Raw genomic sequence first — 72,089 nt, forward strand, 5'->3', positions numbered from 1 at the left:
TTCTATGCAGCGAACTCATGGCAACTTTAAAGTTCGGTTGATTGCTACAAGTGAATCTGCTTAGCAAGCTATAGATGTATAGACATTAAGCTTGTCTATTGTTAACCTTCCTTAGACACCATTATCCGAACTGTTGGTTACTTTCAAGTTGCATGTTGAACTTCAAAGCAGCATGTTTCAACTTTTAAGTTGCTACAGCTGTTGACGGTACTTTATTGAGAATGAAGTTCGGTTTACAAATGTAGTGTCTTGTTGTTCATTAAGAAAGTTCTGCAAAACTAAATTTGAACCAAATATGAATTTCCAAGTTCGTTCCTTAAGTGAAATTCGAACCTTTGGATGCTTGGGATGATTTATTATAGTAATTTAGTAGGTTGAAAATTAACCAAATCAATTATTTCCCACCACAATCACGCTACAAAACTGATATTTTGTCGAACCACAAACCAGAAAACCTAAATTTTAATTTTGCGGTTGCATCGCGGTTATCTCCTGAGTGCGTTACCACCGCCGCAGCAGGAAGATTTATTATAACACGCGTCGTAATTATAGTAACAACTTGGAAATAACAATGATTAACCACAATGTCATGCTACGGCTCTGCTCATAAGCTACTGCACAGTAATTTCTTTGACCATTTTTGCCACTTTCGGCCAATCCTGTTTGAATTTTTCAGCGCTGTCTGCTGGGCGGTCTAAAAGTATAAAAATTTAAAAGTCGAAAAGTCAAAAAGTCGAAAAGTGGAAAAGTCCAAAGTCATAAGTCAAAAGTCGAAAGTCTAACCAATGCGTACAATGAATCAATTTAACCACTTTTTTTTATAGATGGCGAGGACTGCTTACCGACAGAGTTTTATAAACATGGCTGAAAAACGCTGGCAACGGACTCTGAGTAATTTCCAAGAGTAAGGAAGAGGAGAAGCTGCCGGAGGAATGGATGGAAGGAGTGGTTTGTCCCATCTACAAAAAGGGTGATCGGCTCGGCTGCTACAACTATCGTGGCATAACGCGGGTAAACGCCGCCTACAACGTACTCTCCTAGATCCTGTTACACCGGCTGTCACCGGTAGCACAAGGTTTAGTGGGTAATTGTGGAGATTTTTACCATCCGACAGATCTTGCAGAAATGTCGGGAGTGTCAACGTGCCGTGCCCATGCAGCACATCTCTATTGATTTCAAAGCAGCGTACGATACAGTCGATTGAGACCAGCTATGGCAGATAATGCACGAACACGGTTTTCCGAATAAACTGACGTGACTGATCAGAGCTACATTGGATTGAGTAACATGTTTCGTGCGCATCTCGGGAACACTCTCGAGTCTCTTTGAGACGCGGCGTGGATTGAAACAAGATGACGGCTTATCCTGCATGCTGTTCAAGATCGCTCTTGAGGGGGGATGCGTCCAGGGCTGTCCTGCACTCAGTACACCCATTTTGCATTTTTAACTAGAACATCTCAACCAAGCAAAATTCGAAAATATTATGTATGGGACATTTATAGAGTCAATTATTATCCACAAGATCGCTGAACTAAGTATTGCTCCATCTTCAGTATTTACGGCGTACTCCCAGTTCACACTGGGTGGTGCACCGAGAGCGCACATGGATGATAACTAACACTGTGTTAACAAACTGGTTAATTAGGTTCTCAAGACGTGTCTATTTCTATCACGTCTATCGCATGACAAATAAGGTAAGGTATAACAAAAGTTCTTTGCTCCACTAAGTGAATTAAAACGCAGTTTTTTAAACCAAGCAGTCACAGAGTTAAAGTCCAGATCATTTGATCGAAATTTTCAATATGTTTAGCATGACCCTTGGCGTAGTAAAGTTCAATATTTTATGCCTTGCAGTATGAGTTGATTGTAACCCGTTTTGGTATAGCAACTTTCAACCTTCGAATACTATATTCTACTAGCAATCTTAATTAAATCTCAATGAAAATAATTCAATCAAACAGTGGAAAACAGTTCATGTGATATTACTGAAGTGAGCCTCCAGCCTTTACGGTTGGCACGAGTCGCGTGATATCTTAGCATTATGCTTTATCCAATGGGTCTTTACGTGATAGCCACAAATAACTGCTGCTTCGATTTTCATTCTTTTCAGCAGTTCAGCAGGCTTGATTTGCTGTAATTGACGTTTGTATCGACAGGATTATCGACACTCGCTTAAGTCCAATGTGATATTTTTTGTTTATTAATTTTTTTTAATCAGTAACAACACAAAAGCTGCGTTATCATTGTTTCTAATTTTAGTCTAATTGTAAACTTCGCATTTAATATTTATTATATATTATTATTTTAGATTTATTCCAATATCTTCTATGTATATAAAAGCAAGCGTGAGTTGAGTATGTTCGTTGGTATGTTCCACCATAACTCCAGAACGCCTTGAACATTCTCCACCAAACTTGGCAGACATGTTTCTTGATATAAGGGAAACAGCACTGCGGGGGTTGACAAGATGGGGAGGGTTACTAACAGGGGGGAGACTATAACTCTAAAACGCCGGGGACGGTTTTTCATCAAACATGGCCCACATGTTGCTTGACATAAGAGAATCAGAATTGAAGGGCTTGACAAAAGGAGGGAGCCCTAACAAGGGGCGAAGTAAAAGAGCTTGCGTTTCTCTTGCATTTAAACCGATTGCAGTTGTGCAAGTGACTTTGAGAAAAAAGGGAGTTCCACCGAAGAGGAATATATGGTAAAAAAAACCTTTGTTTCGTTTCTATTATAGGGATTTTCATAGAGCAAGCTACGTGACAGAAAAGGGAGCTGACTGGAAAAGAACCGACAAGTAGGGGGACGAGGAACGTGAGTATGAATGTATGTTTGTCCATAGCTCTGGAACTTCTGAACTGTTCTTCATTAAACGTCGTTTGTCAAACACATGCATTTTGGCATAAAAGAATCAGCGCAGGTGGGTTGACAAAAGAGGGAGTTGGTCTCTTACAAGGAGAGAGAAAGGTTCAAATAGGTATAGGGATGCGTTTTTCTTGCATTTGAAACGGTAGCAGTTGTATAAGTTGCTGAATTTCTGAAAGGGGGAATAGGGTGGCCAATAACAAAGGGGAGGTTCAAAAACGTAAAAAAGGTTTTGTGTCGATTTATAGGGATTACCGAGAAGAAGTCAGATTTACAAGTGGCCGAGGGACAACATGCGGGGAACTGAGAAAGGGAGTAAACACATTCAAATGAAGAAAAGGGTTTTGTTTCTTGCATTATGAGAATTTTCGTTACAATAATAGATGTACAAGTGATTGAGAGACAAAGGGGCCCCGAGTAAGAGTAAGAGTCAAATATGGATCCATTACCCCATAGCATTCAGAATCCTAATGACGTTATACGCTTCAGTTTTCATTAATCATGTAGGTATTGCTGTTCGCTATTAGAACTAGTAAACGATTGATCGTTACGGTTGTGTGTAGGTAATTGAATTTATATTGCTACAGTGATAGGATTCAAGCTGAGTTACCCGTCCAATATTAATAGAAAAGGCTGAGGAATTATTCCCACATGGGTGAGACTAGTTTTATTTGTTATGGTTTGTAATTTCCGCAAGCATAGCTTATGTAAGGTACGACTTTTCAATACTTCTTGGCGCAACTTGCGCCCATTTCTAGGACCTACTATAGGTCTACTAGGGACTACTATAGTCGAAATTTTTTCAACCGTTTTACGTCGTCAGCATATTAACAATAAAATGCGCATTAATGTATGTAATCTTATCAAAGTGACGCAAATTAAAATTGAGATCAAGTTTTTACTATGTATAGTTATATAACAACACTTTTTTCAAAATTAAGTCAATTTTTCAAGGAGTGATCTTAATGTTTCTTAATGGGAAAGCTACCCCCTACTTCGCTTTAGTTCCGCCAATGCCAATACTACAATTTGAAACTTATTACGTTTTTATAGAAAACAAAAACATTAAGTAAAATTGATATCATAATTGAAAACATACATCGGATTTATCGATCCGGATTTATAAGAATAAAAGTCGTCTTGTTTATGATCAGATATTTTCGGTTTTGCTCTTAATCATTACATTTGGTATGAACCATTTATAAAACTTTCTTCGATTAGAGCATCCTAATTAAACGCTTGCTTGCAAGCAACGACATTTGCTTGCAAAGTCGTGACTATGAATTATAGACAATCAATTTTATTAGTTCGGGTAGTTATTCGAAGAATAATAACATTCATCACATGCGCAATTACAGCGCGTGTATTTACTTTAGATTAGCAATCAAATCGCGCATTTTACGATACTGTATACAAATAACCCACGTCACCGATCTAGCAATTCAGATATTTTTTCCAACTGCCGCCTGTCTCATCTGAAGCGATCGATCAATTGCAAGGCGTCTCCATAATTATAACCGAACCGCAATCGCTCTGTACCTGGGTTTGGGCTATAGTTGTGTCTTCTCACATAGCGTGCAGCTCACTTCCCACTCGTGCTTCGTTCTCACCAGCAGAAGGCCGGTATCACGCGACGATGAAGACGGTGGTTCACTTGCAGGCTAAGTACGTACGGAGACTTTCAATGAGTAACTAGTCGTCGTTGGATAGGACCGACCGACAGACAAACAGACAGACTTACACGGCCAGCCAGAGTTTAATCATACTTAGTAAGGCACCCGTTGTACTAAGTCGATATTCAGTCAGTGATCATCTTTTGACCGACGCGGACGCGGACCTACGGTATCGAATAATCTATTGGGCATCGAGCAGGCCCTCTCCCGAGGGTTCGAGACTATTTTTGTACCGTACCTTGTTTTGATTGAAAATTGCAGCGGTGGATACCGTTTGGCCGGAGGCGTTTGAAAAGAGCAAGCTCCTGAGGGGCTAACAAGAAGTGAGTGTTTAAAACAATATGTGTGCATTTTTCTTTTTCTACTTATAAACATCTCCAAACAAGAAGATCTACCTAAATAGTTGTGCTACGATGTGCCGTGAATAAAACTAAAACTTCGCATCGGTGACGTTTTCGTTAAATGTTTATTGATTCAAATCACGTTGAGCGCTACGACTTTGTATGGGACATCATGAATAAGCAACCGATAGTTTAAGTTATAAGTTATGATAAAAATTTCAATCACGCAAATTATTAATGAATGTGCCCAGACAAAAACGATTGCGAATAAGTGGCTTACCGTTATGACGAAGTGATGGATATAGAGCCGTTGTGCGAAAATTAACCGTAAACATTTAACTTACATTAAAGTGTGGTCATTGTGGTAATTGATCGTTTATGAATTTTAACAACGGTATTAAATCGTACGTTTTTTATATCATAAAAATACTAATGAGAATACTGCTAAATAATATGATGGGTTCTACACTATACATTTCGGTTGTGTTCAGAAATCTACCACAAACATCCATTTATGTAAATTTCCATTATATTCACATTTTATTTTAAACTTAAACATTTGTCAGTTTTGTAATCGTATTTCAATTGACATTTCAGAGTGAGATTATATTGGCAGTCCGGATTAGTTATCTACAATATTGAAAAAAATCATAACAACTTGAATTTTTTAAAAGTTTTGATAAGAAATAAGGAAAAAAATTCTGAAATCCTTTTGCGCGTTTTTAGCTTCTGTAAGTTTTTTGGACTACGTCTTTGTTTACTATTCTGGTAGAACTTTGTGAAAACGAAAATAGAAGTGTAACGTTTGAATGAAAGATTTCAAATGCTAATGACTATCAAACTACTGAACGAAACTGAACAATTTATATGTCGTTGGATAGATAAAATGACCAGCAATTTTATGGAAGGTGTAAGAGAGCAATTTTATGGAGGGGGTAAGAGGGGGGCTCCTGTACAAATGAAACACAAATTTCTTCAAAACTTGAGACTTAATCAAGCAAAAGGTACCAAATTTGGCATGTGGGGGTTATCGGAGGCAAGATTTTTTTCTGTGGTGAATTAGGACATTTGCCTTCTTTAAGAAGGGGAGATGTCATACAAATGAAATACAAATAGAAGGTAGGATTTTTTTCTATGGTGTACTGAGACCTCTTACCCGTCTAAGAGGAGGGGCTCCCATGCAAATGAAATACAAATTTTCTCATAAATCTCGAACTAATCAAGCAAATGGAACCAAATTTGGCATGTGGAGGTTTCAGAAGGCAAGAATTTTTTCTATGGTTAATTGAAATCCCTTCCCTCTTTTGGAGGGGGAGGGCTCCCATTCAAATAATATACAAATTTCCTCATAACTCGAGAACTAGGGCCCTATTCTCACAGTCACCTCACCTCACCTAACGGCTCCCCGTTTGATTTGTACAGTAGAGAATCGCAAATTGTGACCTCACCAGAAAAATTTAGGTGAGGTGACTGTGAAAATAGGACCCCTAATCAAGAAAAAGGAACCAAATTTGGCATGTGAGGTTTTTGGAGGCAAGAATTTTTTCTATGGTGTACTGAGACCCCTTCTCCTTCTAATGGGGGGGGGGGCTTCCATACGAATGAAATACAAATTTTTTCAAAGCTCTAGAACAAATCAAGCAAATGCAACCGAATTTGGCATGTGGGGATTTTAGAAGGCAGGAATTTTTTCTATAATGTACTGAGACCTATCCGTCTTTTAACAGAGGGGCTTCCATACAAACACAAATTTCCTCATAACTCGAGAACTAATTAAGCAAATGGAACCAAATTTGGCATGTGGGGGTTTTAGGAGGCAAGAATTGTTTCTAACGTGAATTAACTTTTGCCTTCTTTGAGAAGGGGGGATTTCGAGAACTAATCAAGCAAATGGAACCAAATTTGGCATGTGGGGTTTTCAGGAGGCATGAATTTATTTTATTATGGTTTGGGACCTCTCACCCCTGTGGTAGGAAGATATGGACTCTCATACAAATAAAACAGAAATTTTTGCGAATGTGTCATATTTTCTGCTATGTAACAAGCGGTAAGCTGTGAAAGTAAACTAGTAAAAAACCTTCTCGGAGCAAAATACAGTGAATCGACGCCGCTAACTTACGTGCCGCTATTTGCGATGAACGTGCTTTGGTTTTAATGTCATTTGTAACCAATGTCCCTTTTAAAGGCTACAAGCGAGTTAAAGTAAGATTATTGAGAAACATGTTAATACAATAAACTGTGGGCTGGTCATTCATTACTATTTCAACCTTTATGATGCACACAAGTGATTTTTAAAAGAAATCTCTATTAGCGAATTCATAAATTAACCTGGGTTCGTGCTAACTCGAACCCGAAATTTATGAACGATACGGGCAGTTTGACAGATTGACCCGTAAACCGTAATGCTAGACAGTTTTAACCTGCGCTTCAAACTGAATGCTGTCAATTTAACCGAAATGCAATCTCGGTTAATTTACGAACGCTTTGACAGCACTTCGATTAAAACTGAGTGCCAATCGACCTGAGGCAGGTTAATTTATGAATTCGCTATATGTCTCAATGGTTGCAGGCGTTGTACTTATGAACCCCCGTTCACGTATTTTCAATGCCACTATTGCATTCAATGCAGAATTGAATTTGAGTATCTCGCTCTTCTCTTTCAAAGATTCACTTAAGCAATGGCTCTCACAGATTCTTATAAACATATGTATGCCAGAAAATACAGTTTACATTAGTCTTTGATCTAATGATCTGATATAGTCCTACGTCACCTTTTCGTACAGCGCTGTATACCTTGTAGTTTTTCATTTGAAAGTGTCTATTCCCTTTGTCAGATACCCTCATGTTGTCCCTCAGCCACATGTAAATCTTTCTTCTTTCCTATAAATCGACACAAAGCATTTTTTCCGTTTTTGAACTTTCCCCTTGTTAATCGTTCCAAATTCGTCAACCTCCCTGCCCCTCCCTTAGAAAAACGAAAAGGGATCATGTAACGAAAAGTGGTAATAGTTTGCACGCTTATAACTCAGTCATCCGTCAATAGATTCTAGAGATATTGGTATCAATCGATCGGAAATTTTTCAAAAAATCTGTTACAACGCAGTAGGTTACATGTTTCTCTAACAGACGTTTAATAATTGAGAAAATATTAGACGACTATTCATCATTTCATTATTTTCATTTTTTCGTCTTCCCACGTCAATGCTTCCCTAGCACGGATGACAGAAATATATACGAGATGAGCTATCGGTTAAGCTCTCTTATGATTGAATTTAATTTACGCCCTAGCTATTGCTGCTTCCACGGATAAGGCAACGAAGACGTCCAAATTCACCAAGCGAGACGCCAACAAACCGAAGAATTCATCGACTCATCCGCCAGCGAACGATACTAGCGCTTTGGCGATAGCGATAGCGATAGCGTTTTGGCTGCTATGCCTTTTGCTGCTCATCCTCATTCGGTCGCGACACATCGGCAGAAAACACTGCACGCGTTGTGCACTGAAGTCGGTTTTTACGCGGTTTGTTTTTTACGCGACTATTTTTACGCGAATTTCGGAATTTACGCGGTTTTTTGTACGCGTATTTTGGAATTTACGCGGTTTTTTACGCAAATTTCGGAATTTACGCGATTTTCGGAATTTATGCGGATGTGCTCAAAACGTCTATTTTTTCGCGTAATGTTGAAATCCAGTTTTCTTTTACGCGAAATTTTGAATTTTTTTACGCGAATTTTGGAATTAGCGCGATTTTTTTACGCGAATTTTGGAATTAGCGCGATTTTTTTACGCGAATTTCGGAATTTATGCGATTTTTTTACGCGGTTTTGATTTACGAGGGACGTATCCTTCGCGTAAAAAGCGAGTTGAGTGTATTTGAAATATTGCTTCTGCTTGCCTGCCTTTTGCTGCGCATCGTCATTCGGTCGCGACACATCGGCAGGAAAGGTTGTATTTGAAACATTGCTTCTGCTTGCCTGCCTTTTGCTGCTCATCGTCATTCGGTCAGCGGCTTTGGTTTGCGACACATCTGGCAGGCAGCTTTCGAGTCGCTTCCGTGGCATCATTTTAAAGGTTGTTTTTGAAAGATTGCTTGCCTTAAGGTGCGCATCGTCATTCGGTCAGCGCCTTTGGGCAGGCAGCTTTCAAGTCGCATCCGTGGCATCATTTAAAAGGTTGTATTTGAAACATTGCTTGCCTTAAGGTGCGCATCGTCATTCGGTCAGCGGCTTTGATTGGCGTCACATCGGCAAGCATCTAACTTGCGACACATCATATCATCATAACATAACATCATAAACATAAAAGTCTATCTTGATTACAGATCCTACCAGTAGCGTTTGTCCGGTAAACAGTATTCCCACCAGTAATCACCACACCAATAACCTATCTGATGGACGAAAGTAGACAATGGACACAACGAGTCAGAAATTCGAGAATTCGAGATTAACAAACGGACCTTTTCAGGTCCACCATTTAAATTGACTAAAGAGTTGAAATTATGAATTTCTCACATGTAAGAACACAATACTTTAATGCGCAACTTGGGCATCTATATATGAAATTCGTATAAAAATCACCGGCTTTAGCATTGGGAGACGAATTGCTCTACATTCGTAGTTTTACGTCAAACCTACGCACGTGCCACTAGGCATGGATCCTTGTACTTTTTACCACATCGCCCTCTTTTCTCAGTCGCTTGCACAACTGCAATTGGTTTAAATGCAAGAGAAACGCAACCCCTTTTACTTATTTTGGCCTCCCCCCGTGCTGATTCCCTTATATCAAGGAAAATGTGTGCCAAGTTTGGTCGAGAACGGTCAAGGCGTTCTGGAGTTATGGTGGAACATACAAACATACTCACGCTCACATTTATATACATAGATTTTTATATCCAGTGGTTCAAAAGTTATGAAGTTTTGAACGAAGTAAAATCGAAAAGCATAACGATTTTTGTGACCACCCTAAATCGGAAAGGGGCACCCTAATCATGTATTGAAAAAATATGGCTCTAAAATTTTTCGACTAGGAACAAACACAGCAATCTTGAACAAAATCGGAGTATTTTCACAGTTGCTCCTTTTCCTACAAATACATTCTCATATTGATTCTCAGTACAAGTTGTAGGCTAAAACAAGGCAAAACCTTCCCTTACACGATATTTTAGTGAAAAACTTGATCGTCGTTCGATCTTCTGACTTTTTCAGCCTGCACAATAGGCATGGCTTGTTGAAAATCTCTGGTAAATGTATCGAATCGGCATTTTACTTGTAGTACAAAAACCTTGAGTAAAATGGGACAAAACAGACTTCTAGATTATGCTGTATTACAATAAATTGTTCATATACCTTTTGCCTAAAATTCTTTTTCTTTCTTTACAATAGAATCTCAAATCAGAGAAAAATTGTACATGATTCTTTCAAAACTAATGGAAAATAAGCCACACTTACTTGCCTTAGTAAGGTGAAGGTTTGATGACGCTCTCGTGATGGTTTTTATGACCCAAATTGGCCATAACTACCATTCTAAAAGTGTAATAAAAGTCAGATTCTTGCTTGGGAGGCATAGTTCGTTCTTCCTTTACTAAAGTGGTATAATCGCGGATTGAACCAAGCTTATAACCGGATTCAAATCCGACCCAGGTAACCAATAAGCAGTAAATCAGCTGCTTATTAGCGTATCTGGCATTTTATATTGCATATTGCTGTTTATTAGCTTTTTGACTGCCTAACTGCAGTCCAAATTTTGGCATCCAAAATTCTACTAAAATTGTTCTTGTCAGTAATCAGCCTTAAATGAGCATTATAACAGAATTAGCAGTAAAGTAGCTGTAAATTTGGCCAAAGTAGTTTTTAAGTAGCATTTAAGATGAGTTGAATAGGCTCACATTTGAATGGCTTTATCAATGCTTATTGGTTACCTGCGGACTTTTCAAGCCCCGTGGTTCTCCAATATTGCGAAACCCTTGAACCACACGGAACTGGTTCAAAATTCGACGCTGAAGCAGGTACTTTGACTGTAGTTCTTGAATGAGCTATATTTTATACGATTTTAGATCAAGATCCTTGGGTAAAATTTTCCATGTATCGAATAACACGAGTCAAGTTGGATCGGTAATCCATGATCTTCATCAACACTAGCGGCATCTTCACCGCTAAATCTTTTTTAGGCATTTTCACTACCGATTTGTGTGGTTCAATAATATTGACTCAACAATTATGTCTTCATTATATTTATTTTGCAAAATCTGTTATATTTTACTTTGCCTATTATTAAATATCCTCAATCTCATCTCAGTTTGGTTTGCACTTAGAAAGTTCCCTTACCAGTAAGGTACCAAAGTACGAGGAAATAAAGCAAACAAACATCACGACAACGACGTAGCGGCGGTATTTGAATGTCAGCTAAAGTGAGCTGAATTTTGTAATAGACACCATAACCACTGCAGAGATATGATGTAAATGTTTGGTTTTTGGATTGGGATGCCAATGAAGTATTAAAAAGTTGTAAAAGTTGAAACCACAAATAAAGCAACATGATACTTGACTTAGAAAAATCCTCATAAGTAAATATATTGATAGTGACCGCTCTGATCTTGTTTTATTTTAGTGGTGATTTTTGGCATAACTTTTCCATAGAAATAATGACATGTATGAGGATAAATGAAAACAAAACTATTTATTTATAACCTTACTCAGCAAAAATACTTTAAATTTTGAGAAAATATTATGAATTTTAATCATTTTGGTTTGTTTAGAAATATAAATTTGTGATATTTCTCGAAAACTTTTTGCAACGCTCGGTACGGGCGGATATTTTCAGCAGGTTTTTAAACTCAGCCTATTTGCCTCTTCTTTCGCCAATAACCAATACTTTGCCGACATACAATTTTAATATGTTATAACTATTTTCTCAAGACTATAAGTAATCTACTATTTTTTATTCAAAGAACGTCAAAACCACCTGTTCTTCCACTAGAACTAGGCCATAGGCCGAAAAAATAGATGCCATCGCTTAGTGGGCTGAAAATACCCTCCCGTGCCCTACTTCATTCCTTTGGATTTGACAAAGACTCCTTGTTGATCGCATATTATCGACGTTTTAACAATTATATAAACGGTAGCGCCGGGTCGTAAATTAGTAGTTATTAAATTATACTCATGAACCTATTGAACACGCGCATCGACGTCCGAAAATCGTGGTGAACGTAGTAGCGTAACTTGTGCCAGAAATATTATCCATCAATAATATCATATCGGTACAATTAAAATCAATCCAAATTAAAAACTTTGCCATTTTCAAGATGATCGCATTTGTCCTTTATCTGGTTAAACCTGTTGTTTGCACTGTTATTCGCAAAATTACAATCACATTCACCGCGGGCAAGAATGCATGAGTAAGTTATTAAAATGGTGACCTACATGCAGCATACGATCTACCGTGGCCCTAGGACCCCTGCCCGTGTCTGGCGAGGGTACTTACTTATTCTCGTTTTTTTTCTGTTTTTGTTTTACGACAACACAGAGGGGATAAAAATGCACCCACAACAGACTTTGCGGCACTGCATATTTGTAGCAGTGGTGCATTGCAGTTTGCAGTTTGCAGTGATGAGTTGCAGCCGCCGTTGTCGTAGGCATCGGCATCATCGACGTTGTCGTCAGATTGAGGTTAAAATTTTATAACATTAAGATGCGATTGCAAAAGCGTACGATCAGTGCCCGCTGAGCTCGGTATTGCCACTGCGGCCCTTGGTGAAGATTTTTGCACGTCTGTTATTAGCAATATTTTCTTTCTTGACTCAGACAACTGCTTCAGGATAGATGATTCAAAATTATCTGAGCTATTAAAAAATATTTTAGTACAATTCTGCAAGATGCTCGAAAGTCAAATACATTTATTTCTATGGCAAACATAATGCCATTGCCTAAAATAAACCTATTCGCAAAATCAGCATACCTAGTCCTGAATAGTGAAACTAGTTACCGTAGCCTATGAAAATCGAAACAACCCATCCATCCGTTGTCGTCTGCACGGATCAGTAATCAGCAACCAGTAGCAATAAAACATCTGCCACGATCAGGTGTGGTTCCTTGCAAATAAAATTCACACAACTTTCAACGGTCTGTTGCATTCGTCTAGGCGCCCGGCCGTTCCGTGAAACTCTTGATATTTCGATAGTACAACAATCGGGGTTATTTGGTCAGATTTATGCAGAGTGTAACCCAAATTTCCTCGTTGTTTTCTTTCGGATGGTCAAAAATGTTGTTCGCGATTGAGAAGTAGAATGAGTTTGCTTTAGTAGCTCCGCCGTTACCGGTAACGATACTCCAGTGGTGTACGATAAATGGTTAATTAGGAGTTAATTAAGAGCGGCATTAAGAGAGCGAGTGTAATCGATCCAGCAAAAGATTGGTATAAAAGGAGAGCTCACATATTACGTTCGGATGCTGAGGCGAATTGATAAGGTCAGTGGTTGTAAGAAAACTATGAAATGAATGTGAACGGGTATGCTACAAAAAGATATGTTTACAGTTGGAACAATTTATAGTGTTTACGGTACATTAATGTCTCATTAGTACTTTAAGTAAAAACCTAGTGAAGTGACTACCGTAGGTACTAATAGGTAGATAGGTAGATGATTATTAGGATGTTTAATTAACTTTAAATGTGGCCGCCAAGTTTTTTTCATGTCCAACAGAAGAACTAATTTTTTTTGTTGGTTTCGATTGTCTTAGTAGAATTATCGAGTCAACGAGAAAATTAGGAGAAAATTCCATTTAGTTCTACTAGTCTAAAGCGATCTTCACAAATCGCGAATTTCGATTTTACTACTTGATCGTTTCTTCAGTGAAAGTAATTACGGGCTGCGAAATTTAAAGAATGTTTCATGAGGTGGAACATAGTTTTTGCGATTTTTCTTTGAAGTTTTCTACCACTGTGGTAAGTTTGGTTAAAAACTGTTTCCAAATGAAATTTTCTTGATTGCTTGGTAAATTTACATAAATTTTCTCGTTTTTGTTGAAAAATATTTGCTCTATGTTGCTTGGTTCATGAATAATAAAATTTCAGTGTAAGTTAATGTTTAACAAAACTAACTTTGTCAATCATAATTTAAAAATGCAATCATGAAATTTTTATCACTACAAGACTAGAACATGTTCATATTTCATTTTTTTTTTGTTTTCTAGTTCCACCTGTGGTCGGATCATAATAAAATTTGTAACAAAATAAAAATAGTTTCAAAAGTTGCATGCAATCGGAATTGAAATTGAACTTAAAATTATATTTTAAAATCAAAAGTCGAAAGTCGAGAACACATAATCAGAACTTTAATTAAACGTCAAAAGTCAGTAAAAAATACAAAAGTAAAAAATCACATTCGAAAAGTCAAACGCCAAGAGATAATAATAAAAAGTTTAAATTCAAAAGTCACTTGTCCTAAATTGAGATTCAAAAGCTGATATTCGGAAGTTAAAATTTAAAACAATGAACGTCCAAAAACCAAAATTGAAAGTCAATTATCGAAAATGAATAGGCGAAATTCAAAAGTCGATACTCAGTAGTCGAAATCAAAAACCAAAGCGAACACCAGAAAATAAAAGCAAGAGTTTAAACGTCAGTATTCAAAAGTAACAATTTTACTAAAAAGTAAAAATTCATAAACCAACAGGCGGAAGACCAAAGTCAAAGATGAAAAGTAAAAAATCAATATTCAAAAAGCAAATATCAAAATGTAAACTAACAAAATCAAAATTTATTTAGTAGTCAAAAGTTGAAAAGGTAGAATTCTAAATTGGAAATCGAAATTAAATCGATCTTGAAATTGGACCTCAAACCGGACTTCAAGCCTAACGTGAAATTAGACACGAAAGTTTATTTAAAGTCACATATAAAATCAGACTTGAAATAAAATTTAAAATTTTTCCTAAAACTGATTTTATATTAGACTTCAGTGGTATTTAAATTGAACTTAATTGAACGTTAGACTTGACATTGGACTTGAAATCGAAGTTGAAATCGGACATGGAAATATACTTAAAATTAGTCTGCAGTTGGATTTGAAATTGAAATTCAAACCGGATTGGAACTTGGATTTGAAGTCTTGGACTTGGTCTTAAATTAGACTTTAAATTAAACTTGAAATTGAAATTGAAAATGAACTTGAGATCTTAACTGCAATCTGTCTAAAATTCGACCGACCTTTTTTATTAGACTGGACTTGAAGTGGATTTGAAAGCATTAAAGTTGGACATAAAATTTTACTTGAAATTGAACCAAATCTGTAATTGGTTTGAGATCGGACGCGAAATTGGACATGAAATTAAACTGAAATGAAGTTGGATTTGATGTTAGACTTGAATTTACCTAGGGTATGGTACTACATCGTCGTAATTGCCTATTACCGTCCTATCCAACACAAATTATTGAAAATATCAGCATTTTTATGACACACAATGCAAAACTAGTTATTCCCTAATATTTTAGTTTGTTGTCTATCATACGCGATCAATCAAAATGAGCTGAGATCTATGCTTTTGCTCATTAAAGAAGTCCTACCAGCCAAATTTCCTACGTTTTTTCGTGCGACAAAGAAGACAATGTCGATTAATCGTTTCTATTACCGTCATTCATAAATGAAAATAACTCACGCAATGCATTGTGGTTATTCGCAGCCAGAAAAACTTGCCTGACCTGCAGAAATTTTGTAGAATAACATTTGTCATGCCGTCCTACACAAATACATGCGTGATAGCTTCGTAAACATTGTTGCGAATTTCAGTTCGAACGATGAAAAATTTTGATGGACGGATTTTAAAACGGTATGACGAATTTTAGAAATAAAGTCAGTTGCGTAATTTCAATAACATGCTTTAATAGTCGCTTTTCAGTGATTTCAAAGTTCACGGATCGGAAGGTAAGTGTGTTTTAGTCAAATCAGCACAAGAACTTTTGGAGTATTTATTAAATCCATCCAGCAAATGATGAAAATTAGAATGGCTTTACTTATTACGACGGGAATTAGAAAAAGACCCTACATTGATTCGAGATTGAAGTTTTTGTTCAATAAAAACCGTCTCATTTGAATTTAGACTGGATGGACAGGGACATTGAGACGAAAGAAATTAGACATGAAATCAGGTTTAAGCTAAAATTTTGAATATTACTTGCAAATGGACTGGACTTAAAATTAGAGTTGAAGTTCGGCTTGAAATTCAACATGAAGGTGGAGATTAATCGATGTTTAAAAAGGAATTAAAATTGACGTTGAAGTTTATTTGAAAAAAAAAAACTTGAAATTGGACATACAATTGAATTTGACAAATGACTTATTTTTACGGAAATAGTTTACTTACCGCAAAAACACCACAAACAAACGGTGACGAACCAATTATTTCTGCCGATTTCCGACTTTTGAAATAAATCCTATGAGACGTGTGCCAACCAATGTTCATAAGTACAATAACTACCTATGCCAAGAACGAGATAGAGAGAGAAATAGAAAACATTTCTTGGCTTTCAAACTGTGGCCTTAAAATGAAAATTGTTTGGGGGGTTCATGGCATAAAAGGTAATTCGAAGATAAAATACAGTATGACGGCCAAATCCAAGATGGCGGCCAATTTTTTTCACTTTATTTAAAGACTGTATCCTTTCTTTTTACAAAACCGCGTCGTTTATTGTTTGTGTCATAGGAAATTTGGAAATATCACAATAATTATGAGTCACTCCACGTCGAGTGACCGAGAAAAAGTTCAAAGTCGATCACACGGACTTTCACGGATTCGAACCAAATTTTGCCAGATTGTTCGTTTTAGGCCAGAAAGTAAAAATCCAACATTTGGTGCCGGTTGAACCTCCCCTCGATTAATGGGAGCACCTCCATTTTTAAAGAAAAGACCTGTTTTCGTCAAACCCTCTTATTTTCTTAGCTTCTCAGGAAGTATTAGGTTTAGAAAGACACTATTTTCACATTTTTAAAGGAAATTACCCTAGGAATTCGAAAAAGATTTTTGACCTGGGCTGCCAAATATTTCTAACTCGCATTGAAAACTAAAATTTCATTTTTCTCTCAATGAATACAATTTGATCTCAGAAATTCCAATTTTATCGTTTTTCGCAGAATTTTTTACATAAGAATCACTCATCGCTCCGAGGTATTCTTAACTGATGTAAAACCAAGAGCGAAATTACTTTTTCTTGAAGCAGTGATTCTCTATGCAATGTGAAAATACTCTGCCATATTGTAGAAGCAATTATCTATACCTATAAAAATCGATTTCTGTCTGTCTGTCGGGATGTTCCTTATAGAATCGAAAACAACTGAACCAATCGGCGTGAAAATTTGCATGTAAAGGTTTTTGGGGCCAGGGAAGGTTCTTATGAGGTTAAAGACCCCTCCCCTACTAACAGGGGGAGAGGGTTCCCATTCAAATGAAACACAAATTTCTGCATAACTCGAGAACTAATTAAGCAAATGTAACAAAATTTGGCATGTGGGTGTTTTCGAAGACAAGAGTTTTTTCTATGGTGAATTGAGACCCCTCTCCTCTTTGGAAGGGGAATTATGACCCTTTTCAATAGTGGGGGGAGGGGGCTCCTATACAAATGAAATACAAATATCCTCATAACTAGAGAACTAATCAAGCAAATGGAAAATTTGGCATGTGGGGGGTTTTGTAGGCAGGAATTTTTTTATGATGGTTTGAGACCCCGCACCCCTGTGGTAGGGGGATAAGGACTCTCATACAAATAAAACAGAAATTTTTACTCAAAAACTAATCGAACTCGAGAAATTTTAGACTCTTTCATAAAGATAAAACATTAGCCAATAACAAGACCACCAGAAACTATCAATAGTAACATTAGATGATTCAGGGCGAGACGGACGCGACACAGGCCGCGAGTATTGCCGGCGACCTGCCGTCGGAAGTGCCGGCCACTGCGGGGGGCGCCCGTAGAGATCACCTCTATCTAGATTCATTTATTTTCCTAGATCTACTGACCTTTATTACTTTCCTTCAGTTGGGTCACCCCTGCGAAATGGTACTTTCTACGAAAAGATTTTCCGTGAAATGGTACATCCCGCGTAAGGTTTTTCGCGAAATGGTATTCTGCGAAACTCTATATTCCGCGTTATGGTCAACCGAGAATTGGTGTTCCGCAAAATGGTACTCAGCGAAATGGTTTGTAATGATGGCGAATATTTAAATGCTATCCGCTTTATTTTATCAGGCTAAGCAATGGGGGAAGTTGTTTTCTATTTTACTGTGAGGAAAATTTGTATATTAAAACACCCATGAACTCCTCAGAAACTTGCAAAACCCGAGATTGTCATACAGGTCATCCGAGATTCAGGATTTATGTACAACACAGTTTAATTTGTGGTAATACGAAGTTTGTCGGGTCAGCTAGTACTCTATATATAAAGTAATTATTGGCAGTGTTGCCAGCTTTACAGTTTTCTGCATGACCAGTTACATTAATTAAGGGAATAAGGAATATTAGTCTCATAGTAACAATCTATACCTGTAAAAATGAATTTCTGTATGTCTGTCCGTATGTATGATAGTTAGAGACCCCTGCCCTTAAGAGGGTGCACTCCCCTACAAATGAAAAACTAATTTCTGCATAACTCAAGAACTAATCAAACAAATTTGGCATGTGGGTGTTTTAGGAGGCAATAATTTTTTCTATGGTGAATGGAGATCCCTCCCCTTTTTAGGAGTGGGGGTGGGGAGGCTTCCATACAAACGAAATACAAATTTCCTCATAACTCAAGAACTAATCAAGCAAATTGAACTAAGTTTGGCATGTGGGGGTTTCAGGTGGAAGGATTTTTTTTCTATAGCGATGACCCCTCCCCCCTTTTAGGGGGGACTAATCTAGCTAGCAAATGGAACCAAATTTGACATGTGGTGGTTGTTAGAGGCAAGAATTTTTTCTATGATGAATTAGAACCCCTCCGATCTTTAGGAGGGGGACTCCCATACAAATGAAATACAAATTTCCTCATATAACTCGAGAATCATGGAGGCACAAAATAGGCATAAGTTAGTTATTTGGAAGCTTTTCTCTTATTAATTGCGTCAAATAATTTTAAGTCTACATTCATTTTCGACTCGAAAATGGGCGAAAAAATGGCTGGTAACTTAACTTGTTAGAAAGAGATTGTCAAAGTAAACAAAATGGCGTTTATTGCATCCGAAGTACAATTTGATTGTTCTATAAATATAACTGAAATGGATTTTTAAAACAACTATAACTTTTGAGGATACAAACAGATACAGTCAATTGACACTTGCTTTTACAGGTTTTTTGTTGTATTTTTAAGTAGGAGTTGTTTGATCTGCCACCATTGGCCACTTTGGTAAATATTTAAGCTCAAAGAAGTATTATTTTGCACCAAAAAAGCTCAAAATCTCCGAAACTTTAGAAAATAACATATAATAATGTTTTACAGAAACGTTGATTTTAGCAAGATAAACCACTTTATAGAACACTATGAACACGTAAAAATTTATTAGAATAAGTCAGGGTTTAAAAACTGTTTTAAAGGGTTTGTCCACGAATAACGCTTCATAGATAATTTCCATGAAGAGATACAAGTATGCTGTCTTTGACAAAGTTGTTTGTATTGATTTTTACTACAACTTTGCCGAAAGTGCCAGACCTCATAGTTACGTAATTGCCAAAATGAATTATCCAAGGTTGACCTCCTCATAAACTTGCGAAACTCGAGATTGTGACAAGGGTCCTCCGAGATTTACGATTTATGTACAACACAGTTTAATTTATGGCAATACGCAGATTGTCAGGTCAGCTAGTAAGCAATAAAGGTAAGAACTCACGCCCATCAGCGAACTGAAAAACATCTTACAATGCTACGATTAAACAACTAAAGAGTATTTTACGCCTTTTGAAGTAAAATTGTCTCATTTAGCCTTACCAATGAAAAACTGAAAAGCTGGCAACACTGTTAAGAAAAAATTTGTTATAATGCATATTTGCTTCCACGATATGACAAAGTATTGTAATTTCTCAGACTTCTTCATATAGAGACAGCTGGTTTTTGGTAGACGATAAGCCTTTGATAAGCCCCAACAATATGCCAAAAATCAGCTCCCTAATATTTGAAGACCTCGTGTCACCAGTGGCGCCGTTTCAACGAGAATTAATTAACTAGCTTCTTAATAGATTACTGAGAGAAAAGCAGCTTACATTTTATTAAAAACTGTTTGTTCTGGATGCCCGAGAATTGAAATTTTGAAAGGAGCGATTTTCGAGAAAATCAGAAAATTTGCACTTGAGATTTTTAGGCAGATTGGAAATGGAAACCTCAAATTTTAGCAAAACAATATTTAGTGTTTTATAGCTTAACAAATTTAAAATCAATAGTAGAATTTTTCTAATAGACATAAACAGCTCCATGCTTAATGCACATATTTAACATCTGAATATTTTGTCGGGAGTCAAAAATAGCCGAAAACCTGTAACCGTCAATTTTGAATACTCGTGTTTTTAACTTCTTTGTCCACGTTGAATGTTGCCTGTCGAGGGTTAAAATCAACGTCTCATAAGTCATAATATAGACTTTTCCATGGTGCAAAATTCAAAGACAGATAGCAAAAAGTGCATAAAATGCATCCAATTGTTTCATCTGAGAACGAACAGATCGGGAACCAGTTTATCAATTTGATATTCATATTATAGAATCCGCGCGCGGTATCTATGAATATATTATAAGCACTGTTTTATCATATTTCGTGGGACGCAGCCGGCTAACAAATTGAGTGCAAGAAAAACGATATTATCAGACTGTTTTTTCTTAGTCAGCTGTTAGGCCCGACGTAACCTTGTCACGTGTTACTGCTCAAGTTCGAGGTTTCTTCTTCAACACTTCCAACGGAACCTACTTTGCATTTGTCAGAAAGACAGGATGTGGACTACATAGCATACGAAGATTTGTCAAGATCAACATATCAAAAGAAGAGCGCCAAAACAAATATTAAATATATTAGCATATATAAAATATCGTGTGAAGTATTTTTATAGAAGATATTAACCCCGTGGGGACGTTGCATCTTCGTGCAACATGCAAAATGTGTTATAAAAATGGTATCAAAATCATAAATAGTTCCACGCAACCTCGAGACAGACGAGCGGTCTGAGCACGAGATATTAATTTTACCTTGGAGATCAGTCGAATATTCGCTAGTCGATTTGCTGAATCTTCAAAATGACAATCCTTATCGGACAGGAGTGCACTGAAATCGATGACCTCATTCAAATTGACTAATGCCATCAACAAGCAGATTTATCGCATTCGTTATACTTCTGCTTACGGTTGCTCATCGAAACTCGTATAGCACAAGGACATATCTACACTAAACCAAGCGAACCAGGATTTCCCCCAAAAAAAATTGGTTTGATACTATTTCGCAGTAATCAACAACAACGTTTACATGCAACTTTGTTTTGTAAGATAATGAATGTGATAGAAATTATATTGATTTTACTAATTTTTGTGATTGTGCTTATTTAGAAGCTATTCGAAAATATTTCATACTAAACTTTTGGGTGTATACAATCAGATGGAAGAAAAGGTAGCTACTAATAAACTGATTAATTTGCATAGTTTACTGCTGCGACCCAGTGAAGTCTAGACGTATCATTTCTAAGGAAAATCAGCAAAAAACTATAGATTTAGAGACAAGATTTGGAATCTAACCAGCGCAGCGTGTGTGATTCATGCTGAAACTAATCTGCACGTTTCATTTAATAGGCATATTTATGCCTACACAATCGAATATTTTCAATATAATTAACAACTTGTGATTCTCTTTCTAGTTCGCATTAATAAAAATCACCTTTCACTATACGAACTCACTTACCACTCTGAGTTCATCGTCCTGAACAAACACTGTCCTTTTTGAGTCTCCACTCATTCATTATTCGTGAGGTTAATCCTTAACCTAATGCTTCTGGTCGCCACTTGCAGTGCAGTGTAGATAGCTTCCATCGACGAGAGTGTTCCCGAAATGTACATAAAGCTTGGTCCATGGGTGCTATGATAAATCCTTCAAGCAGCACACATTTGGCACTTTTAGTTGAAGAAACTTATTTACAACTGACATGGGTTCTAAATCAATTGCCACAACTGGTTTGTAACAACTGTGGTGATAGGGCCTGTCAAGTCCATAAATCCGTACTTTTGAATTATATAACATAGCTGACCTCAACCGTATCGTGTGTTGTCCTGAAATCAATGAAAATGCGATATTGACAACATTTTTGAAGAAACAATCGAATTGTAAAAATCTAATCCATATTGGCGAGAGTTGTCATAACACTCGTTTGAGACGTTATACCGGTATAATTGCAGCACTTGAGTCATTATCCTATTTTAGAGATCGCTTGAAAATAAACGATCCACGCTGTCGTTAATATCCACTTCTACAGAGTCTCGCAAATTTTAATGGCAACAAAACTGAAGAAAAAAATCGTGATGCAAGATTTATATCCACATGTGATGTACGCGAGGGTGACGTAGAACAGTATAGCAAAATGCGTGCAATGTTTCTTTTTCATCAACTGCTCACTAAGAGATAAACCACCCTGTTGATATCCAACATCCTCTAGTGTTTAACGACCGCATACGAACGATATTCGTTGACTATTTTAAGGTGCTTGCAAGAAAGTTTATCCAGCTTTTTACGAGCCATAATGGAGGAGGTGTTCGTAATATTTGACCAGCATTTTTAACATTTCTCTAATACATCGCACGTTTTCTCTCCGCGCGTTCATGGCAAAACTAAAGGAATGTACGGAAAGAAAACGCGCGATGTATTAGGGAAATGTCAAAAATGCTGTTCAAATATTACGAACACGTCCACCACTATGGCTCGCAAAAAGCTGGGTATATTTGCTTTGGTTTAATTTTATTGGCGCTCATTTTGATTATTTGACTGACATAATTCATTACTAAATTCAAAGGTAAGTAAGTGGAGGTTTAAAGTACTATCTACTGCAAGAAACTAAATAGTTTGGGGTTGCTCTTTACTGATATGTGACCAGGTAGTAAAAGTTATGCTATTTGATGAATGCCTAAAGCACCTTGTAGTTTTATTAACACTGCAGTGCACTGTGCATTTCAATCGACTTAATTTTTTTTCGAATTCGAATAAGTGACGGATTACCCGTAGTTAACTGGTGCAAAAGACTGTCAGTTAACCTAATGAGAGTACTTTTATGGCAGCCAGTATGGCCCTCAATTTCTCCCTTCTTTTTGCTTCTTCCAATTGTTAGGAAACTATCACAGAAGAGGTAAGGTAAGGTAACTTATAGTGGACAATATGACTATAAAGGTCCCTCGGGTATAACATCGGCGTTTATCGGCTTGTACGTCTTATTTCTGCGGATATATGACATGAAACAGAAAGAACTAACTATAACACGCATTTTAGTGTATTAAATTTTAGCTACTTTTAATTACTAACGCCTTAAAATTATCATTTTCGACAAGTGAGGGTCCATTATATGTTTAACCATGCGAAAAATGTTGGCTTTAGTGGACCCTCTGCATGCAAAATACACTAAAATTTTTATAATCGAACCGGTTGTTATCCTATTGTAAACATCATGAGTCCATAAAGGGATAGCGGACATTCTAATCTATTTTGAAAAATATGTAAAATATTCAGATTTGCAACATAAGTTAATATTTTTTTTGGAAATTTGTGCCATCGGTTGTGTACCGTGGACCCCCGTTCGTTTGACCGTTTTTAATCTAAACATTTTTTAATTTGCACCCCGTTGGTTTGCACGACGTGTAAATTAAAAATGGTTCAAATGTCATTCTCAACATGACATCATTTGCTCAAGCAGACAATGCGCATAAATGCGATTTGTTTGTATTGATCTAGCGTTCACATTGCGTTTTCCCAACGATTATGATAGAAATCCGATCGAAGAATGAAATATTCGCTGCTTCCAACTTCCAACTGAATCAAACCACCAAAACAATAACAAAGAGTAGGGTGATCAGTTCACACAATTTCCAACATATTTAGGGTTGCCAGTTGTTCAAATTAAAAACTAACCCTGTTAGTTTGCATGAGGAATCGATCAAACGAACGGGGGTCCACTGTATTTAGTATTACCAGTTCAAAATAATTCATAGAAGAGACAACTCAAGCACTAAGCTATCCACTCATGGTATATTTACCCTAATGTTTAAAACAACTAACATGCAGAATTGCAACTCAAACTCTAAACAATGCGTCCATTGGGTTACATCTTGCTCTTAAATTTCACCAAATGCAAGGATTTGTGCTCAATTAAAATTCACCAGTAGAGTAAGGAGGGGCAAAAGTGTGATTCAATGATTTAGCAATATAGATTCCGCATAATTGGACAACGTTGATATGGACGGGTAACTACTTTCACTGCTTGAATTCCATCGTAAACATTTGCTGTATGCGAAGCATAGTTGCTGAGTCGTCATACTTATGCCCCGCCTTACTCAATATTTTTATGCTACCTGGCTCAATTCCATCAAAGCTGATTGCTTCTATCTAACAATTTAAAGCTCTGGTATTGTCAGAAAAACTCAACTGACTCGGTATCAGAATTTGGTTGGGTTGGGACTGAATAGATCTGTAAAAATACGTCTTCTCAGTTCAATTGGTTTTTTTCGAATAAGGATGCTGGCTATTCTATACTAGGGTGCTGGATGGGTTCGTCTACGGCGGGTCTTCGTCTACTTTCCAGATATATCGACAAGAAACCAGTATTATAACCAATTTCGATGCGAATTACAGTCAAACCAACCTGATTGATATTTATGGATTGTCTCTTCGTTATCGAGGAAAAGATTATGTTAGAAAATTACTATTTTTCAATATTTGTTCAAAAAATAGAAGTCCTCTTGGTTTTTCTGTCAGTTTTTAGTATGACGAAGAAAAGTTTGAGTATGACGAAGAGTTACTACTTGAAATTTTGAGCTGTGATCCAAACTATTTCCACTCTTTTTATAGTAGTTGGGTAGCTCTTGGAGACGGCTTAAAGAATACGTGCATAGATTTTTGTAAATAGGGGAACAAGGGGCAAGACGACCACCCGGGGCAAAAGTGCCACTCTTCAGTTTTCCATTAAAACGAAGAAGAATTTTAATATGGGTATTTTTTATGGTTTCTAAAGCGTCTTACAATATACCATAAGAAAATTCATCGGTAAAAAATATAAACTCAGAGATTAAAATGATTTTGAAATTTTACTGTTTGATAATTGTACAAAATGATAATGACAATGCCGAAAACAAGCATACTGAAATCTTATTTATCTTTATGTGTATTATTTTTGGTCTAACACATTAACTAGACCTAATTCCTATAGATAGAAGTGAAAATTGAACATTTCTCTACTTGTGGTCATTTTCCCCACCATAGTGGCACTTTTGCCCCGTACCTATTAATAGCAAGCGAAAAAACATCTGGAACGAAAACGTTAATTTTTTTGTATATTGCTATTATTTTGATATTGAACCTACTGAAACTGTTTAGATTATACCCTCATCAAGGTTTTGGGCCTTTTCAGGTTGAATTCAATTGGTTCTTTTTGCTCGTAATTAATTGAAAACAGTTAAGCTGTCCTTTATGCCCCGGGTCCCCCAAATTGCTGTGTGTCCATGATAAACGAAAGGAATCTTGTTTATGATGAAGTGAATTTTCGTATGACGAACTCTCGCTGGAGCATGAAAAATTGTTCCACTGAGAAATGTAAGTCCCGAAATATTTTTTCAGGCCAAATTGGATGTACATGTACAGGCAAGATGTGTCAGATTTATCTGGTGTTAACACTTGAGTACTTGTGGATTAATTCTTATAAAAACTCGCAATAATGTCTGGATCGTGTTTACGTATGACGAAGAGGGTCCGTAACCCTATAGTTATAGTTCAGTGCCCGAAGGCAAACACGATCTCGAAATAAGTGACAAAGGCCTATTGGGTTCTTTCATTCGATCTATAAACGACTGAGTGAAAAGAGAGATCTATGATCGTAAGTGCATATGCTGCGATCTCATACTTGATAATGCTAGGGTGCTTCAATTTATTCCTATTTATTCCAGATATCGTTCTAAAAATTTTTTCTTTAACGTAAAACGTCGTTCAATTTAACTTTGAACATATCGTGTTGGGTGTTGAATTAGTAAGTGAAAACTGCACGAATTCATACATCACGCATAGCAGCATACTAGATCACCGTGTGCGACGGACACGGTCAAGACGAAGCTCTATGTGACATTCGAATGAAGTTGACATTCTATTCGAAGCTCACACACAGCAGTATGCATCGTAGATTTAATTAGTCCGATCAGCATTCCGCACCCCCCAGAAAGCACTTCTTGTCTATGATTTGGTTCGGTCGATGGGTGGTATCATATGCAGCTTTAAGTCTAGGAACAAATGAAGGATCTGAGGCAGCGTAAATATTTGATCCATCGTGGAAATCTCATTCATCGACATGAAAGATTTAGGAGAGCGCTTTGTCGGCGGTATCATGAACGGATATCGCACGATGGTTCTCACAATCTAGCTTGTTATTTTTCTCTAGTTGGTGGTGGACTTCAACACCTTACCTTCGCCAATCGCTAGAGTTTACACGGGTACCTCTTCCAAGTTTGTCGCACCGTCGAAGTCTTCATCTGGGTGCCATTCCGGTGTTCACCGAAGTGCCTTCACCATCGTCCGTCAAAACCATGACGTTCTAATCCCGATACAATACGGCACGCGACACAAATCCTTCGCGGAATACGTTCAATTTCTTGTAGAACATGCGATTTTTTGTCGAACAAAGCAGTTGCTCCTACTCGGGCTCCTCCAGGCTGCGTTTTTTCTCCCGAAAGATTTGAATTTGCTGCATGTTTTTCTGTATCTTTTCACGCTTTCTTCTCATCCATCACCCTCCAACATTTATCGGTGCTGAATGTTGTTCACAAAGAAGAGTGTTGGGCGCATCTCAACCATCACTAGGTGGTGCTAGTGATCGCTAGCACATCAATAAGATCTGACATCAATGATATCTGAGAGCAGTAGCGCTAGCGACATGGGTTGGGTTATTAGACACAAATTTTGCCTCTTCCTCCGTCTGCTCTAGAAACCACCGATCGAGAAGTTTATCTTACCTTGTTTTTACTGGCGGGACGATGACACTAATCAGGCCCTTGCGACACCTTTTGTCCAGCGCCTCTGGTTCAAAGATACAAGTACCAGCGAGCAACGTGCCCTGGCGGGTGTTGTGGGTTCAAATCCGGTTATAATCTCAGATTATAGCTTGGTGGAGGTGCATGTTGTGAATAAAACGCCGTTTCTTCAACTACACCATCATACGTGCATTGTTCACACAAAGGTAGACCCGACGATGAAAAGGAAGCGTTCTATGCGGAGCAGGAGGCAACGTAGGGCAACTGCTCACCATGGGACATCAAGATGAATGATAACGGCCAGCGATGCATCAACTTTGCAGCTACCCGAGGCTTGGTGTCAGAAGCACTTTCTTTTCCCGCAAAAATATCCACGAAGAAACCTGGAGATCATCTGACCAACGAACCTTGAACCAATTCGACCATATTCTTATCGAGGGCTGGTTTTTCTCGAACATCACCAACGAACGTTCCCTACGGGGTGCGGATATGGACTCGGACTATTAATTAGCAGTACTGATGCGCTCAATACTATCGACGGTTTATATCTCACGGCGAAGCCTCCCTCAATCCGCGAGTTGCCGAAAACTACGCGCGCGTACTGCATGAAGGTATGCTTCCTCTGTGGAGCTAGATGCTTCGACGCCCGAAAAATGATGGAGTGTAAAAGGCTCTGCTGTCAAGGAGGCCGCAGCCATGGTGCTAGGTGAGGAAACCTCAAGCGCACGAAATGATTGGTTTGACGGGGGATGCCAACAAGTGATAGAGAGGAAAAAAGAGCTCGAAAAAACTATCTAAGCATATCCACGAGAGAGAATTTGGCCAAGTATCGACGAGCGCGGAATGAGTTGAACACGATACTGAGGAGGACAAAGCACCAGAAGGAGCACAGAGATTATGAGGAGCTGGAACAACTACGACACGCGCAAATTTTACGAGAAGGAAAACCAAATTCGTAAGCACTACACACCTGAACCTTATATGTCCATGGACGAGGAAGGGGATCTAATCACAAATGACCGCAAGGCGGTCTACAGGTGGTAGCAGTTCTTTGATGACAGAAGGAGACGCAACGGAAGACAGCAGTATGTCGGCTTCCAAATTCGAAGAGATCCGGTAAGAAATCAGTTAGCTGAAGAATACTGGAGCCGCCGGAAAATGGTAAAGAACCACTCGCAGCGGCACTTCCCAGGATAATTTCAAGGATTTGGGAGAAACTACCGGAGGAGTGGATATGGAAGGTGTAGTCTGTCCCATCTACTAATAGGGCGATCGGCTAGATTGCTGTAATTAACGCGGCATTACGCTGGTCAACGGCGCCTACAAAGTGCTTTTCCAGATTTTGCTGCATCGTCTATCTCCAATAGCAAGAGAATTCGTAGGGCAGTATCAGGTGGGTTTTATGGGGACTCGTGCTATTACGAATCAAATTTTTACTCTCCGACAAATGCACCAGAAACGTCAGGAGTACAACGTGCCCACGCATCATATTTTCGTGGATTTCAGGGTAGCATACGATATAGTTGAACTGCGAGCAGCTATGGCAGATAATGCACGAGTTCGGGTTTCCGGAAGAAAACTACCCTGGAGCGAGTGATGTGCTACGTGCGCGTTTCGGGAACACTCTCGAGTCCTTTCGATTCGCGATACTTTTCCCTCCGCAAGACGCTTTGACTAAGGAGCATTCGCTGCCGCACAATGCTGACTATGTACAAAACACTAATCACAGTCCTGTACGGACTTGAAACAACAACTTTGCTTACGGAAGACATATGTGCACTTGCCGTATTTGAACGAAAGGTATTGCGGACTATTTTTGGCGGAGTACAGACGGTTGCAGGCACTACTTGGAGAGATTCCCATCGCACACCTGACGAACGGTGGGAGTTGGGCTCTTGGCTGGTAAAGGAAAAGATGTCTGAGAGCCGCCGGCAGCAGATCAAAACGTGATTGATCTGTGGTTCTGTTTGATTTGGTGATCTTTCGGTGTACTTGTGGAGGAGTATATACCGGAAGAAGGACTACGTACAGCCATGTTCTTGGAAATGGCAAAGGCGATAAATCTTAGGACCATTTCGTTGATTAGCGGATATGCGCTGAACTCTCCAATCATCGATTTGTATTTATCCCCCTGATCGATCTGAGCGTTGAAATCCCTGATGACGATCTTGATGTTAGATTTTGGGCTATCGAAGGCGGCATTAGTTGATAGCAATCTTGACAGGGACCTGGTAGAATTCCTGCTTGTCGTTATCGGTGCTTCCGAAGTGATGGCAATGCAGATTGATGTTGCTTATGTTGAAGAACCGGCTCTTGATTCTTAACCTGCACATTCAACAATTGATTGACCACCAACCAAACACTCATTTCCGCATCTTGACCATCACTATGAAAACAGTACCCTGCTCGTGTGTGTTGCCGCAACTCGGGTAAATGGTATGTCGATCCCTGAATGTACGTACCGTCCGTCTTGGACACCTCCTGCAGCGCTACATCGCGACGTCGAACTTGCGGTTGACGAAACGTGTTGGTCACGTTGGCCTACTCCGAATACTTTAGTCCGAATTTCTCTGGACATTGATTTTCCATGGAGGCGGCTTGTGTGGCCGGCTGCACCAAGCCCCTGTGCCTGTCTTGCCGGAGAACCAACGAAGCTTAAAAGAGCTCACCTTCTCTGTAAGTGTACAACCTTAATTTCTGCGTGAATCGCTGTGCACAAAGGTTGCTCTTCTGCCGTATGGTACCACCAGGAGGTAGGAATAAGAAGTGCTGGATAAAAGGCTCTGAACTACTGTAGGGTCTATTTTATGCCTATAGATGCGCAGGATACCGATGGTGCACATTATCTAGCCTTTCACCATCCGAGATGCGTTATAGTTTTAGGTACTCCCGGATGCAAGGGTATAATTTGACAATTGTTAAGTAATCTTATTTAAAAATGTTTCGAGATAACAACTGCAAGGGCTCAGGAACCCCACATTACCCTGACAAAGCCTCTTGCCAATAAATAAGAGGAAGGTCGTAAACAGTACTGCTGATGATTTCTTAATTCTATTTCATTTTAATAGGCTCAATAAAATATATGTTAATTGATTCGGTTTTTACCTCTTCAAGGTTGTTTTTACGTCCAGCATTCGACCAACTTTCATAATCTTGACTAGGCAAAGAAATTAAAATCTGCACTGACCTACATCGTGCTGGTAACATCAAAGATGATCAGCCATCACATGTAGATTGACAACTAGTCAACTTGAATCATCACCTAGAGAGCAGCAAACTTCTCGTATCTTATACCGTCCCTGTAGACAACTTTGGAATATTGAAGGCAACTAAAAACTGGAACTCTCACAAAGGAATTTAAGTTTAGGATCAGTAACTGCATTTTGAATTTTGGATGCTAAATATATCGTTGCTATTTATGGGAATTTAAGAAAATCTTTGACGGTTCGAGAAGAATCAGAGTAGACTCTCCAAAACTTTACCAGATTTGAATTTTTTTGACACTTGACGCTAGACCGTTATGAGTGAAAACTCTGCTGTTTGATTAATCGCAAACATTCGGCTAATTAAATACCGATGTCTATGGTGAGTAGGCTTCGAGATCTTTTTTAATAAACTCATCTTTTTTGCGATAAGCATCAAAACAAACCATTGATTTACATGTCAACAGGTTTGAAGCGATTTGCATAATTTTATTTACATAACCTATAAAAATCTAACGATGCCACGGATAACTCTCAACTACAGCTTATTTAGGCAATTTTTCAAATTAGTTTCACGTAAATATAATTCGAAAGACACCAGTTCAACTGGTTATAGAAAGACTGTCATAAGCGAAATGCTGACCCTGACAAAATACCCGCTTGTCATTCTACTTATTACATTAGTAAAACAAATGAGATGCGCATTCGCTACAACCAAACAGCTGAATTGGTTGAATGGTTTAATTACAAGTCATCGATATGTAAAACAGGAAATATGATATTCTTGACGCTATGATCAAGGGACCTAATCAGGTTCGAGTTGTTTACCGGTCCGAACTTACTAGAAATGATTAATTAATTGTGTGATGCTCTAAATAAAATTGGCAGCAATGGGGTGCAGTAAGTAATCCATTCAGATAAAAATAAAGATGAAGTAGGGTAACCAACGTATTTTGGACCCCATCAACAGCTGTACATAATTTGGACACTTCCATTTGATTTTGCTGTAAATTATGTAAATTGTTCAAATTATGTACAGTTGCTGAAGGGGTCCAAAATACGTTGGTTACCCTATTAGGTTTTATACCCAAAATCTGCAATCTGATAGAGCAAACAGCAAAACAATTTCTTCAGATGCTTTATACCTAGTCGTAAATAAATGTAAAAAAACCTTCTGCTCATTGGATAGGTACCTGAGAAAAGACAAGTTGAAGGGTTGAAAGTTGAATAATTAAAAATGCAAAACACTATCCGGAAACGTTTTGTCACACTTTTATTACTGTAGGATAGGAAGCGCGACTGCTTAAGCAGTCGAAATGAATAAATAATTTCATAGGTAGGTATTTCATTTGCATATAGTCTTCTTGATACCACAACGAGATCTTTTAATAGCACAAGATTACTATAATCAAAAGACAAATGACACTCTTAGATTAGGTAGCAGCAGTTGTTAATCAGGTTTTACCCTCGCATTTGAAAAGAAAATTGCTCGTCAAACCGAAAAACCTTCCGCCGTACTCTGGTAATTGAGTCACTAAGTCATTCAACCTTTTGATGCTCTCCAATCTTCAAGATTGAGTTATTATACCCTATTAATCTGACACATTAGCCTCGCAGTTAACTTGAAAGATCAAATACATAAATAGAATTACTACTCCGCAATGCCTTAGTAGATCCACAAATATGCATGAAGAAAAAAGCATTCAATTATTAATGTTAGTAAAATTGAAGGAAATAGGGTAGGTTAAACTATAGTGGACCTTTTACCTATAATAGACCTCGGGCACAATTTCAGCGTTTATTAGCTTGTGTTTCTTATGTCTGAGGAAATATGACATGAAGCAGGAAGTACTAAGTACACATATTTCAGTTTAAAAAATTTTAGCTGTTTTTGATCGTCAATGCCTTAAAATCGACATTTTCAACAAGTGATGGTCCATTATAAGGTTAACAATCCAAACAAAGTCGCCATTAGTAGACGTCCTCCATGTAAAATAAACCATATAATTCCTGTAATGGACCCGCTCGTAATGTTATAGTAAACCACAAGGGTCCATAAAAGGAAAACGAACATTCCAATTTCTTTAGAAAAATATGTAAAAATACAAACTTGCCACAAAAATTCATATTTTTTTGGGTTTAATCGTAAGTTACTAATATTGTAAGTGCCATACCAGTTTAAAATAATTCATCAAAGAAGTCAACTCAAGCACTAAAGGGTCCACCTGATGGTTCTGATGGTTAATTTATCCTATTTTTTCCTTACTCTCAGATTTACAGGCTGGAATATGCCGATAAGTAGGGAAATTCAGGTGTAGTGCTTACACAACATCAACTCAGCGTGTCTTGAGTGAATAAATTGTATTTTGAAACTCGAACTCACACTGACAATGATACATTTCTTTCCCACGTCTCTTCTTGCAGCACTACTCGTCCTTGTGAGGTGACCTACTTTTGGATCGTGCGTTGCTGTCGCACCAGGTCCCAGCCATGGCATCCTCGCAGCACCCGCCCCAACCTTACCGAAGCGTAGCGGATGCCTATGCCAACCGGACCCTGTTCATAACCGGTGCAACGGGTTTCATGGGCAAAGTCCTTGTGGAAAAATTACTTCGCGATTGCGCCGATGTCAAGTGTGTTTACCTCCTGATTCGTCCGAAGAAGGGTGTGGATGCTGTCCAGCGGCGGGATGACTATCTGCGGCACATTGTCTTTGACCATGTGCGTGATACAAACAAGGCTCAACTGGAGAAAATCAAGCTTATTCGGGGGGATATTTTGAGCGACGGATTGGGCATAAGCGACGAAGACCGAATCTTGCTGACCGAAAACGTTGAGGTAGTGTTTCACTGTGCGGCGAATGTTCGGTTCGATCAGGAGCTAAAACAAGCGGTTAATTTCAACACCAATGGCGCGCTGCGAGTGTTGGGCCTGGCCGAGCAAATGAAGCGGCTGTTAGCCTTCCTGCACGTGTCCACCTCGTACTGTCAGTGCAACGAGGAGGTGGTGGAAGAGAAATATTATCCAGCTCCACACAATCCGCTGGGGATCTCCAAGCTCACCGAACTGGTCAGCAGTGACGTCCTGGGACTTGTTACTCCAAGGTAAGATTACTTTCACGTCAAAGTCAATATACTGTTCAAGTGAACCAGACCGGATTTTTGTTTTGCAGACACATAAAAATTTACTGTACCATGCATGTTGTTGTTTTGCATTTCACGGCCATTGTTAAATACGCCATAATATTGACATCCTTGAATTTATTTAGAGCGATATAAAAACAAAACTACTCTCTGAGTCAACGATTACTTGACTTAAATAATATCGTACCCTAACATGGTTTAATCAGTCAGTTACTTAATAATATGGTTCATATAAATTACTAGTATTTATTCAACTTGTGTAGTTAAAATGCAGCCGTCGATGGGATCAACTGTTTTCAATATTGGCTGGAAGAGATTCCACATATTGAGAAAAACTAATTTGCGACTGTTCATAACTTAAATCTTACATAATTTGTATTGAAATCAATTTCTTTTCAGTAAAACGACTTGGCGGATTGCTTTGAAATCAGAGCCGGCACTGGCCAATTTGTCGTTCAACGCAAATCCTAAAAATAGAGTTTATTAATGAAGTACTCGGTTACAATATTGCATGTACAACGACATCAAATTTACTGAAACGTTTATTTCAACATTGTAACTTTTAGGACTAATCTAAGACGTTCAATCGTAGGATGGGCTGTTGCTGCCAATGAACGTATCTCAGGAAAGATAGATTGACCTTACTAAATTATCACTAAACACGATTATTACTAAACACAGGTCAGCAGGAACAGGATAAGAATTGTAAGCGATAGCCAAGCTGTGGAGTAGTGTTCGACATCGGAACGAAGATTGAAGTCCGGGTTCCGGTTAAAAGTCGGTATGAATGTTGTTATTCCGACTGTAAAGACTAATAATCCGGTCCGATTTGGCTCTGTTCAGCCTTAGTTACTCTATTTTCATAAAAGGGCATCGACTCGAGTGCAAAAAATATCCGGACATTATTGCTTTCCGTATCCCGTTCTGTGAGCCCGTTAGCGTAGTCCTTCGTCAGTGAGTACCAAGCAATTTTTCGTAAAGGTCGCTCTACGACGAATCATATGTTTACCCTGCGTCAGTCTTGACAAGTTTTGGAAGTACAGCAGGCAGACTTATCATCTGTTTGTGGACTTTAAGGCGGCGTACGATTTAGTAAAACGGAATGAGCTGTGATAGATAATGCTAGGACACGGTTTGCTGACGAAACTAATTACGCTGATTCGTATGATGGGACAAAATTATGCATCAGAATAGCGGGTGAGCCAACCACTTCGGTGACGTTGGATGGACTGAATTAAGGGGATGCACTCTCTAACCTGCTGTTATAAGAACGATAAAGCCATGAACGACAAAGTTTTATTCAGAATTTGTGTTGTTTTAGATAAAGCATAATCCTTATTCTGGAGTACCTTGGTTGCTAAATGATTGTAACTCAGTATCTTATGCCACAAATCGGTAAAGTCAGTAATCAGCTGCAAATAAGCATTGTCAGCACTATAAGAGAGCTAACTGAGGTTAGAAAACTGAAGCAGCCGTATACTTCGCCAAAGCAGTTTTTATTTAAAATTAATGAAAACTTGATGAACATATGAGGAAAGATAAGTCTACGGATATTCATCTAAAAAAGTACCAAATCCGCATTACAGCAAATCTGTTCAAAGACGAGACGCTGTGGAAGATCCATTGCGGTGTAGGCGATCAATGAGATGATGTGTTCGTTGAGGATCAGGCTTACAGAATTTAAATATACAGGGCTGGTAAACGGCTGAATAATGCGTACCGTCGGTGCCTTGTGCACGTGTAGGCATAAAAAGACCCTACAGTGGTTCATAGCCTCTTATTCAGCAAATCCTATTCCTATCTCCTCTTGGTACCAGCCGGTCAACACGAAAAATACTAAAGCACGGAACGAAGAACAAGGAAATTCTTACTGGGACAATCGGAATAGACCCACGTGACGAAAAAGGACTATGGATTGGAAACGCGGGACGTGGAACTGCCGATCTCTCAACTTCCAACGTTCAGAGATAGACATACCATCTACCAGAGCTGCGGCAACACACACGAGCTGGGTACATCTTTCATAGTGATGGGCGAGATGCGGAACCGGGTGATTGGGCGGTGGCCAATCAATCCTCGAATGTGCAGGCAGGTTGAGAATCAAAGGCCGATTCTTCAATATAAGCATCATCAATGTGCACAGCTCTCACCTCAGAAGTACCGATGACGACAAGGATGAATTCTACGCGCAGTTGGAGAGTGAATACGACCGCTGCCCAAAACATGATATCAAGATCGTTATCGGGGATTTCAATGCTCAGGTCGGCCAGGAGGAGGAATACAAACCGGAGATTGGAAGGTTCAGTGCACACCAGCGAACCAATCAAATGGGCCTAAGACTTATCGGCTTTGCCGCCTCCAAGAACATGACCGCACGTAGTACCTTTTTCCAGCACAGAATCCATCACAAGTACACCTGGAGGTCACCAAATCAGACAGAATCACAGATCGACCACGTTTTGATCGACAGTCGGCACTTCTCAGACATTATCAACGTCAGATCCTATCGAAGCGCTAACGTTGACTCAAACAGAAGAAGATGCAGCGAAACCAAAGCTTTCGAGAGAAAAAATGCTACCTGGAAGAGCGGAAATATGCAGCGTTGGAGCGGCTGCATCGTTTTCAGGAAACGCGAAAGCTCTACCAGAAACTGAACGGATCCCGCAAAGGCTTTGTGCCGCGAGCCGAAATGTGTCGGGATAAAACTGGCAGTATTCTGACAGACGATCATAAGGTGACCGATAGGTGGAAGCAGCACTTCGACGAACACCTGAATGGCGCCCAGGCGGAAAACCATGGCGGCGGGGAAAGCGATTTCGACGGTGCAACAAACGGGGAAGAGGTGCCAGCCCCAACGATAGGCGAAGTTAAGGAGCCCATCATGCTGTAGCAATTAGGGTCATTAAATTAGTTTGTTTCTGTAGTTTCGATAAGTTTAGCGATTAAAGCATGTGCCACTAGAAATTATGGCTAGTTGGCTACGCATACGCAATGCATATTGCGTACAAGTTAGCCGAGTTTTCTCTTTCCTAGAGCCGCTCATGCGCTATTCGCAAAACTCAAATTTCGAAGCACGAAGCGTAGAGTTGCTTGCCATGTTCTTCTTCAAATTAGCCCGAAGAAAGTTCAATAAACTCTGGGAAATGAAATGGTTAGATGCATAAAACCAAAGGGAAAAAGAGAGATTTGTTCGCGTTTGAATTGGTCGCAGAAGTTCGTTACAAAATTCCGCTTTCAAATTTAAAAACCTCGTTCCTACCTGAGGGTATTTCAAATCTCGCTTCGATCATTTCTATCTGATCAGTGGAGCAAGTCAGAGTGTGTGTTTTGTGTTTCGCGATTTTAAACGAGGTTTGTGCTGATAGTGAGTTATCTTTAGGTTAGTTAGCTTTGTTAAATGTTCTTTTCATTAAATAGTTAGATAGCGCAGACAGGATTAGCTACGTGGTGGAGACTTTGCTAGCAAGTGTGGAGAACATCAAAGGTATTTCAAAAATTTAAAAATTTAGCTATTCGAATAGTTGGCTTACCGCGTCGAACAGCCGTTCGACGGCTTTTTGTGTTGGATTGTTTCAACTTTTTTTAGCGCTCGGCGAAAAGCTACCAACCACGCCGCCGGCAAAGCTCATCCCCCCTCCTGCCGCACACTCTTCGACCCACTTTCGGCTAGAATCGGGGATTCTGGCACCGCTAAACCGCCACCGATTGGAATAATCGGCCCCCGTTAAACGTAAACCGCCGCCGATTGGATTAATCGGCCCGTGCAGCACATAAAAACCGCTGGTTGGACTAGCCGGCAGCCACGTAGCCAGAAGGGGGGGGCCCGGGGGCCCAATTTTGATTTTAACTGTTTTATATGCATATTTTTGCGTTTAGAACTACAATACGTTAAATGTATTGTGATGTATTATATTTATAAGCAGAAAGATATGCATATAATGCATTAGGAGCCAAGATAGGGCTCCTGGCCCCCACCTCTGGCTACGTGGCTGCTAGCCGGCATATGCTGAGGTAGACGCCATTTTGTTTTGGAGCCAGCATAGTGCAGTCCAGCACATAAACCGCCTTTGGCGGTGATTCACTGTAGCTGCGGTACCCGGATTGCAGCATCGCCGTGGAGTAGTGGGAATCTTCGCTAAACCTGTGAGTACGCTATAAAATCCCTGCGCAGGGTGATGCGCTAAAGCGCTACAGTGAGCCAACACACACCATCATAGCGTATTAAAGCTCGCGAGCCAAGCCAATTATAGTGAAGAATTTAGAGCGTTAGGTCGTGCTTGTAGAGTAGATGTAGGCGCATTAGAATTCTCCACCCACGCAATTATGGTGCCGTAAGATAGTATTAGAGTGGTTCAAAAAAATCCTAGGTATAGAAAGCATGTTAGATGTAGAATAAAAATTGTAAAATTCGTAGATTTTGTTTCGTTAATTCTATTAATGGAGTGATGTTTGATATAGCCTAAAGAGTCTAAAGGTGTCTCACGTCTCGCGTTCGTTGTAGTGGTTTGATTGTGTTTGTTTAGTACTCCAGGTTGGACTGCCTGGGAAAACAGTCCCCGCACTCGGACTTTCGAAGCTGGTCAGTGATCTGTTCGTACAGAGTTTTGGCCGGTGATGAGAAATACGAGTCGGTTCCTGATAGTAGGGATTTTTTAGTGAACTTCTGAGGATTTTAGAGACATTATCGTTCGTAGACTGAGTACCTTTGGCGGATTGCGTCTGCTGTTTTGTTTCCCCCCTTTTGAGATTATTTAACTGACCCGCCCTGAGGCGGAGTTTCTGGCCGGGCAAGCCTGAACGTGGCAAGTGACCCTCTCACGAGGTGGCGCTTAAGTCACTTGCTTCAGAGATTTGGGGAGCGAATAGCGGACTGAATAGGTGGCCGTATTTCGGCAGGCTACAATGCAGCTAAAGAACAACAAGTCAGCTGGAAAAGATGGCATCGGAGCGGAGCTTATTAAAATGGGACCAGAAAAGCTGGCCGTTTGTCTACATCGACTAATTGTTAGAATTTGGGACACGGAACAGCTACCGGAGGAGTGGAAAGATGGGGTTATCTGCCCGATTTATAAAAAGCGCGACAAGTTGGACTGTGAGAACTATCGAGCGATCACCGTGAATGCCGCCTATAAAGAGCTGTCCCCATTTTCCGCTATCACCAATTGCGAATGGATTTGTGGGAACTTATCAAGCCGGCTTCGTCGAAGGTCGGTCTACAACGGATCAAATATTTACACTGCGGCTAATCCTCCAAAAGGGCCGTGAATACAGAGTTTCCACGCATCATTTGTTCGTTGACTTCAAAGCCGCATTTTATACCATCGACCGGAAAAAGCTATGGGAAATCATAGACGAGAGCAGCTTCCCCAGGAAGTTCATCAAACAGATTAAATCTACGATGGATGGTACACAGTGCTGTGTTCGGATTTCGGGTGTATTATCAAGTTCATTCAAATCGCACGGCGGGCTTCGTCAAGGTGATGGTCTTTTATGCCTGCTGTTCAACATATCGCTACAAGGTGCTATGAACCGAGTGGATATCAACACGCGGGGCACGATATTCAACTAATCTAGTTAATTCGTCTGATTTGCCGCTTACATGGATATTATCGGCAGAAACTCTGTGGCGGTGGATTATTGCACCAGCCTTGTAATTGTCCTGCAATCTAATAGCCAGCTATGAAGTCTGTCCATAAAGAAGGGTCAAGTCTTAAAAAAACGCTTAAGCCCAAGGGTGTGTTTTTTTAGTTTTTTTTAAGAAAAAAATGTTCCATAGCTTAGAAATGGACGGGTTTTTATTTTATCCCGGTAGGGCTGCCAAGTGGCCGGTTTTTGGCAGGCCTGACCGGTTTTTCACTTGCAAAGCCGGTGGCCGGTCAATCCTGCAAAAAGGCCGGTTTTCCGACATATGAAGCCGGATTTGTACTTTTTACCTGAGGCAGGACCGACCAGCCGGTTTTTGTAACTTTCAGACTTGGCAACCCTATATCCCGGGTCCCCTTACTTGTAACAATAGGAACAATCCATACAGTCTATCTACTGGTGTAAAAATTGTAAAAAACATACCTTTGCTCAACATATCCGCTTATCCGCTTTCTTCTTCCAGCTTACTGAGTAATTTGCCCAACACTTATGCCTACACGAAGGCCCTGGCCGAAGATCTGGTATGCAGCTATCGAGATCGGTTGCCGGTTGCAATCGCTCGACCTACGATTGTGGTCGCCGCGTGGAAGGAACCCATCCCCGGGTGGGTCGAAGGCACTAACGGCCCGACGGGACTGATGATTGGCGCTGGTCGAGGCGTTCTTCGCACCATGCATTGCAATGCGGACTATGAAGCGGACATCGTGCCGGTCGATATAACCATGAACGCAATAATTGTCCTAGGAGCAGAGCGCATTAACAACAAGAACAAACGGGAGGTTATGTTTTGCAACGTGTCCGGTGCTAATGTCAACACGCTAACTTGGGGAGATGCTCTGGAAACTGGGAGGAAACACTTTTACGATGCTCCCCTCTGTTTTGCTCTGTGGTATCCGGATGGGTCGATGAAGAGTAACTATTACTACCATATGCTCTGTGTGATGTTGTTCCACTATTTACCGGCTTATCTGATTGACTTTCTACTTATTGTACTACGAAGAAAGCCCTTGTAAGTAGAATCATTTCGATTTCACGAAAATGCATTTAAATTACTTTATCCTTCAGCATGGTTAAAATTCAAAAGCGAATCACGCAAGGACTGGAAATACTTCAGTACTATACTACGAAAGAGTGGGTTTTCAAAAATGATAACATGCGGACAATGTTCGCTAGACTGTCAGAGGAGGACCGTAAAAAGTTCAATTTCGACATGTCTGATGTACACTGGCCCACGTATTTCTTGAACTACATTCTGGGAGTTAGACACTACGTGCTAAAAGAAGCACCGGATACACTGCCAAAAGCTCGCAGATTGTTACGCAAGTAAGTTCGAAAATTCTCCAATTTTAAAACTGTTTTGTTGTATGTACGTATCGCTCATTTCAGGTTATACATTTTGGATAAAATAGTGCAAATCATATTCTACACACTTCTGCTCTGGTTCGTTTGGTCCTACTGGAATGTGGTGCTAGGGTCGATTCAATTCGTTTTCGATAATGGTATTGAGTTTGCCCGGAAAGTTTTTACACCAACTCGACATGTTCCAGCTCGTTTGTAGCCTGTATATTTTCAATTCAGTAACTCTTTTATGTGTAACAACCAAAAATTGCTATTTTAATGAGAACTGCAAGACACAAAATATACCATTGATATTCTTTTTTAAAATAAATGTTAAGCAGCAACCGTTGTTTTTTTGTCTATTGCCCAAAATACCTACCATGCAAAACTAATTTATCATCTATATAATCACAAGTCAGTACATATATAGGTAAGTCTGTTAAAACAAAATCCTCAAAGTAAAATAGGCCAGTACGAATATTAACACGTATACAAGTAGTTTAAGATTAGCGCGATTAACCCCACTGACTGTACGGATTATCTCGTTGTTCAGCTCGAAAACTTTTCTGCTCTCGTCCACCAGTTGCGCCCGGGTTTCATCGTCTAACCGTTCACCAAGATCATCGAAAATTTTTCTCATAGTTTTCTTCAACTGATATATACTGTGTTCTTCAAATGTAGTTAATGCTGCACCCGCGGAACTGTTCCGTGAAGCAAAAGGATTCAATTTTTGGGAAATATTTTTCCGTTTCTGTAGAATTTGGCCTCCAGATAGTAAACCCATGTAGAGGTGATAGACATAGGCCACTAATAGGATGGGATTCTCACGCTCTAGCTCTTTCAAGTGATCAACGTAGCTCAGCACTTCCTTTCGTGGGCGGTATTTGGTGTTCCAATCGTGACCCAAGTAGAATTGAAGGTCCTGCTCAAATTGATGGGTTCGATGGAAGTCTTCTGGTAAAAATTCATAGCCAACGTGTTGCTCGAGGAATTTAAATATTTCGTAGAATATCAGTAAACCTTCGGCCCACACAGTTTTGTCATACAAAGCTGAGGGAAAAGTTTAAAGTTTAGAGAATGCAGCTGTTTATGAGCAAACTTACCAAAAGCCAATTTAGTGTTTACCAGCGTATCGCTAACGTTGTGTATATCCCTTGTGGCTAGACGCATTTCCTTTGTGAAAGGTGTTTTGCTTGCTTCCATTTTTGACGGAAATCGTCTACAGTTTAAAAGCAAATTATTAAATAATTTTATACAATTACTAAAGACTAAACTACGCCGCTATTGATATAGGATTCTGTTTTCATTTTGTTGCGCAGAATAACAAAGAACAGCGGATTCTGACTGATAGCTCATCGATCGTCATGACATGAACGTCAAGAATCATTGAAGTTTGATGTTCCTAACGAAAGGGTCTAAGTCGAGATCTAAATCGTGCATTGTGAGATTCGTGGTGAAATTAGTCGTCATCGATTCTGCCAATTTCAAAAGTAGTTTTTTTTGTTTGAAACAAAAATTCTGTTCGTGAAAATATATTCGCTGTGTTCAGATTGGCAATAAGAATGCAGTATTTACATTTAAACAGAACCCCGCTTTTAAGCCCAAAAACTGCTTCCAAAATTGGGATCTCCGACGAAAAGTTAATGACTGCTAATTTCCCGTTAAATTAATTTATTATGGCTCTTTTGACTGTTTTATTCGTGCTTCATTATTCATGTTGTATTCATATTTATTAACTGTTATTCAAATTCATACAGCCCATTGCTCTACACTCTTAAATGATTCTACCCGTAAATAGCCCGGATTTAGCTAAAGCTAGGTTGAAACTACTCAAAATGCCCTTAAAGTGTACAAACTCAGATTTTGAGTCGTTCTTCAACCAAAAAATTGGCAGTAGAAATTTGAAAGGGCGTGATTTGTATCAGAGAATAATTCAATTATCGGTAGCAAGTAGCCAAAATTGGTTGAATTTTTCATCCAAAATTGGAGGTACCAGAGTCGTAGTCAAAATTAATAGACATTACCATGAAAGGTAGTTAAATTGTCCGAGAACATGATGCTGGTACAAGAACCAGATGGTAAATTTAAATAGCTTCTTCATGCTTTCAAAAGCAAGCGTTTTCAGAAAAATGGTACTATAGGTAGATACCATGGTTCTCGTTTCAGTGTAGGCACGATAGACGCATCAGTGACGTGTATAAATGACACGAACAGCAGGAACAGCAATGCGAGTCTAAACAACCCTGACAGCCAATCTCATCATCAGTCATCAGGGCGAGAGACGGAGAAGGGAGAGCAAAGAGAATGTTAAAAAAAATCAATAACAAAATAGCGCCGTCGAACTAAAAAAATCTCTAAAATCTTTATTCAAAGCGCAACAAATTTGTGTTCGTTAGCTGTTGTAGCGAAATGGGAAAAACCAGTAAGGATAAACGTGATATCTATTACCGGCTAGCGAAAGAGGAAGGATGGCGGGCACGCAGTGCCTTCAAACTTATCCATATCGATGAAGTATTCAACATTTTCGAAGGTATGCAATATTCACACGTGTGCATTCAAGCGGGAAATTGTACATTTCTAAATACTTTGCCAACAGGTGTAACGAGAGCAGTCGATCTTTGTGCGGCTCCGGGTAGCTGGAGCCAGGTCTTGTCTAAGAAACTTTACGAGAACCGAGATAAGGATGCTGATGATGTAAAAATTATTGCTGTTGATTTGCAAGCCATGGCCCCTCTTCCGGGCGTAACACAACTTCAAGGAGACATCACTAAAATTACCACCGCTAATGCTATAATCGAGCAGTTTGGAAACGGCCAGAAAGCTCAACTCGTAATCTGCGACGGGGCACCCGATGTAACAGGGTTGCACGACATAGATGAGTACATTCAGTCTCAGCTTCTGCTAGCGGCACTCAACATAACAACCCATGTTCTGGCACTTGGTGGCACATTCGTAGCTAAGATCTTTCGCGGAAAAGACACCACACTGCTGTATTCGCAACTGAGAATCTTTTTCGAGAAAGTTTCCATTGCTAAACCAGCCAGTTCACGAAACTCTAGCATTGAGGCCTTTGTGGTTTGCCAGAACTATAAACCACCGGAAGGCTATATTCCGCAGATGATCAACCCAATGCTAGACGACGTGCAAAAGATCGCCACCGAAACTGAGTCGGAAGTAAATCGATCAATCATTCCCTTCATCGTTTGCGGTGATTTGCGTGGGTTTGATTCAGATATGTCTTATAGTTTGAATGTAGGTTAAATTTCAGCATTGCAACTTGAACTTTATTTATCGATGTGTTCTGTGTTTTCAGCTGGATCCCGAAAAAGACTACGAATATCGAGATGTGGTTCAGAAGCCGTTGGCTCCGGCTTACAGCGAAGTTCTCGAACGCATGAAAACGACTTCGTTGAAACATGGCAGTATCAAAGTTGAATATGACAAAAAGAAAGATTAGATTTTTTCGCTTTGACTGGAGAAAGCATTCGAACGTTGAAGTGATCCGTACTTAATCAGTATACGTTGTAAACTGTACTGTAGAAAAAGTCAGACGTAATGAAAGTGAACAATTTAGCTGGCTGACATCAAAAGAAAGGATCGTTTTTATGTTTTTATCCGCTTGATCTAGAACACTTACATTTAAAGTTTAAAGTAAAGTTTCGAAAATATACAATATAATTCCGCGCGGAATAAGGCATAAAGTACGATATGTGAATACGGTAGTTTGTTTTATGCATACTGTGGTCATGCGTGAACTATATAATTTGAAAATAGTTATAATTTTTCGAACACTAACTTCTTTGTTGGTGGAACAATGTTTTGAAAATGAAATCCTAAAGGACATCACACCACTCAGAAAATTAATCCTTTACTTTGAACTAAGCATATTGGAATGAGTTTCTTTCAAAGCTTAGGAACTTGGATAATTACTTAACAATGCTGTCTTTTAAATTTTATATAACGACGAGGATCAAGTAAACCAGGGGTGCTTTTTCAGACCAGCGAAACGCCGCCCGTCTTATAGCGAAGACAATGCAAAAACTGCTTTTATTAATCAGTGCCTGCGAGCTGCGATATATCATTCGTGCCTGATGGCCTGATAACTGGATATTCAATGAGGAACTCCATCGTCGATGTCATCAACGGCCGATAGTAACAGTGAACATAAATGCAAGTGGATCGGACACACCTTGAGGAAACGAGCGAACGAGATCTGCAGAGAAACACTCGAGTGGAATCCTAGGACACCTTAGTCGATCTCAGGACACCTTAGAACGACATCCTGTCCTGGCGACAGGTAAAAGCCATGGCGGGTAACCGTCGGCAGTGGAGATCTCTGATTTCATCCCTTTCTTCTGCCGGACCGGTGGAAATGGACACATAGGTAAGTAAGTTGTCTTTTATGATCGCATTGAATGAAAATTGACGAAAAACTTTTCTTTTTTTTATTCTGTATTAGAGAGGTTTTCACCCTGCGGCTGGTTCGCCTCTTACGAAAAACTTATATAAAATAACAACATGATTGAAAACAAATTGAAACCACATTTAAAGCATGTGAAGGAAAAATTATATTTGGGAAAAATCGAGGCGGAATATGGCTTCATTACTGTTTTACAGCAATCTTTTAGTTACAAACTGTTTCTGGCTTTGGAGAGGTATTTCGGCGATCTTAATAGCTTTATAGCTTTTATAGGCCTTTGCTACCGTTTGAAGCATTTAACGTGAATTTTTTTGTAAGACTTGTCTGGTTTTTAGAAGCGACTTTTTTCATTGACTTAAAGCTTAGTTTGAAATTATTTTCATCTTAGAAGCGTTTTTTGAAGTTTTTTGAGCTTTATTATGGATTTCCTTTAAAGGCCTTTTAAAGCAGTAACCCTTAAAAGCATTTTCCGATGTAAGGCTATATTAGAGATTCTTTTATTTTTAGATCTTTGCTAGCTTTGGAGGCGTTTTTCGTCAATTAGAACTCCAATTTCTTTGACTGCCTTTTAAGTCTAAGTATAATTTTTGTGTGGGATTGTTTTGCGCTTGGTAATTTTTCAAAAAGAGGTCCAGTTTTGCTTTTCGTACAAAAATAGTCATGTGAACAAACGTCAGGTAACAAAACTCTTTTTGACGTAGGACTACGTCTTTGTTTGCTATACTGGGAGTGGGTAGCACTTTGTGAAAACGAAAATAGAAGTGTAACGTGTGAATGAAAGATTTCAAATGATAATAATTACTAAACTACTGAACGAAAATGAATAATTTGCGTTTCGTTGGATAGATAAAAGGACCAGCAATTTTATAGAGGGCGTAAGAGGGGGGGCAAAACTCGAGAACTAATCAAGTAAATGGAACCAAACCGGCCACCGGCTTTGCAAGTGAAAAACCGGTCGGGCCAGCCAAAAACCGGCCACTTGGCAACCCTACGTTGTACTCATGAACCCCCGTCCACGTATTTTCAAAGCCACCATTGCATTCAATGAAGAATTGAATCTGAATATTTCGCTATTCTCTTTTAAACATTCACTTAAACAATGGCACTCACCAATTCTTATAAACATACAAATGCCAGAAATGCAGTTTACATTAGCCTTTGATCTAATGATCTGTTATACAGTGTGACACATGTATATTCGATCAAAAGCAAAGCCATATATTTTTGTAAATAAATGCTTTATTTCGAATTTTAGTACTTCATAGTACTTTACGATCGATTGACATTGGAGTTCCGCAAGGTGGTAACATAGGTCTTCTATTGTTTTTGGTCTTGATTAATGATATTGGAAACTTACAACTTCAAGGCATACCTAAACTCTTTGCGGACGATACGGCATTGTTTTACCCTCGCGCTAATGTTCAGTCCATCGTAAAGACATAGAATCGGATTCATCAACTCTTATTGAATTTTTTAATGGTAATTAACTCTCGTTGAACCTATCGAAAACAAAACACATACTGTTTCACTCGTCGCGAAAAAAATCTGTCAACATCCTGATCCACTCGTCGGCAATTTGAGTATTGAAAAAGTTGTGTCTTTTAAGTATTTAGCACTGTATTTAGACTCTTGTCTTTCCTGGGGCACACATATTAAGCATGTATCCAGCATCCATTTTCGTCGCTATGTGGTCTTATGAAAAGAGTACGCTGCTTGGTGCCGCATAAATCATTGCTAAAATTTTATTATGCGTGTATTTACTCTATATTTCAGTATTTAGTCATTGTCTGGGGTCACTTAAAAAGATCCAAACCTTGCAAAACAGATGTATAAAAATAATCTTGAAAATAATCTTCAATTTACGGCATTTATTCTCGACGTATTCGCTTTATACAAGCTTAGATCATAAAATTATACCCATCTTAGGATTGCGCGACTCTCAAACTATCATGTTTGTACATAATGCCGCACATAACCGACATTTCCGTCGTAATATTATGTTTACGATCAGGTGAAACTATCCCTATACTAGACATTCGAATGAGTTATTAAGAAGCAGAGCATCTACCAACTTGGGTCTACAACGTATTACTAATTATGGTCCATCAAAGTAGTTTTTCCTTCCAAATGAAATAAAAACAATAAGAAATAGTGTCCTTATGAAAAGCAAGCTAAAACAGTATATAATAAGGAAGGTAAATGAGTATATTATTTAACGTGTCAACCAGTTATACATGTAGGTTTTTTTCTGGCTTCTGCTAGTTTTTTTTCCCTACATCTCGATTATAGTAGTAGTTTTCTGTGCCACAAACGACTTCACTATAAAGTTATATGTTTCTTTTCTCGTTTTACTGTTTTACGTGAATCCCTTCGAAGGTACTAAGTTCCATTTGGATCTCACTTTGTTTTTTGTTTAACTAAATACTCCGCGTTGTTATTTTGATATATATTTTTTTGAATGTGTCCACTACCAGGGGGTTCTCATTATGAGCTCTTTGGTGTGAGGGTCAGAGGAGGGTATTAAAAAAAAGAAGTTGTTTGCCCATGGATACAGAACGCAACAAACAATCATTAATCTATTGAATTGCCTTTTACCTGGATAACACACTTCAAACGCATTTTGTAGTCATTACATGCCGCATACACTACTTCCATCATAGTATCACCCATATCTTGTCGATAACTATCTTAAATTCATCCAAATTATGATATTTAAAATCCTTGGGCTTCTGCTGCATGTATCCCCATATACAAAAATCAAGAAGTTCAAATCAGAGAAACTTGGAGGCCATTCCTTTTTCGGCATGAAATCCGTCAGATTGGCTTTGTACCACGTTTGCACAAGATTTGCAGTGCGGGCTGGACCTCCATCCTGTTGCAAGCAGTATTATTCTTCACCATACATTCACTGAACGTAAGACATCAAATTTGGTTCTGAAACCATTTCTAGATAGTATTTTGCATTAACTTTCACACCCTTTACAATAAATACAAGAACAAGTTTCCCTTTCTTTGAAATGCCTCCCCATACCATGACCGCTGATGAATTTTGGTATCGTGGTAGATTCCGTTTGTGCTTTGGAACGTCGATGATCGAAACCGACCACAACCGATCAATTTGGGCATGATGCGGGGTTTGAAGAACAAACAACTTCTCATCAGAAAAGATCACCTCGGAATCACCGTGCCGACGTAGCAGCAGTTTGCATCTTTCCTGTCGTTTTTGTTTTGTAGCTTCCATTAATTCATGGATTTAACGTTTTTTGAATGCTTTCACATCCAGATCCATTTTCAAAATTCGACGAAGAGATTCCCTGTTGATATTCAGCTTAACTGCCATTTTCCGTGCGGCCGAATTCGCTCTCGAGCAACCTTTTTGACCTATGCAGTTTGAACACTTCGTTTTCTTCTGGTTTTTTACGGTTTTGAACAGATCCTAGCTCGATGAATCTTTTTATTGTATAATATGCAAATCCTCTTATTATGCCGAGATGTTTGAGGTCACGAAAAATAATGCCGTATGCTGCACTGTTTCGAAATTTATTTATTATCAACGACCGTAACTCGAACACTGGTGCGTTTACACCGAACGAGACACAACTCGAAAATGAAACTACGTCAAGTAAGAGTTAAGTTATGATGACAGATACATGGTTTGATTGTATTGATTGTATATGCCGTTGCAAGCATAAAATGATTTTCGTTCGAATATATATGTGTCACACTGTAGATTCGTCAACTTTGAATACAAGGTAAAGAAAGTAGCGGTATTTCTCCACTCATCTCGTCCATTTCAAGTGACCCCCTTCGGTTGCAATCGATCATCTGCGATTTGGACTAAAATTGGTAAAATTGCTTATTCCGCCTCACATTCAATTTTCCAAAATTTAATACGAATTGATCAATCGCCCTTGCAGTAACGCTCTCTATGTTTTTCACGTTCTTATCTCATTTTTTACGTTCAAATGTCTGTAAACCAAAAGTGTGCCCATATGATTTTCCCGTATATTTTATTTATTTGTTCGTCCACATTCAATTCAATTCAATTCTTTCAATTTTTTGATTGAATTTATTTAATAAAAATAATATTTGCTGTTGGGATAGTTGGGAAGATAGGAGCTATTTCTAGATGGGTAATTGGATGGCAACGACATGCCAAACCTGTACCGGATTTGAGCTCACCGATATATCCCTTTAAGCACGGAGGGGTTTAGTTACGATATTTTTGGTTTTTGGATCAATATAAATTTTTTTTATCGCTCGAGATACCAAAACTAGTGTATTCTACACATTGCAATAAATGTTTGCTAAATTTAGCAACCTACACAATTGTGTGGGTTTGGCCTTATCTTATACCATTGCACTATGGGCAAAAACGAGTCGAAAAAACGGATGCAATTAAGATACGGCCTTCAGGCTGATAAAATGTAGGTGATCTTATGTAAAATTTTCCGGAGAATCGAATGGTGCCCACCGCTTTCCTGTTTGTCATCGGGAAGTGTCCCATTTTGCTCATTTTCCCCTATTTTTAACATTTTTTACCCTTTTTGGACTATACCAAGCCAGGTTTTGAAAAAACAAAACATGAAAAACCTAATTATTTTGTGTAAAGAAGTCCAAAGAATTGAATAGGGTTGACCCCGTTTAGTTTAGAGCGAGATCATCGCTTCGAGGCTCATAAACTTCAGCTTCTGAAGCAGCGGAACGGTCGCTACGTAGCTATGGAAATACGCGCAACTTTTTGCAAGTTAAGTTTTTACTAATCTTAATACAACAGATATACCGGAACGTCCAGATTGGCTTAAAACATTCAAATGTTGATCCAAGAATTTGTCTTAGAAAATACCGTAGTTGAATACAACATTTGCCACATTTCTTAATTATTTTACAATTTATAAATGACCAGTTTTAGGTTCTGGTAGTACTCCAAACGGAGGTTCCGTAGTGTGGAGCATGAACGAATGCTCTACAGCAGCGGTTCCCAACCTTTTTTCGGTTCGCGTACCCCCTGACGGATTTCCGTATACTATTCTGAAGCGAACTAAAGTTTTGGCGTACCCCTGGGGGTTCGCGAACCCCCATTTGGGAACCGCTGCTCTACAGTATAATGTATTCATTCTTACTGATTCAAAATGAGATGGCAGCAGCAAATTTCGTTTTATTTCATCTATTACTTATGACGTGAAAAAATAATCCCACTGCGATCTGGAATATCTCTGGGAAAATGGATCCAAAATTTGCTAATATATTTTTTCATTGAAGGTCAATCTAAGGTGGTTCTTTGAAGACAAGTTGTATAAAAATCGATCAAAAAATAGTAAAGATAGAGCCAAAAGTGTAACGGCAAGTACACTAATTTTTGAAGTCCCGCCGGGAACGTAAAGGTTAAAGTAGGTATGCAATAAGCCCGAACCTACACAATTGTGTAGGTATGAAAAACAATGTGCATAAGTAAGTTGTAAAAGTTATTTCGCGTAAATTTTTAATTACATCAATTAGAAATACTTATTACCAATAATTTTTTATCTAAGCAATTTCGAAATACGGATCCAATAAGAAAATACGACAGATAAAACTTTTTGCTGTTTTCACAAGATTTTGAAGACTAGACAATAATTAATCCATACACAAAAGAAAACTTCTTTTCAGCTATTTTCTATTTTTTTACGAGTTACGATGTTTACACAAGAGATTGGGGCCATATCTGTAAAAGTACGACGTTTAGAAAGGAAAGGAATTTTTTTTAAAAGTAGTCATGTCTCGCCTACACAATTGTGAGGGCTCGGGCTTAAAGGGATATACCGGCAGTTTGCGACAAATGTTAGAACAAAGATACAGTTTTCTGACAAATGCCAGTTTTGTAAAATCTAATCTTTCATCTTTGATTACTACTGTTATCAAATATAAATGCAGGATGATTAGCCATAAACCCTGGTTTTAAGTAATTAATTTTTCCATCATTAATTACTTTTTGTCTTAAATTGTGCTCGCCAATTTCGAGCTAATCCTTTTTCATTACATCAGCAGAGAGAAAATAACATGGATATGACATCAAAGCCATCTTACCATCAATTGGTAAAATTACTGATTGACACCGATTATGTCATTTCCATTGCGGATTAGAAATGTTTTAAACAGTTCAGCGGAAATGAAAGCAATATTTTCGCAGTATTCCTGCTTATTACTGAATTTAGTAAAAATTTATGGTAAAAGCAGCATTTGGAGTTAATTTATCTGTTCGGTGTAATTCATTTCAAGGTACGTAGACGTAAGGCGGCCCTATCCTACCTTTATAGTAACTTCAAAACTACAAAAACAATATTAGGCACAGTTTTTCTCGATGTCATTACTGACTGCACGATTTGCATGAATCTATTATTGCGATAGTTTTTTTTATCTGGAATTTCCCGTCGATGTTGCTTCTCTTAAATCACGTTAATGTTTTGGTATTTTCATTTCTGGGCCTCGCATTTAATAACACATTTCTTCGTTCTCTTGTTGTGTGTGATTAGATCAGATTCCGAGCATTTTTCTCCGTAATCAGTTTCTTGTTCCTCCATTAAATCTACTGCATCCATCTGTAGAGTGAAAGCGAGAATCTTTCCTTTCTTTTGTATTCGACGGAACTCCAACGTGCTGCTATCCGCGTGTAATCGTCCAGCCCGGCTCGGCCAGGAAACGCAAGTTGGTATGATCCCCCTTTTGACGGAGGATAACGGAGTGGAGCAGCTGCAGCAGCATCCAGTAATCATTCTGGTGTACCTTTCCCTTTCTTGCCAAATCGTACTTCTACCGTCCAAGTTGGCCGACGTCAGTATGAAGCATCATTTTTCCGTCTTTTAATTTTCCTCTATACTTCATCATTCCACATTGACTAACCGACCGACCATGCAGCACTATACCCGTAAGCCGTGTGCTGACACCGCTGTAGTGTTCCATTCCTTGTCCCCACAGAGAACCAAGTCCCCCCCTCCCCCCGCTTTCGTCGTCTTCGTCGCCGCAAGGAACAATTTTTTGTCCCAATCCATTCCGGCGAATCCGGCCCCGTAAGCTTGTAGCATCCAGTTTTTTTTTGTTTCTATGTTTGCGTGATTTTTTGCTGTGTATTTGTTAGCTGAGTACTGAGAGACGTTCATAAAGAGTATCATTTTCATTTTTTCCATCCCTTCTTTTTTGTTTAATTTAATTTCATTTTCCAGTTGTATTTAATACGAGTCGGTCTCCACCTTAACCCTGCGATGCCCGCAGGTACTGTCTGATATGGCGCTCACCGTTGTCCTGGTCGTAGTTATTTTATTGATTTTTAATAAATCGGCTCAAATTAGCAGCAATTACTTTCCTTGTGATTGCTTACCATTATTTTATAAAAGCTTTCTTAATAATTTCTTACTTATGTGCCAGTTCTCGAACATATCCTCCGATTCCCTTGAAAAGTGTGCGTACAAACTTTCTTTGTTTTATCTCGTCGACCACAGGTACATGGAAACTAAAGGCTACAATTCGCAAACTTATTTCCAAAATTTTGCTAATATGTCAACAGGTTGAATATATTATTCAGTGAAAATCGATCTGTAAGTTGGCCAAAATCTGAACCACAGCCAAACAGATGTAATACTTACTGATTAATTCTTCGCATGCTGTATCAGTCATTTCTATTTACTTTTAGTTTCGAATGTCTCCGTACTTGCCACGAGGGAGCTTATTAACAAAATAAGTGAAATATTTCCCGTTCGTTAAATATTTCCTGTTCCTGTCGTATGAATGCTCTTGTCGTAAGTTAATGTTTAGAAATCTCGATTATAGAGGGTGCTAGTGTGTAAACGAAATATGTGCGACGATATTTTTTGGGATCTACATTAAAAATCATATCTGTTTGTTTGTGACTGTTTTTTTTTAAATATATCACAACTCTGCTACGATTTAAAAAAATAAGAAAAATATCGAATTTAGCTTGGTTTTGTTGGCTTCCTATAAATAGCTACCCTGGGCACCGAAGGGTTATAGCACTACCGCTGCTGCACGGTTTCATCTTTCTTGCTCGCTCGTCGCCGGCCGGCACAGGTGAAGGATTGCAATGATGTGCGAGGGGAATTCCGGCTGGATCTCGTGTGTGCATTAGTTACCGCGACTTTCTGCTTTTTATTGTGGAATAAATATTTAGTGCGACTAAATTACGAACATTCACATTTGTAAAGTACAAGCACACACTGCTCGCAGCGAGGCATGCAAATCTGGTTTACCTCCGCACGTAGCGGTGAAATCCACGGATAAATTTTCGAGGCGAGATAGCAGGATAATTTTACACAGCGAATTGCATCAGTCTTCTGTGCGCTGCTTTCATTATCACACACCATAAAATGACGTCAGTGAACTGAGCCAGAGCACACGATTAGCCAGCGTTTGCCGCCATCCCATTGAGGTGAAAGAGGGTCACCATGGATTGGGATAATTTACAGACCCGCGCAGAATTGGGTACTCGTGCCATAAGTATTTGCCGCCGGAATGGATTATTTGCATCGGGCAAAGAATAGCGCATTGGCGCACTCATGCGGTTGGTAATTGAGTCATATAAATAAATTGACTAGCTAAATTACGTCCAGCGAGTGGCTGTTAATTGGCCGATTTTTTTTAGTATTACTCTTTATGACATAACAGTTTGGTAAATAAAATCGGTAGGGTTTTTTTATATATAGCTTCTAATCTACGGACTCGATTTAAGTACATACTTGAGAACTTGCCTCGGAGGCCTTGAGAAGAGTTTTTTTTTTTCATTTTATTTACACCGCAGAGCCATCAAATTATTTCAAGAAACTTCTGTCCTTAGTTAGTTGATTCTGGAGTATGCATACAGTAAAAGCTTACTAACAAAGGATACGTTTATATAATCATTATTCATCAAATTTGTCAACGTTTATTCGACGTGTAATGGACAATGCACCAGAAAAAGAAACGCCAGCACCGGGATCGCGTTCTTGCGGAGGTGGTGATTTGCGTCGAGAGGTACGATAAGAGAAGCTTCTTTAAAGCTATCGATGGAATCAGGAACCGGACCATACCAACTCCTGTTATGTGCAACGATGTACGATGTACAACATTGCGATGTATTTTTGAATGGTGAACTGGATGAAACTGTCAACAGCAAAAGGATAACGATTGAGGATGATGGACAAGCAGTGTATCCACCAACTCTGGACGAGGTTAAAAAGCAACTAGAGAGCCGAAAAACAGCAAAGCAGCTGCAAAGAATGGTATCTCCGCCAGGCTTTTGAAAGTCCGTAGCGGAGGGCTGTATTGTGCAATCCATCAGTTTATACTAAAGATTTGGACTGCGGAGAAACCACCTACGAACTGGTTGGAAGGTCTCTTAGGCACTATTTATAAAAAGGGCCATCGACTCGAATGCAGCAATTACCGAAGCATTACTCTCGTCAATTCGGCACACAAATCTTTCTACCGCATCCTATTTTACAGGCTGCAGCCGTAGCAGGAAACCTTTGTTGACGAACGCGGTTTTCGAGAGGGACGCTTCACGACGGACCAAATGTTCACCTTGCAACTAATCCTCGATTAATTCGGAGAATTCACCTCGCACACTCACCATTTATTTGTAGACTTCAAAGCGGCATACGATTCAGTTAAACGAAATGAGCTGTGGCAGTTTATGCTTGAACATGGTTTTCCAACAAAACTAACTAGGCTGATACGCATCGGAATCGTTTGTGACGCTAGATGGTTTGAAGATAGGTGACGGGCTATCGAATTTGCTGTTCAACATTGCATTGGAAGGTGCTATTCGAAGGGCAGGCGTGGAGCGCAGAGGTACTATTATCACGAAATCTCACATGCTCTAGGGTACAGGAATTGCGTCGATCTTGTCGGTGTTAACCGTAGAGCTGTGAAAGAGGCGTACACGCATTTTAGAAGAAAGCTGCGAAGATAGGACTTGTCATAAACTCTGCCAAAACGAAGTGTACAGTGGCTGATAGAGAACGTTGTAGCCCTTCGGGCGTTGAAACTACGGTGTGGTGATAGATGGTGATGGCTTTTGAAGTGATCGATGCATTTGTTTATCTTGGTACGGTCAAAGTTTATGGGACTCAGGACGGGTACGAACTTGAGATTTAAGATTCGGACAGCAAATGGTCTGTAGCCACAATTTTTACTTTTGTTAAAATATCCTTTCACATAGAACTAAATTAGCGACTTTTTCTAATCTTTTTCTAGCTTCTGTGTTAACGTAAGAAGCACCACAATACGAATATTGATAGACACTACACAACACGTATCACTCTTACAATCGACATCGGTATCAGTGATTCACATGACTACAATAGTGAAAGGGAAACGCAATTAGAAAATGAAATAGTAAAAGAAAATAGAATAAAAAAGCGTAAAATGGAAAAGGGAAATAAGAAAAGGAAACGAAAACAAAAAGCTAAAATAGAGTAAAGAAACGGAGAAAGGACAAAGAAACGAAGATACGTCTTATGGACCGAAAACAAAATGGGTCTCAGCCTGCAGCAGTCTCCACTAAATATACAGGATGAGTAGTAATCAGTAATGTAAATGGTCACAAGAATAAAACGCTTGCAAAAATTTTAATTTTGTTTGAGTGTATTTCGTGCAAAGTACTTATATCCACTAACATTTGCCTTAATTAGTCCAATTCAACTTTTTCTTCCTTTGCTTTAATTACCAGTCAGAATTTATAAAAAGCGTTACAGCTGGCACGCACAATATCCTGAGCAGGGATGGAAGATCAGCGATTTTGATAAAATCTGTGAGTTATCGCCACACGCACATATCACGATCCGTACAGATCATGACAAACAGTGAATCTTTAGCGTTGATCACAAGATGTTGTTCTCTAAACAATCTCAGCAGTCGATCATAGTGTTACATTTTACCTAGCTGCGAGAAAAAAGGTCACACATGTTGTTTGTATTGCAATTTATACGATGCACACAACCAATCGTCTGTATCTGTTATATTTCTCAACGCAATCATACAATGAACATGATCTGATATGAGGTTTGTCATAATCTGTACGGATGGCGACAAAGTTTTTGTCGCTTACAAGCAGTGATGTCAATGAGTCTGAATCTGATCGCTTCCATGATCTTGATCGCTAGAAGCGATTTTTTTCATCCCTGATCCTGAGGCAATGTTGCTTAAAAGTATTCCCAGTCAATCCTTTCTTGCTCCCTAGTTTTCCTAGCACGCACCCGCATGCATGGAAGTCGAGAGGATTCAAATCAGGCGAAGAGGCAGGCCACTCTTTCGAAGAAATAAAATCCGGAACATTGTTCTCACATCAAGCTTGTGTAGCTTTCGCCTAGTAAGACGGTGCCGAACCTTGTTGAAAGCAGTATGATGCAATCTTGAAGTATTTTTTGACGATGGGAATGGCTCTTCACAACATTATCGATGTAATATTTAATGTTAATTAGTGCAACGAAACTTTCAATTTTTTACAGAAAAATCCCCATACCACCCTCCTGGAAATATTCTGGAACCTTTTTACAGTCAGTCTGAGCCGGAGAATATCAGAAAGATGTACTGCATTGAACCGATCATTATATTACTCGTGGTCCTGCAGCAGGAACATTTTCAAGGATTATAAAAAACTTGTCAATTTTCAAAGATTATAAAAATTCCGAAAGAGCTCTTTACCAGATTTTAGAGCATTATTTGCGCTTCAAAAAATCTTCAAACAAAGACATTTTTTGAGATAATTCACAAATTATGATTTTTATTACGTATTTGGAAAGCTTTTTCTTTCAGTGTAATTGTTTACTGAAAATACACTGAATTTACTACAACTTTTGCTATGACGTCATTTTCATAAAATAAATAGTTTTCGAGATAGAATTTTTTGAAAAAAATAATTTCATTTCTAAATACGATTCAGGTTCAGGTTCTTTAAAATATCACACGATTCGTGAGCAGAAAAGTTAAAGTTTTACTGTCAGATCATTCTCATCGACTAGGTTTATTGCGACCATAATAATATATCTCATAGAATAATTAAAAAAAAAATTGAACAAACTCGAACTAAGTTTGGCAGCATGTGCGGATTAAATTTTATCGTGCATATTGATATCATAGGTGGATAAAATCAACGCGCCATTGAATTAAGCCATTGAGCTAAAACTAAATACAAGAATATAGCAATATAGCCTGGCATAAAAAAATGATTTTGGTGATAAACTTTAGTATTCTTCATAATAGCAGCAAGAAAACTGTTTGGTCAGGGTGTTTTAATCTATACCTATGAAAAAGGATGTCTGTCTGTCCTTCCGTATGTTCCTTATAGAATCGAAAACTACTGAGCCGATCGGAGTGAAAATTTACATGTAGGGGTTTTTGGTGCCAGGGAAGGTTCTTATGACGGTGAGAGATCCCTCAACCCACTAAGAGGGGGGGCTCCCATACAAATTTATACCTATAAAAATGAATTTCTGTCTGTCTGCCCGAATGTTCCTTATAGAAACGAAAACTACTGAACCGATCGGCGTGAAAATTTTCATATAGGGGTTTTTGAGGCCAGGGAAGGTTCTTAAGGTGGTTAGAGACCCTTCCCCCCACTAAGAGGGGGAAGCTGCCATACAAATGAAACACAGTTCTGCATAACTCGAGAACTAATCAAGCAAATGGAACAAAATTTTACATGTGGGTGTTTTTGGAGACAAGAATTTTTTCTATGGCGAATTGAGACCCCTCCCCACTTTAGGAGGGGGGCTCCTATATAAATGAAGTACAAATTTCCTCATAACTCGAAAACTAATTAATAAAATGGAACCATATTTGGCATGTGGGTGTTTTTGGAGGCATGAATTTTTTCTATGATGAATTGAGACCCTTACCTTTTTAGTACGGGGGGGGGGGGGGTCCCATACAAATGAAATACAAATTTCCTCATAACTCGAGAAGTAATCAAGCAAATGGAACCAAATTTGGCATGTGGGGGGTTTTGGAGGCAGCAATTTTTTTAATGAAGAAGTTTTGAGACCCCCCACCCCTGTGGTAGGGGAATAAGGACTCTCATACAAATAAAACAGAAATTTTTGCGTAAGTCAAAAACCAATCGAACTCGAGAAATCTTAGACTCTTTCATAAAACATTAATCAATAACAAGACCACCAAAAACTATCAATAGTAACATTAGATAATTCAGCGCGAGACGGCCACAGGCCGCGAGTGTTGCCGGCGACCTGCCGTCGGAAGCGCCGGCCACTGCGGAGGGCAACCCTCCGTAGAGATCACCTCTATCTAGATTTATTTATTTTCCTAGACCTACTGACCTCTATTACTTTTCTTCAGTTGGGTCACCCCTGCGTAATGGTACTTTCTACTAAAAGATTTTCCATGAAATTGTACATCCCACGTAAGGTTTTTCGCGAAATGGTATTCTGCGAAACTCTATATTCCGCCTTATGGTCAACCGAGAATTGGTGTTCCACAAAATGGTATTCTGCGAAATAGTTTGTAATGATGGCGAATATTGAAATGCTATCCGTTTTATTTTATCAGGATAAGCAATGGGAGGAGCTGGGGTGACATTGCGCATCTTGTTTCGAGTGATTTTCGTTCGTTCCGACCACATTAAACAAATGGGCGTCTCGAACGAAAATCACTCGAAACGAGATGCGCAATGTCACCCCTGTTTTCTACTTTACTGTGAGGAAAATTTATATATTAAAACACCCATGAACTCCCCAAAAACTTGCAAAACTCGAGATTGTGATAAAGATCATCCGATATTCACGATTTATGTACAACACAGTTTAATTTGTGGCAATACGAAGTTTGTCGGGTCAGCTAGTCTATACCTATAAAAATGGATTTCTGTCTGTCTGTCTGTCTGTCTGTCCCTATGTTCCTTGTAGAATTGAAAACTACTGAACCGATCGGCGTGAAAATTTGCATGTAGGGGTTTTTGGGGCCAGGGAAGGTTCTCTCGATGGCAAAAGACCCCTCCGCCTACTAAGAGGGGGGCTCGCATACAAATCTATGCCTATAAAAATGGATTTCCCGAATGTTCCTTATACACTAAGAAAACTTTTCGTATAGTTTCTATGTGTCCCACACATAGATTTTTGCAATGTGCCTAGTCAATGAACTTTATATGCCACACAGTTATAATTTATGGGTACGCGAAACTTTTGCACATACTATTCATATGCGTATATTTTTTATGTGTATAATTGCACATACTATTCATATCCGTATAATTTCTATGTGTATTTCTAGGCGGATTGTGTTGATATGCGGCACATGATAATCATCTAGAATTTCAAATCTAGGTCTCTATCTAGGTTTATTTATTTTCCTAGATCTACTGACCTCTACTACTTTTCGTCAGTTGGGTCATCCCTGCGAAATGGTACTTTCTACGAAAAGATTTTCCGTGAAATGGTACATCCCGCGTAAGGTTTTTCACGAAATGGTATTCTGCGAAACTATATTCCGCGTTATGGTCGACCGAGAATTGGTGTTCCGCAAAATGGTATTCGGCGAAATGGTTTGTAATGATGGCGAATGTTTAAATGCTATCCGCTTTATTATATCAGGCTAAGCAATGGAGGAGTTGTTTTCTATTTTACGATGAGGAAAATTTGTATATTAAAATACCCATGAACTCCTCAGAAACTTGCAAAACTCGAGATTGTGATAAAGGTCATCCGAGATTCAGGATTAATGTACAACTCAGTTTAATTTGTGGCAATACGAAGTTTGTCGGGTCAGCTAGTAGCTCTATAAAACTAACAGATTTCTTGCGGCTTGACAAGCAACCGCGATAAGATTAATGTGGCTTGATACGCCATTTTGTTTTGCTACACCGCACTTATGGTAAGTTTATAAGAGACGTGGAGTAGCCAACTAGTTTTATCGTGGTAAAATAAACAACCACAATAAATTTGCTTTATTGACAGTTTTATTATGGTTATGCTACAGCTAGATATAAGTGTGCTTTGACTCCTATTGTCTTGTTATTGCGCAATACCACAATAAAACCAGAGGTAATGATTAGGACCGCAATAAAACCTTCATAAAATTCAAGTAAAACCAGGTGGCTTTAGAATTCTTACTTAGGCTACGTAATGCAAACCAAGACCCTATTCTATAAGTCACGCGCGACACGATTTTGTCGAGTAACTCGACTGAGTTGACCACTCGTGACTGTACTGTCAGTAAGTGACACCTGAGCTTGATTTGCTGTGGTCATTCATCGAGCCGCTATGCTGCCCGTTATGCCCACACTCGAAACTCGACTGTGACTGAGTTGAGTCGAGTTGGTCGACGTGACTTACAGAATAGGGCCTATAAATCACAACGGCAAATAGGTAGGCGGTAAAAGAAAATGGAAAGAGAAATGACAAAACAATACAATGAAGAATTGCAAGGCACAGTGGAAACAGTTAGAAAATAGTTGCCATGGTTAGAAATAGAGAAAGGAAATTAAAAAACAAAATGGCAAAAGAGAGTTAATAACCGAAAATAAACTACGAAATGTGATAATGAAAACGAAATATAAAAGAGAATGTAATGGAAGAAAATGGGGAACTCGAATGACACAGAAAAATGAGAACGGGAAATAAGAACGAGAAACGGAAAAAGAAAAACACAACAAGAAGATATAAAAAACAACAAGGAAAAACACGGAAAAATAAATTGGAAAGTGAAATGAGGAAAAAACAGAAAACGAAAATGACAACAGGAAACGAGAAAGAATGGTTACCGAAAATGTGAAAAAGAACTTTAAAATACGAAGTAGGAAGAGAACATAGAAAATTGAAATGGAAAATGAAATTTGTGTTAAAAAGGAATAGAATTGGGGAATGGGAAACGACACTGAGAGTGGGATAATGGAAGGAAGGGAATAGGAAAATGAAATGAACAAGTTGCATGGGAAAGGCAAACTAGAAAACAAAATAATAAAAGAAAATTGGTAAGACAAATGTAAAATAGAAACCCGTTTTCGATTTTAGCTTGTCATGCTAAGAAGTGTTGTTAGTGTATTTTTGTACTCTTTCGAAACCGACTCTGATGGAGCCTGCAAGTCCAAAGCCGAGTAGTAAAATTCAAAAAACTTTTTTCCTTCTCAGCTTATCAGTGTATTTTGCCAATCCGTTTTTCAAGTCTTTGCCAAAAACAACACCCAAATAAGTTTGTCTGGAGATATGCCGAATTGGAAAAGAGTGTTTCAAAACTTTAATGTTTGCTGTTCTTCTGCTTACAAAGAACCCATAGTGACAGGACTTGGTTTGGCAAGCTGCCACTACTGCCGAAAGGCACTTACATGAATATGTGCTGTATTTCGTCAAAAAGGACCTCCATCTCTCCTTACACCCAATGGTTCCCGCATTTTATCTAATTGGGAATTATTGGTCGATTGTCAAGTGTACTGCTGAACTAATGAATAGCGACATAACTTGGAATGTTGCATAACTAATAGGTGATGGAATAAAATGGCCGCTTCGTTTGACCAGCAGATTGTCCAAAATATAATGCGAGAGATGGGTCCGATTCCTTGCATCCGGATCATAACTGAAGCATGCTTCATAATGTAAAACATTTTTTTAGGTCCGGGCAAATAATTTCTACTTGCACCACTCCTAGTGTAGCATCGTGCGATGTTTCATTATACTGCATGAGAGCATTGCCGCTGCAAAACATACAGTGAAGGATTATATATGCTCTCCAAATCCCCTTCCTGAAAGTCGTGTTTTTCGACATCAGACATCAGCAGGACATGGGTCTCGGGCTTTCCATGCGAGCAGCGGTATCTTTCGTAATGGCAGTGTTCACAACAATAATCGTAATAATAATAACAATAGGGGAAATGCGGGACGATTCATTCGACTTAAGCTTGCAATATGTTAGTGTTTGGAATAATCGATCATATCCAAAAGTAATTAATTTCACCCTCATCCTTGCTACCAGTGATTAGTAGGTTTCGAAAATAGCAGCTGATTGTAGAGGTAGACTAAGAAAACAACTACGAAATGTGATTATTATTTCCCAAACAAACATTATCCAAAAAAATACACCTGTGTGAACAACAGATGCAAAAGATATCGTATTGATCGACTTTTCCTTGTTCGAAGCCAAGCTGTGATTTTGTTTATTATCATATTTGGTTAATGCTTGCTAGATAAGATTAGATAAAAAAAGAGAACAATTACCACACAGTTTCGTGCCTCCCCTAATAAGAACAACAACCTAGAAAAGCAATTAAAAGGGACTGAAATATGTAGGCCGTGAAACAACAGGAGCCTGTGAGCTTTTCATTCATTACGAATCTAGAGATGCCTGCATGGCGAGTTATGCGAGTTATCCTGTGGAAAATTTTATGAGCATACATACATTGTTAATACTATCTATACTTACTTTAAGCATTACGATGAAAATATTGTTAAAGTCTTAAAGACTTTTGAATTAAAATCGATTCGTTTTTGAATATTGGGGTCATCATCGGGTGGATTTTCCATTTATTTCAAAAAATTTGTTTCAAAGAATCTCAATTTTGAAGAATATCATATTTCAAAATTAATAAATTTCACTGAAGATTGCTAACCCGCCAACCTTCACTGATGACCATCTCTAGACTCATAAATCCACTCACATTAAGTTTGTCCCGAACGGTGAAACTATTTGCGAAACAATATCGTGGTGGTTGGTCCGGTTCGGTATAGCACCGCCTAAACCCAAACCGCAAAGTCTGAGCCGGTGCAGTACGGTACGGAGGGAAGATTACTGGAACAAGCGCTGGTAAAACGTAAAAAAGCGCTATTCAGAACGTTGGATAATGCTATTATGAATCTTACGCATGGTTCACGTGGATCGCTCTAGTATACTAGAGCGAGGTGCGGGAGTCTGCTATCATACTACGGCACAGCTCTCCATCTACGTCACATCAATTTAGTACAACAGGATAAAAGTTTTTATCATTTTGCAAAGCAACCCTGCAGGATGCTAGCCGCACCGAGCGGGATGCTGCAACAAAAAATCAAAGCTATTTACAATTACGTTAAAAATTCTCTTGTGCTTTAGGAATGGGTTATTTTAGTTTGTTCCAATATCAAAGAATTTGTATTACAAAGATTCGGTATTTCAAGAAAAATGAGTAAAATGATATTTTTAATCAAATAAAATATTTTTAGTCCCGCCAACTAATCAAAAAAATTTTTATTGACCTTGCCGCTCGGTAGACTTGACTGTTAATTTTATATGACATACCTAACATTTTCTGAGAATTTATGTGCCACCTAGTGACAAACTTATGTAATTCCGTCCACCAACCGGAAGGCCCCGACCTACTGATCAACTTTACTTAAGACAATAACTTTCTATATTGACGAGATAAAAACGGCTGTACAAAACAAAGCGCACCAGAAGATTAAACTAGTTAGTTCGGTATTTTCCACCATTTAGCTGAGCCCGCAATGCAATTTCCGTCTCTCCGTTTTATGAATGTAGAGGTTTATGCATGTTACCTATTCAATTTTTACCGGTCAAGGTTACCGTATCATAAAAATCTTACCTTTCGAAAAGCTAAATACACCGCACCGGCACGCGGCGAGTTGTTAGAGGCCTTATTGGTCTGTGCCGATTGTCTGCTGTTATGCCGCCGCTATCTTAAATTATATTGTTAACTTTGGAGACAATAAATGCAAGTGAACACGGTGCAGCAATTGCATATTCTGAATGCTCCGCTGGCGCTGGTGCTGGTGCCTGTCTTGCAAGGTGCAAATCCGAATTACCACAGACTAGCAGGAAAACCCGGGGCACTTACGGTTTCTGCTGCGCTACTGTTGTTTTAATCACTTCTGCTTCATATGCCGCGCATGTGTCGCATGTAAGCTGTAGGGGCCAAATAGGCTCCATTACATAGCACGAGATAGAGCGAGGGCAGATGCTCGAGTTATGGCTTCCATGACATGGAGGAAATGTTGCCTAGCTAGTACGTAGTCTGATTGTCAGTGGAATAATAACAGAAGCATAGGACAAAGCTTATTGCATTAGGTAAAGAATGTGCGATAGTGTGTAGAATGAGCAAAGCGTGTTTGCGCGATATTTCACAATCTTCTGATAGCGGCTGTACTCTCTAAACACCCACAGGGCAAAGTACGTACGGAGCGTGTGCTAATGTTGCTGATATATGGGCCTTCCGGCTTTTAGAAAGTGCACAGTGACTGAGCTAGGATATCTTTGCCGGTTTTGAAATTAGAAAGACGCGTACTTTCAAAAGCAGCAGCCTGGTATGAAAGCGCTATCGCACAATTTTCGTTCACCGCAGCTTTTGAGGTCACGATGTAAGTGCAGATAATTAGCAAGGCATTAAAAGATATTTTGGGCCCAAAAAGCCGGGTGCAGCAGCGAACATTTTATGCTAAAGGGATGAAATTTGAAGCAATGTAAAAATTATATTAATAAAGATTAGTTGTTAGCATATTTGGCAGACACGATAAATAGTTAAGGGTTTACCGTTTTCGACAAGCCCAGCATCAGTGCTTGTAACACTAGTTAACAGCATTTATGAACTCAGTAAGCTGAAGGTGAATTTTTATGTAAAATTGGCCGCTGAATCCGAAAATGAGGTCAGAAAAAAATAAAGTAGAGTAGTTTTTGAGATATGCATAAAAGGTCAAATGTTGCTTAAAGAAAGAAAGTACATGTACTTAAATACAAATTTCTCCGGCTGTAGTGCACCAATTTTATATCTCTTTTTTTCATATTAAAGAGGAGAACATTTGCTATCGATTAGTTGAACTTCACTTTTCTGTAAAAATAATAGTACCGCCAAATATCGTCCGCAGCACTTTCCGCTCGAACACGGTAAGGGCGCGTATGTTCTTCGTGAGCAGCGTCACGGCTTCAAGTCCATAAGGAACTACCGGTCTAATAAGGGTTTTGTACATTGTTAGCTTCGTGCGGTGGTGTATGCTTCCTGATAGTAGCGTTTTACGAAGGGCAAACTAGGCCCGATTTCGCGCCTGGATGCGCCGCTGGATCTCCTTACTAGTGTTGTTGTCCGCGGTCACCAGCGATCCCAAATACACGGACTCCTCTACCATTTTTAATTCGTCGCCGTCAACGGTTACCGTCCGTGGGAGACGCGCGTTTATTTCCTTTGAGCTTCTTCCTTTCATGTATTTGGTCTTCGACGCATTTTATTTTTAGCCCAATTCTCCTAGACTCCGCTTTCAGTCTGGCGTAGATTGCCTCCTCCGTCGCAAAGTTCCTGGCTATGATATCGAAGTCATCTGCAAAGCCTAGAAGTTGACCACCCTTGGTAAAAATCGTGCCTCTCGTTTCGATGCCCGCTCGTCGGATCACCCCCTCGAAAGCGATGTTGAACAGCATGCAGGATAAACCGTCACCTTGTCTCAACCCTCGTTGCGTCTCGATGGGACTCGAGGTTGTCCCTGAGATGCGTACGAAACACATCACTCGATCCAATGCAGCTCTGATCAGTCGCGTCAGTTTGTCCGGAATACCGTGTTCGTGCATTATCTGCCATAGCTTGTCTCGATCGACTGTATCGTATGCTGCTTTGAAATCAATAAAGATGTAAGGGGTCATCCATATACCACGTGGACAGCTTAGAGGGGGGTGGGGGGTTCGTGAATGTCCACGCTTGTCCACGGAAGGGGGGAGGGGGTATAGAAAATGTCCACGTGGACAAGCAACATTTTTTGCAATAAATAGAACTTTCATTTATGCCTGTTGATTTAATTAAACATATCAGCATAAACCATTGTTCAGTGTTTGTTTATAAGTTCAAATAAAGTTTATTCGTCTTTTCATTTCATTTTTATCTTCTAAGATATATTTTTATTTCTTGTAAGAAGGACTAAGCCTGCGTTAGTACTCAAAGATGTTGATTATCTAGCCTAAATGTTCCAGTAATGCAATTTATTACTATATTACAACTGTTTGCATCCTTTTGTAAATGACAAAGCTGCACAGTATAAATAGTTTCACGGAGAATCAAACCTACGAACTTTCATTATTCACGTGGCTCGTTTATCATTTAGGTCGTTTGAAAACGCGTTTACCAACGTAATATCGCGATAGTTGTAGCAGTCTAGCCGATCACCCTTTTTGTAGATGGGACAAACCACTCCTTCCATCCATTCATCCGGTAGCTTTTCCTCCTCCCAAATTCTCGAAATGACCCAGTGTAGAGCCTTTGATTTACCTTCTCCTAAAACTTGCGCGTGTAATTAGCTCGGAATAGTTAGACTAATCTCAAGTTTTTTTTTTTTAGTCTTGACCTTGAAATGCGGTCATACATATATATTAGTATTTTTTTGACAAGTAGTCACTTGTCAAGCATAGCTACCAATACCCCCCCCCCTTCCTTTCCGCTCTTCCCCTTCTTCACCAAAAAAAAAAATTTTTTTTTCATTTCTTTCCCCTACCTTCCCCCTTCATCAATTGTAGAACCATCGTTTCAAAAAATCGGAATAGTTGTTCTAATTCTTCACGATCTCTGTCCTCCTTTTGGCGCTTTTTTCTCTTCAGGATCGTGGTCAACTGGTTCCTAGCTCGTCGGTATTTGGCCAGTTTTTTTCTCTCTAGTGGTAATACTTAGATAATTTTTCCAAGCAGTTTTTCCCCTCCACCGCTGTGTTGGCATTTCCCATCAAACCAATCATTTTGTGTACTCCGAGGCTCAATGCCTAGTGCCGCGGCAGTGGCCTCTCCGGTGGCCGAGCGTATTCTGCTCCAACCGTTTGAAGCACCTAACTCCTCGGAAGAAGGCAGTGCCTCATTCAGTATTCGCGCGTAGTTCTCGGCAGCTTGCAGGTTATCTAGCTGCCTGATGTTCAGCCGAGGAGGGCGCCTTTGACGTGTCCGGTATACGGTGGACAGCTTTGTGCGCACATGTACTGTTACTAGGTAATGGTCAGAATCAATATCCGCACTCCGTCGGGAGCGTACGTTCGTAATGTTAGAGTAAAACCGGCCCTCTATGAGAATGTGGTCAATTTGCTTCATTGTACGTTGGTCAGGTGATTTCCAGGAGGCTTTGTGGATATCCTTGCGCGGGAAAAAGGTGCTTCGGATCACCAGGCCTTGGGAAGTTGCGAAGTTTATACATCGTTGGCCGTTATCGTTCGTGTCGGTGTGCAGGCTATGGGGTCCTACCACCGGCTCTGGTAAAACTAGGTAAAACCTGGTAAAACTTTTCCGCCACGGATCTTCGATACCTTCTCTCCTTTGCGACAGATTTCCTGCAGAGCTACGACGCCAAGCTTACGGGGTTCAAGCTGCTCGATCAGTATCCGACTGCCACCTGCGAGATTCAGTGTTCTACAGTTCCAAGTACCGAATTCCATTCATCGTCCTTGTTTCGTTGGATCGATGCCGAATATTCCAATCCGTATTTGCTTGAATTTCCGTAGTAGTTTGCCCTATTTAGGCCACGCTACTCATGATGGGGTTGTCATCTCAGCTTTAGCGTAAGTCGCTCCGAACCTGGAGTACAACCGCTCACTTTGAAATCGCTAAGCCATCAAGAGCCACCCCTGACGAGGGAACAGACGCTCAAGGCTGACAAGGCTTATTCCTTGCTGCTACACTCAGCATTCGCTTGAGTGCCTCATTCCCATCCCCTTCGGTATAGGACCTTAGTTTTTACAGGAGTTGGTTACCCGATCTTCGCCAAGGTTGCTTATATTCCGGCTGGTAGCACGAGGAGGTAGGGATAGGAGTTGGTGGATAAGAGGCTAAAGTTACCGGATGTTACGCAATATCCAATCATTCACCAACCAATTTCAACGATCGTAGTACCAAATAAAGGCTCTTGCTATCACTTAATTTTTTACGAAGCTTTATTGAAAACAAATATAGATGCGATTATAGCTGTGTTACCAAAATATGGAATAGGCGGAATGAATATGCAGTGGATAGACGATTATTTACGAAATCGATCGCAATATGTCAAGATTGATAAAAGCAAATCAATGTCGTATCCCGTTTGGTCTGGTGTACCCCAAGGGAGCCATCTTGGACCTTTACTTTTCGTAACTATCATGAACGAGCTTCCGGAACTACTTCCCGATGTTTACATCCTAATTTATGCCGATGATGTTAAGATTTTTCTCCCAGTAAAATGCATGAATGATTGTCGCATACTTCAAGATAGCGTCGATCGGTTCGTCGGCTTTTGCGAAATGTTTGGTCTCAGAGTGAATACAACGAAATGCAGCGTGGTTTCGTTCACTCGAAAACCAAACAAATTGTTGTCTGAGTATCTAATAGAAGGTGACGTAATTCCTAGAAAGGATTGCGTATGTGATCTTGGAGTAGAAATAGATAATGAGCTCAACTTTGTTTGTCATGTGGAAAAGATAGTAGCAAAGGCAAATTCACTGTTCGGTTTAATCAAACGCCTTAGTGGAGATCTGAATGACCCGTATACTATCATTACTCTATACAATTCCTTAGTACGCAGTGGTATTGAATACGCGAGCATAATTTGGCAACCATGCTATGAAGTGCATAAGAAACGAGTCGAACGAATTCAGAAAAAAATTATACGGTATGCCCTTCGGAATTTAGGATGGTCTGGAGAGATGCCCGATTACAAGTTGTTATGCATGTTGATTGGAACGGAAAGCCTAGAGAGCAGACGACGTACCACAGATGCTCTTTTCCTAAAGGATCTACTCAGCGGCAGGTATAACTCGCCATATCTGTTGAGTCAGATAACCGTGTACGATGGACGTTCTTCGTTGAGGCGGGTTAGGCCTTTCCAATTGACAAATAGAGTCCAAAACTATGCTAGAAACGAACCACTATATAGAATGATGTCCATATTTAATAATTATCGAGATATTGTTAATGTTCAAATGACAAAGCAGCAAATTAAGTGTAGTTTTAGATTGTTTTATGTAAATTTTATGTGATAAATAATTAGTTTTAATGATGATAACGAGCGAAGCCTATCAATCAGTTAATCAATAAATAAATAAATAAATAAACAAATTTTAGCCAGTTCGGAATAGTCTTGCACCTAAAGATAATAATGGATCATCGAGCTACGTGACTTTCGAGGATGAGGAAGACAGTGCTTGCAAAAAGACCATTAAGATCACTAACATGAAGACTAAATTCAGGAGGATTCAACCCATCGTTAAGCCATCTGTGCAAAGGCCTGATGATGAGCAAGCGAATGCTGCCGTAAGAAATGACCGTCTGTATCACCCACTTTCCACGTCTGAGTATACGGAAGCTGGAGGCATCCAATCCCAAATATTCCCGTGGATTTCAGGGCAGCATACGATACTGTTGATCGCGAACAACTATGGCAGATAATGCACGAGTACGGTTTTCCGAACTTTACCCTGGAGCGAGTGATGTGCTACGTGCGCATTTTGGGGGCACTCTCGAGTCCTTTCGAATCGCGCAGAGGTTTGCGGCAAGAGGATGGATTGTCCTGTATATTATTCAATATTGCTATTGAAAATGTGATCCGGCTAACGAGCATCTAAACGAGAGGTACGATCTTCAGCAAGAGTAGCCAACTCCTAGCCTTCGCAGACGACCTCGACATCAATACTAGAAACTTTGGGACGGTGGAGGCAATCTACGCTAGTCTAAAAACGGAGTCTAGGAGGGCTGGGTTACAAATCAATGCGTCGAAAACCGAATATATTGTAGGCTCCAGAGAAAGCAACTTTTGCCTCCCATGGACAGTGACTATTGACGGCGAGTAACGAGTGAGGAGATTCAACGACGCATTCAAGCTGGAAATTGAGCCTACTTTTCCCTCCACAAGACGGTTCGATCAAGGAGCATACGGTGCCGCACAAAACTGACGACGTACAAAACGCTAATCAGACCGGTAGTCCTCTACGGACTTGAGGAAGTAACTTTACTTACGGAAGACATATGCACTTGCCGTATTCGAATGAAAGGTGTTGCGGACTATTTTTGGCGGAGTACAAACGGATACCGGAGAATGGCGTAGGCGTATGAGCCACGAAGTGCAGGCACTGCTTGGAAAATTTCTCATCGTACACCTGGCGAAAGTTGGGAGACTACGATGGGCTGGTCACGTCGCTATGATGCCGGATTGCCGGACGATTGTGCAGTGAAATCCGTTCTGTTCAAGAACTTCACCGGCACCAGGAATAGAGGGGTCCAACGTGCTAGATGGCTCGACCAGGTTGAAGCCGACTTGCGTGTGTCGAGACGCGCAACGAATTGAAGACAAGTAGCCCAGGACCGAGTATACAGTGACGAGGAATTCTTGATACGGCAAGTGCACCCTGGCTCTCCCCGGTAGAAGAAGAAAAATGCATCCAAATGGACACTCTAGCTCTCAGATCAATCATGTTCTGATTGACGGTGGAAATATTAAGTTTGACCACTATCTGGTCGTGTGTAAGATTCGCGCAAGGTTGTCGAATGCGGCGAAGGATTGCACTGAGAGAACACTGCGTTTCAATCATGCGCTGTGCAATGATAACGCTAGCAACCTACTTCATGACAAAACAGGGGTAGCAGCCAGATGGAAAGAGTACGCTGTTGCATAAGGAGGTAAATATGGAGATCAGCAAGAACCGGATAAGAATAATAAGCGACGGACTTTAAGGCGGCGTACGATCTAGTCGAACGAAATTAGTTGTGGTAGATAATGCTAGAACATGGTTTTCCGATGAAACTAGTTATGCTAATTCGTGTGGCGTTGGCTGGGTCAAAATCATGCCTCAGAATAGCGGGTGTGACCTCAGCCACTGTCGTGACGTTGGATGCAGGTAGATGCACTCTTTAACTTGCTATTCAACATTGCCTTGGAAGGTGCAATACGAAGAGCAAACATGGAAAGGAAAGGTACTATTATCACAAAATATCACATGCTTCTTGGTTTTGCGGATTACGTCGATATCTTCGGAATCAACCGTAGAGCAGTGGAAGAAGCCTCTAGACCTTTTAAATGGAAAGCAACGAAATTGGGGATAACGATTAACACCTCAAAAACCATGTACTTCGGTTGCTGGCAGGGAACGTAGGAGTCCAAGTGCTGTTGTGTAGCCAGCTCAAGTCCCGTAGTTTATCAAATTCACACAAAACTGACGCTCTGCAGAAGTTGAATCGATGAGTGCTTAGGGTTTTGAGCGTAAAATTCTACGATCAATGCTTGAAGGCAAAATGGAAAATGAAATTTGGCGCAGATGCATGAACCACAGGCTGTATGAAGTATACGAATATACTGATATAGTGAAGGTAGTACAATGTAGCAGGTTGCGGTAGGCTAGACACGTGGCCAAAATGCGCATTAAAAGAGTAAGAGTAAACCAGGAAGAAACCGTACACTGATAAAAATAGACACGGCGTTACCAAGTGATCTTACACATAAATTTCAACATGCAAATATTGATAATCTTGTTTTATTTGTCAATAATTCCGGTATCAAAAGCGTTTCCCCTCGATTTAACGTGAAATGAAATATTTCATATGGGAAACACGTTAAACAACCATTTTTTTCCAACAAACATTCAATCAACCCAAATCAAAAACCTTCAATGGTAGTCACTGCTTTTGCTCTGCAAATCCACGTGTTTTACCATTCGATCGTATCCTGTTGGAATCCACATGAAATTAAGTTTTTATAACTATTTCACTGGTTTTACACGTTAATTCAAAGGGTAACTCTTATGAAATGTCTTATGTTCAATAGAATGAAATTCACGTGGCTTTCACGATGAGTTGATGTGAATATCAGGTCATCTCAAAGTGTTTTACCCATGGCTTTACCATTGAATATGATTCATGTGTTATTCCTATGAAACTGTAGTGATTAGCACCAGGAAAATATCTATGTGATCTGCACATTGATCACACGTGTATAGTTTTTTCGGTGAAGACTTCCAAACAGATCCCACGTACAATGGATGCGCGCTGTCGAGGATTATATACTTTCAGCTGGCGTTCGAGAGGATTGGAGAACCGACAGAACTGGAGCAGGTCCGTATTCAAGTTAAACCAAGAGGAGCAAGACTTAGCAAGTTTGAAGCGTTCAAGAAATTGTAAACAGAGAGGTACACACTGGGCATGTGGGCGTAAAATTGTGGTGTGGGAAATCTCCTAACAGCCAACGCACCGAGATAAACAAGCAAGTAGGGTACGGGAGGGTATTCCCAGCACGCCACTAAATTCGGCATACATTACCTTTTTTTGCTGCGCTTTCCCAAATGAAAACTTTGCCGCTATACAACAATACTGAAACGAATGTAGCAC

General features: G+C 39.4%; 3 protein-coding genes across 3 annotated transcripts; 2 read left to right on the forward strand and 1 right to left on the reverse strand.

Annotated features, from left to right (window-relative positions):
- The first annotated feature begins 4,609 nt into the window (after nucleotides 1-4,609).
- LOC128741373 (putative fatty acyl-CoA reductase CG5065) lies at nucleotides 4,610-40,745 on the forward strand. Its single transcript, XM_053837156.1, has 5 exons — nucleotides 4,610-4,864; nucleotides 32,709-33,388; nucleotides 39,534-40,079; nucleotides 40,136-40,393; nucleotides 40,457-40,745. Exons 2-5 carry the CDS (start codon nucleotides 32,775-32,777, stop codon nucleotides 40,626-40,628), a joined length of 1,590 nt encoding a protein of 529 aa, XP_053693131.1. The 5' UTR covers nucleotides 4,610-4,864; nucleotides 32,709-32,774; the 3' UTR covers nucleotides 40,629-40,745.
- A 5-nt stretch (nucleotides 40,746-40,750) lies between these two features.
- LOC128741374 (uncharacterized) lies at nucleotides 40,751-41,726 on the reverse strand. The gene is made up of 2 exons (XM_053837158.1): nucleotides 41,512-41,726; nucleotides 40,751-41,458 (listed from the first exon to the last, which is right to left on the reverse strand). Exons 1-2 carry the CDS (start codon nucleotides 41,609-41,611, stop codon nucleotides 40,848-40,850), a joined length of 711 nt encoding a protein of 236 aa, XP_053693133.1. The 5' UTR covers nucleotides 41,612-41,726; the 3' UTR covers nucleotides 40,751-40,847.
- A 1,002-nt stretch (nucleotides 41,727-42,728) lies between these two features.
- On the forward strand, nucleotides 42,729-44,097 carry LOC128742656 (putative tRNA (cytidine(32)/guanosine(34)-2'-O)-methyltransferase). Its single transcript, XM_053839082.1, has 3 exons — nucleotides 42,729-42,938; nucleotides 43,005-43,660; nucleotides 43,722-44,097. Exons 1-3 carry the CDS (start codon nucleotides 42,818-42,820, stop codon nucleotides 43,863-43,865), a joined length of 921 nt encoding a protein of 306 aa, XP_053695057.1. The 5' UTR covers nucleotides 42,729-42,817; the 3' UTR covers nucleotides 43,866-44,097.
- Nucleotides 44,098-72,089: the final 27,992 nt, after the last annotated feature.

Source organism: Sabethes cyaneus, chromosome 3 (assembly GCF_943734655.1).
Source record: "Sabethes cyaneus chromosome 3, idSabCyanKW18_F2, whole genome shotgun sequence".
NCBI classification, from domain to species: domain Eukaryota; kingdom Metazoa; phylum Arthropoda; class Insecta; order Diptera; family Culicidae; genus Sabethes; species Sabethes cyaneus.

Coding starts and splice junctions, on each gene's coding strand:
- LOC128742656 (XM_053839082.1), top strand. CDS start 42,818: ATGGGAAAAACCAGTAAGGATAAACGTGATATCTATTACCGGCTAGCG. Junction 42,939..43,004: donor AGTATTCAACATTTTCGAAG/GTATGCAATATT, acceptor CTTTGCCAACAG/GTGTAACGAGAGCAGTCGAT. Junction 43,661..43,721: donor ATATGTCTTATAGTTTGAAT/GTAGGTTAAATT, acceptor CTGTGTTTTCAG/CTGGATCCCGAAAAAGACTA.
- LOC128741373 (XM_053837156.1), top strand. CDS start 32,775: ATGGCATCCTCGCAGCACCCGCCCCAACCTTACCGAAGCGTAGCGGAT. Junction 33,389..39,533: donor CTGGGACTTGTTACTCCAAG/GTAAGATTACTT, acceptor TTCTTCTTCCAG/CTTACTGAGTAATTTGCCCA. Junction 40,394..40,456: donor GCTCGCAGATTGTTACGCAA/GTAAGTTCGAAA, acceptor CGCTCATTTCAG/GTTATACATTTTGGATAAAA.
- LOC128741374 (XM_053837158.1), bottom strand. CDS start 41,611: ATGGAAGCAAGCAAAACACCTTTCACAAAGGAAATGCGTCTAGCCACA. Junction 41,459..41,511: donor AAACACTAAATTGGCTTTTG/GTAAGTTTGCTC, acceptor CTTTTCCCTCAG/CTTTGTATGACAAAACTGTG.